The 70,503-nt window shown below is 49.1% G+C and overlaps 2 pseudogenes across 2 annotated transcripts; both read right to left on the bottom strand.

The window, feature by feature from the left end:
• Nucleotides 1-48,863: 48,863 nt before the first annotated feature.
• Nucleotides 48,864-57,118, bottom strand: LOC307102795 (protein PRRC2A-like; annotated as a pseudogene). Its single transcript has 7 exons — nucleotides 57,115-57,118; nucleotides 56,184-56,946; nucleotides 55,081-56,071; nucleotides 53,658-54,624; nucleotides 53,284-53,407; nucleotides 52,984-53,069; nucleotides 48,864-49,227 (listed from the first exon to the last, which is right to left on the bottom strand). The product of its transcript is annotated as a protein PRRC2A-like (transcript).
• A 50-nt stretch (nucleotides 57,119-57,168) lies between these two features.
• On the bottom strand, nucleotides 57,169-68,569 carry LOC307102794 (annotated as a pseudogene). The gene is made up of 6 exons: nucleotides 68,087-68,569; nucleotides 66,131-66,342; nucleotides 64,582-64,683; nucleotides 63,566-63,690; nucleotides 62,758-62,913; nucleotides 57,169-57,930 (listed from the first exon to the last, which is right to left on the bottom strand). The product of its transcript is annotated as an uncharacterized misc_RNA (transcript).
• Nucleotides 68,570-70,503: the final 1,934 nt, after the last annotated feature.

Below are 70,503 nucleotides of genomic sequence, written 5' to 3'. Positions count from 1 at the left end.
CCTTTATGGTCGATTAATATTTGACCAAGTAGGCAATAGCATACAATGGAGTAAAGATAGTCTCTTCAATGAATGGTGGTGAGAAAGTTGGACTCGTACATGCAGAAAGTGAAACTAGACCACCAACTTACACCATACATAAGAATAAACTGAAAATGGATAAAGGACTTAAATGTAAGTCACAAAACCATAAAATTCCTAGAAGAAAACATGTACAGTAAAATCTCAGGCATCTCTTGTAGCAATAATTTTGCTGATATATTTCTTAGGGCAGTGATGGCGAACCTATGACATGCGTGTCAGCACTGACACGCGTAGCCATTTCTGATGACACGCGGCCGCTGAGGCGGCCGCATGCCGAGGATGAAACATTTGCTGCTCCAAGACTCTAGTCGCAAATGTTTCATCCTCCCCTATTAGACACTCTGTGCCGGAGGTATGTAGGCCAAAACAACAGAAGTCCGGCACAGAGTGTCTAGTTCTGGGACTTCTAGTTCTGGTTAAGCCGGGATCTTTGCCCTCACTTCCGCCGGCAGAGCAGGGAGCAGCGGAACGCAGCGGGGGACGCATCTCTGGGGGCCCTGCCATTACCAGTAACCAAATAACAGTTAACCACAGCAACCATTATCTACTGTTCTGGGGTGTCATGGATTTCTAATCCATCATTACTGAGATAAGTGAGGGGGAGGCTGGGAGAGGCGAGGGTTTGTGGCGTGCTATGGGTGCCGTTTCCCGCCATTAGAAATAGTGGCAGCCATTTTAATTCACATAAGGAACACCATCTTGCTCCATAGTGCAGACTCCATTTCACCACTATTACTGTTGTGCATCCTTATTAACCCCTATTTCTGCTTATTAATCCTGCCCTTTCCTAAAAGACAGTTATACGCACCATTTTGTGGTTAGTTAGGCTAGTTAACCCCTAATTGCCTGCAGGCCTAACAAGCTATCTATAATTCTATCTTCTGTCACGGCCCCCCTGATGGAGAACCCAAAAAATAAAAAACTAAGGTTAAGTAAAGGAAGTGGTAGTAGCAGTGGCCGACCCTTTCAAGAGACATGGACTGAGATGTATGGCTTTATAGAAAAAAATGGCAGATCATTTTGCGTTCTATGTACTGAAACGGTATAAGCAGAACGTGGAATATAAATAGACATTTTGAAACTAATCATTCCTAGCTCTTGGAAAAAAGTGAGGATGAAAGGAAGGAATACATTTCCAGGCAGCTACACCTTTATAAGAGCCAATCTAATTCCATCCTTAAATTTATGAAAGGCTCTACAAATTTAACATCTGCAAGTTTGAGCATTGCTCATTCTATAGCTCAGCATGGAAAAGCGCTCAGTGAGGGAGAATTTATTAAAGAAACTCTCCTAAGATGTGCACCAGTTCTATTTCACGATATGCAGAATAAAGATGCAATTATTAAGAGACTATCTGAGTTACCACTCAGTAGAAATATCATAAAAGACCGAATAATGAGACTGAACACAAACGTACAACATCAATTAAAGTGAGACATAAGGAAATGTAAATATTTTTTGATCTCTCTTGATGAAACTACTGATGTCACATCACATGCTCAGTTGGCCATTATTGGTCGATATTCTGATGGTCTCACAATGAGAGAAGAGTTGATAAAGTTAGTATCAGTGTCAACAAATAAATCAGGAAGCGAAATATGTAAGGTTGTTATACAAACATTTCGTGACCTAAGCATTGATATCTCTAAAGTTGTGTCAGTGACAACAGATGGGGCACCAAATATGGTGGGGAAAAAAGTCGGATTTGTCAAATTGTTTACAGAAGCTATTGGACATCCGATTGTGCCTTTTCATTGTATTATCCATCAGGAGGTTTTATGTGCCAAGGCAGGATTCACCGACTTAAACGACTTAATGTCAGTTGTTACAAAAATAGTTAATTTAATAGCTGCTCGCCCCTTTCACAAGCAAGAATTTTCGGCACTTTTACTGGAGGTTGATTCCACCTACAGTGGACTGCTGATGTACAATAATGTAAGATGGCTGAGCCGAGGCAAAGTTCTTGAGCGCTTTGTGGAGTGCTTTGAAGAAATTAAGGTATTTCTTGACGATAAGGATCTGGGAAACTTTCCTCAGCTTAATGATGATAAGTGGGTCAACACCCTGATGTTTTTTACAGATCTCTCTGTTCATATTAATGAACTGAACTTAAAGTTACAAGGTTTTGGCAAAAGTATTGACGTTATGTTTGGATACATAAAAGCTTTTGAAAGTAAAGTTAAAATTTTCAAGCGAGATGTAGAAACTAAAACTTATAAGTATTTTCCTCGAGTAACAAAGTATTTTGAGAAGGCCAGTGCAGCTGTACAAAATGAAATGGAACTCTTGCATATGAAGTACCAGCATGTTTTAGACTCATTACTTGACCAGTTTAGTGATAGATTTAGTCAATTTAGAAGTCTAGAACAGACCATGAAAATAATTAAGTATCCTGATGTAGTAGTCTACAGTAGTTTGGAATTAAATGGTTTCCAATGGATGCAAATTGATGATTTGGAGATGCAACTTGCAGAATTTCAAGACAGTATCTGGGCTCAGGTGTTTGTCAACTTGAGGTCAAAGCTTGAGAATCTGGAAAGGTGCCGCTTGGAGAATCAAGAGGAGTGCCACTATGAACAGGAAATTTGGAGTGCCTGGAACTGACTACCAGACACTTTTAGCACCCTGAAAAATATAGCAATGGCTTTACTCACAATTTTTCCCTCTACATATTTTTGTGAGGCCTTATTCTCAGCATTAAATAATATCAAAACCAACAAAAGAAACAGATTGGCAGATGAAGTTAGTAGCGCTTGCTTGGGCCTGAAGTGTACAAAATACCAACCTTCAATTGAAGATTTAGCCAATGAAATTCAGCAACAAAAAAGTCACTAATAGGCAGGTTAGTTAAAGAATTCCCCCTCCCCCTCACTTATCTTAGTTCACGGCACCCCACACAAGCTAAATAATATCAAGACCAACAAAAGAAACCGACTGACGGATGAACAAAGAAGTCACTAACCAGGTAAGTTAAATATTTAGTTTTTGGTTTATTAAATACAATTATATATAACAATTATACATTTATGTTATTTAAACTATAAATATCACGAAATAATGTTTTTTCCTCAAAGTGACACACTACCCGAGTTATGCTCAGTTTTTTGGCGAAGTTTGACACACCAAGCTCAAAAGGTTGCCCATCACTGTCCTAGGGCAAGGGAAACACTGGGGAAAAAAATAAAGAAATGAGACTACATCAAATTAAAAGGCTTCTGCACAGCAAAAGAAACCATCAACAAAATGAAAAGGGAACCCATTGTATGGAAGAACACATTTGCCAGTGATACATCTGATAAGAGGATAATTTCCAAAACATATAAACAACTTATACAACTTAACACCAGGAAGACAAAAAATCCAATAAAAAAAATGGGCAAATGACCTGAATAGATACTTCTCTAAAGACGACATACAGATGGCCAAAGAACATGAAAAATATTTAATGTCACTAATCATCAGAGAGACGCAAATTAAAACCAGAATAGATAACACCTCACAGCAGCCAGAAGGGTTGTCATCAATAAATAATCAAACAACAAGTGCTGGTGAGGATGTGGAGAAATACGAACCCTCGTGCACTGCTGGTGGGAATGCAGACTGGTGCAGCCACTGTGGAAAACAGTATGGAGTTTCCCCAAGAAATTAAAAATGGAACTGCCTTTTGACCCAGTGATCCCATGTCTGGGAGTAAATCCTAAGAATTTCCAGACATGAATCAGAAAGACTATATGCACCCTATGTTCATTGCAGTGTTATTTATAATAGCCAAAATCTGGAACAGCCAAGTGCCCTTGAGCCGATGAGTGGATAAAAAGCTGTGGTACATTTACACCATAGAATACTATGCAGCTGTAAAAAAGAAGGAAATCTTACCTTTTATCGCAACAGCATGGATGGACCTGGAGATTATTATGCCAAGTGAAATGAACCAGTCAGAGAAAGACAAATATATATGATCTCACTTATATGTGTAATGTAATGAAAAAAATAAACTGATGAATAAAATATAAACTGAGGCATAGATACATGGAACAGACTGACAGCTGTCAGAGGGGAGGTGGGAGGAGGGGACTGGGTGAAAGAAGGTGAAGGGATGAGCCAAAGAACATTTATGCACAGACAACAGTGTGGTGATGGCCAGAGGGAGGGAGGGGTGGGAGTTGGGTGGAGGGGGTGGGCAAAGCGGGTGGGGATCTGTAATAGCGTCAACAATGAAAATGAAGTTAAAAACAATGGGGAAAATCTACATGTGTAACACAAGAGGACTATTCAATAAATTTGGGTACATATATTCAATGGTCTGCTATATTGCTATTAAATATAATACTGTAAAAGACTAATTAATGAAAATAAGAAAAATGTACAAAGCAATATGTATTATTTGCAAAGGATATATACCATGATATTAACAGCAAATGTCTCTATAGGAGGATTACAGTTTATTTGCAGCGTTATTTTTGTGATATTTTCTGAATTTTACATGATGGAAGTAATTGTATAAAGGGGGGAAGTATGAGGATAAAAACAAATTTTGCCCATTATTACTTGACTGATAAGCTTTTCACAGTTCTCTAATACAAAAATATCTGCTGTATTGTTTTATTTTAAACCACTTTAGAGCTCCTTTTTAATGGCTATTGAAGGCAACAGTAAGGCCTATAATTTAAGAATCAAAAAAGAGAGATGGGGTGAGGAGGAGAGAAAAAAAGGAAAGGGGAAGGGAGACAGAGAGGGGAAGGGAGAAAGAAGGGAGGGAGGGGAAAACAGATGCATTTGACAAGGGACTCTTTTAGCTAACAGTATGATTAATACCTGCAGGACATGAGCATTCCTGAGAACAGAAATTTGTAAATCCTGAAAAGGTGGGAGACCAGACAGCGCTGGGCTGCAGGTTGGGGGTGGGAGTGCTGGCCCAGCCCCAGGGGCAGGACTGTGGGGAGCTGGTGGCCCCAACCCCAGTGTGCAGCCCTGGCTGTGGCGGCCTCACTTCCATGGCTTCCGGTCAACCACGGCCACGCGGTGCGCAGCCAGGCAGCCCAGGGGAGCCCAGCAACCACTTGGCCCCAAGTTTGGCCACAGCATCCTCAGCTCCTCAGATTGCACAGGCCTCTGGTGTGGCCTAGCTTGCAGGTCAAAGTTCGCACTTTACTGGGAGGCCCCGCCCACGCGTCTCCATGGCTACAGCCCGAGGCGCTTCCCCATTTGCTCCAGAATCTGCAGGTGGTCCGCCCACGCGCAGCCTCCATTGGCTGCAATCACAGTCCCCAACCGACCCCAACCGACCCCAACTGACCCCAACTGACCCCAACGGTTTCCGAAGGTCCCCAAGGATCCCAACCGTCCCGAACATCCCCGATGGTCCCCAACAGTTGTCGGACCCCCTTCCCTCCTGGGCAGGCATCGCTGTGGACAGGACGGGGGAGGAGCGCCCCGTCTGAAGACAATGAAGCTGGAACCCAGATCAGGTCCTGGTGAGCCAGTGAGTCTCTCCATTAAGTGAGCCCCGTTGCCTTAGGATTTGCCTGTGTGTTTTTGTTGTTGTTTGTTTGTTTTGTTTATTTGTTTTTTTCTGTTTGAACCAGTTTTACTCTACCTTCTTCTAGATCATTGTCTTTTAAAAGAATAGAGAACAGAGAGGAAGTCTATGTTTAACTTTTTATAAATGAACATTAATAAATAATAGAAACAGAGTGGGTCAGTTTTCTAAAAGGATTTCCTTAAGCATAGGAAAAATACAGGGATAACAGGGATAACTGAAATACACTGAATTTGAATTAATTAATTCAAGCTGAATTCTGTTGTTAGTGGTGACATTCATTGTACATAGAAAAAAGCTTTTTGTTTGAACATGGGAAAATATGTAAATGTGGCCTTAAGGTCTATCCTTAGGGAGAATAACATAACTTATTCTGTCTTTTTTTTTTTTCCTCTTAGAAAATCCTCCCTTTAGCTTTTCCTTGTCCCTGGCCCAAGAAGAAGCCTGCCTCCTTGTGTGTCCTGTGTGTTGTAAGGGTTGTCTGTATGCAGGGCGCCATCTGCCGGCCGTAGGAAGAACCGCTGTGGGAAGACCGCCTTTTACAGTTCAGGGGACTCCTCAGAAAATGTTGTTTTCCGAGGGAAAACAGCTTTTAATAAACATGGCCAGGTTGGGATTCTAGTAGTGGTCTGACTTGTTTCTGTGACTCTGAGCTTGGTGTCACATATTGAATTAAAAAAAATATATCATCATGGAAAGTGCAGATCCCTGTCTTTATTTCCACCCAGATGAGTCAGTTAGAAATATGATTATTGCTCCAGTTTGTGCCCTTGATCTTTAACCCAGGCAATGCTTTGTTCTTTTCTATTCATTGGAAGGATTTAAAATATTTTTTTTGTTGTCTCTTGCTTAGTTTCATCTTAAGAAAATATATTTACATCTGATAATATTAGAGTGAAGAATGATTTCTCCATTTTTTCTTCCTACAGATCAGGCATCCTCAAACTACGGCCCGTGGGCCACATGCGGGTGTTTTTGCCGTTTTGTTTTTTTACTTCAAAATAAGATATGTGCAGTGTGCATAGGAATTTGTTCATAGTTTTTTTTAAACTATAGTCCGGCCCTCCAACGGTCTGAGGGACAGTTAACTGGCCCCTGTTTAAAAAGTTTGAGGATCCCTGCTACAGATATTCATATGATTTTTAAAAAATCAAAATTTTCTTTAATGACCATGTTACTTGAATTTATGCAAAGATTGTATAAGCTTTTTATTATTATTAAGTTTTACATATGTCTCCTTTTCCACCAACCCCTCCCCCCCCCAACCATTCCCACCCCGGGCAGGCCCCCACCACCTAGTGTCTGTGTCCATTGGTTATGCCAATATGTATGCATACAGCTAGCTCCTTTGGTTGCTCTCTAACACCCCCTCCCCTGCAATTTGTCTCTGGATCTATTTTTGTTCATCAAATTATGTTGATCATTATATCCCACAAATGAGTGAGATCATGTGATATTTATCTGTCTCCAACTGGCTTATTTCACTTATCATAATGCTCTCCAGTTCCATCCATGATGTTGCAAATGGTAAGAATTCCTTCTTTTTATAGCAGCATAGTATTCCATTGTGTAGATGTACTGCAGTTTTTTAATCCACTCATCTGCTGATGGGCACTTAGGCTGTTTCCAAATCTTAGCTATTGTAAATTGTGCTGCTATGAACATAGGGGTGCATATATCCTTTCTGATTGGTGTTTCTTGTTTCTTGGGATATATTGCTAGAAGTGGGATCACTGGGTCAAATGGGAGTTCCATTTTTAACTTTTTGAGGAAACTCCATACTGTTTCCACAGTGGCTGCACCAGTCTGCATTCCCAACAGCAGTGCACGAGGGTTTCTTTTTCTCCGCATCCTTGCCAGCACTTGTCATTTGTTGATGATAGCCATTTTGAAAGGTGTGAGATGGTACCGCATTGTCATTTTGATTTGCATCTCTCTGATGATTAGTGACTTTGAGCATGTTTTCATATGTCTCTCGGCCTTCCTTATGTCCTCTTTCCAAAAGTGTCTATTTAGGTCCTTTGCCACCCGATCAGGGCTAAAGTGTGTATTTTTTAAATGGAAAAAAGTTGATTGGCATGCTGTTCTATAATAATATACAGTATGCAAAATGGATTCTGACACAGATTATTTTTATATAAAATTTTTCTTAAATACAGTTATAATTTTCTCATTTTCATTGTATATGTCCTACTTTAAACGTGAGTAATTGAATTCCACAGATCACCCCTGACTGCCTCTGCCTGCCAGCCTGATTGCCCCCAATTGCCCCCCCGCTGTTGGCCTGGTCACCCCCAACTTCACCCCTGCTGACCTGGTCACCCCTCACTGCCCCTCCTGCCAGCCTGGTTGCCCCACACAGCCTGCTGTTTGGTCCTTTGGTCACCCCTCACTGCCCCCGCTGCTGACCTGGTCACCCCACGCAGCCTGCTGTTCGGTCTTTTGGTCACCCCTCACTGCCTCCCCTGCCGGCCTGGTTGCCCCCAACCATCCCCCTGCTGGCCTGGTTGCCCCTCACTGCCACCCCTGCCAGCCTGGTTGCTCCCAACTGCCCCCCTGCCGGCCTGGTATCCCCACGCAGCCTGTTCTGTCCTTTGGTCACCCCTCACTGCCCCCCCCCCACCAGCCTGATTGCCTGTCACTTCCCCCACCCCATTTAAGCAATCCTATCCTATATAATCTATCTATACTAAAAAAAGGGTAATATACTAATTAGACTGGGCCGACTGGCCATCTTCTGGACATCTGACTTCCTTCTGGACAAAGCCATGGTGGTGGGGGCCAAGGCAGAGGCAGTTAGGGGCGATCAGGCTGGCAGAGGAGGGCAATTGGGGGTGAGATGAGGCCAGCAGGGGAGGGAAGTTGGGGACGAGATCAGGCCGGCAGGGGAGGGCCGTTAGGGGCAATCAGGCAGGCAGGCAAAGGCAGTTAGGGGCGATCAGGCAGGCAGGCAGAGGGGTTAGGGGCAAGCAGGCAGAGGCAGTTAGGGGTGATCAGGCAGGCAGGCAGGTGAGCAGTTAGGAGCCAGCAGTCCCAGATTGTGAGAAGGATGTCTGACTGTGGTTTAGGCCTGATCCCTGGCCTAAACCAGCAGTCGGACATCCCCCAAGGGGTCCCTGATTGGAGAGGGTGCAGGCTAGGCTGAGGGAACCCCCCCACCCCTGTGCACAAATTTCATGCACCAGGCCACTAGTATCCATATAAATACTTGCTCAAGGTTCAATCTTGGCATCTCAGCTCACCCTACACAGTTTCTTTATTGATATTGTAAACCCACAAAGCATAAACTATAGGTGGTCCTAAAATATTTCCTGGCCTTGACTTTATTCTAGAATTTCAAAACATCTCCAGTTGACTTCTAGACCAAACTTAATTTTCCCCTAAATTTTATATCTTTCTGATTTTTCCCTGTTTCTATTGCAATGAGGGCAGAAATTTTATGTTTTGCTTATTATTACACTAGGAGCCCAGCGCGGGGAATCTTGTGGCCCTGCCCTGCCTTGACACCCGAACCTCTCCATGCAGAGCTCCAGTGCGCCTGGCCCAGCCCCCGACCCCTCTGGCCTTCTCTGGCTGCTTCAAGGCCCGCCCTCAGTCCCTCAAGTCACCTTGGACTGGTTCCGCCTTCTCCAGGCACCTCCTTGCTTCCACCCTGTCTCCAGAGCAATGTGGCGGCTCTGCCCAGTCTTGGCTCCGGAGGAGAGCATGGAAGCCTCCCGCCTCCTGCTCTGTGCTGCTTCACCTGGCAGGTGGGCAGCGGGGTGCTCTGAGTGCCAGAAGTGGGTGGCGAAGAACTAGTGAGGGGGGCACTACAGGTTCTTACCCCAGCCCTCCCTGGCATAGGATGGTCCTGTTTCCTCTGGGCATCTCCTCACTTCCACCTCGTCTCTGGAGCAATGCCCCAACACGCACGTGCAGGCAGCCTCCTGCGACCGGTCATGATGTTATGGAGTAACGGACAATTTGCATATTCCTCCGTTATTATAGAGGAATAATAATAGAGGACTAGAGGCCCGATGCACGAAGATTCGTGCAAGAATGGGCCTTCCTTCTCCTGGCTGCCAGCAGTGCCTTTGCTCTGGCCAGAGCTGCCTTTCTGCTCCGTCCTAGAACCGCCTTTCTGCTCCGGCCTGGAGCTGCCTTTCTGTCTTTGCCCTTCACACACTGCCCAGAGGCTCAGAGCAGCTGGGGTGGTGCAGAATGCCTGCATCATCGCCATGGCTGCCAGCTGCTTGGAGCATGCACATACAAATTAACCCACCATATTTGTTGAGTTAATTTGCATACTCACTCCTGATTGGCTGGTGGGTGTCACGAAGGTATGGTCAATTAGCATGTTACTCTTTTATTAGGTAGATAATAATAGAGGACTAGAGGCCCGATGCACGAAGATTCGTGCAAGAATGGGCCTTCCTTCTCCTGGCTGCCAGCAGTGCCTTTGCTCTGGCCAGAGCTGCCTTTCTGCTCCGTCCTAGAACCGCCTTTCTGCTCCGGCCTGGAGCTGCCTTTCTGTCTTTGCCCTTCACACACTGCCCAGAGGCCCAGAGCAGCTGGGGTGGTGCGGAATGCCTGCATCATCGCCATGGCTGCCAGCTGCTTGGAGCATGCACATACAAATTAACCCACCATATTTGTTGAGTTAATTTGCATACTCACTCCTGATTGGCTGGTGGGTGTCACGAAGGTATGGTCAATTAGCATGTTACTCTTTTATTAGGTAGATTCCTAATGCATACTATAGTATATTGCAGCAAGGAAATGCTCAACAAATCCTATATGATAAAAGGCTAATATGCAAATTATCCCTTCAACTGGGAGTTTGAACAGGAGGCAGGGGCAACCAGCCAACAGCCCACGGCCCCTGCCCCCAGCCAGCCCGGCCAGATCAGCCCCAATTGGGGCTGGCCGGCCAGACCACACCCATGCACGAATTCGTGCACTGGGTCTCTAGTATTAAATAAGTGGCTTTCCAGGAACAAGGGCCTTGACTCTTATAATCATTCCCTACTTCTCTTTTATTATCACCCCTAAGGCTTTGAATCATTTTCTTGTTTTCCTGTGGTCAGCCCTCATTCTTCTTACCTGGAATTTTGTAGCAGTTTGCTAAATGGTTGTACTGTATTTGATTTCTCCTCTTTCTGGTCTGTACTGCCTGTTAGAGACACCATTTCTTGTATAGTTCTGGTCATTCACTCAGCAAGTATTTCCTGAGCACCTACTGTGTGCCAGGGTCTTTAATGGATGCTAGTATAAAATGATATGCTATCTACACTAATAAAAGAGTAACATGCTAATTGACCATAACTTTGCAACACCCACCAGCCAATCAGGAGTAAGTATACAAATTAACCCAACAAAGACGGAGGGTTAATTTGCATATGCAGGCGCCGAGCGGCCAGGGGGGCGTTCCACACTACCCCAGCTGCTCCGGGTCTCTGGGCAGTGTGGGAAGGTGGAAAGGTGGAAAGGTGGCTCTGGGCTGGAGTAAAAAGGCGGCTCTGGCCAGAGTGAAGGTGGTGCCAGCATCTAGGGGAAGGAAAGTCCATTCTTGCATGAATCTTCATGCATTGGGCCTCTAGTCCTTGTCATAAGGAGCTTATAGTCAAGTAGGAGGAAGAGAGAGAGATAAAAAGTTCATTGAATATGATGTGATGAAGGCTAATTATGATATTTTAAAGTTTGCCTGACTGTGTGGGGAGGAGCCTAGCTCTGCCTGGAGAGGTCAGGGAAAGACTTGAATGACTTTAAGGTACAGAGAGTTTGCTTAGTAGACAAGGAGCAGTAAGCACCCCTTACTCTGAGGAATCAGCCTGTGCGTATTCCCAGAGGCATTTCAAACCTCTGCCCACAGGACTGTTGCTTAAAGTGTAAACTGAGTAACCTGCTCCTGTGTTGGCTCCTTTCACCTCCTTCCACCTTTTCCTTCAGTCATTCTTCTAGACCCGTGGTCGGCAAACTGCGGCTCGTGAACCACATGTGGCTCTTTGGCCCCTTGAGTGTGGCTCTTCCACAAAATACCACGGCCTGGGCGAGTTTATTTTGAAGAAGTGGCATTAGAAGAAGTTTAAGTTAAAAAAATTTGGCTCTCAAAAGAAATTTCAATCATTGTACTGTTGATATTTGGCTCTGTTGACTAATGAGTTTGCCGACCACTGTCATATACTACCCTTTACCTCTTTGCACACAATATGCCACAATTGCCTAATCCTCACAGCTTCCAACTACACGGTAACATTTAGTCTAGTCCAGTGGTGGGCAAACTCATTAGTCAACAGAGCAGCAAGCCGCGGTTTGCCGACCACTGCCCTAGCTGGTTTGGCTCAGTGGATAGAGCGTCAGCCTGCGGACTGAAGGGTCCCAGGTTCGATAACAGTAAAGGGCATATGCCTGGGTTGAGGCTTGATCCCCATTAGGGGACATGCAGGAGGCAGCCAATCAATGATGCTTTCTCATCATTGATATTTCTATCTCTCTTTCCCTCTCTCTTCCTCTCTGAAATCAATAAAGATATATAAAAATATATTTTTAAATTAATTTCAGAGAGGAAGAGAGAGATAGAAACATCAGTGATGAGGGAGAATCATTGTTCGGCTGCGTCCTGCACGCCCCCTACTGGGGGTAAAGCCCACAGCCTGGGCATTTGCCCTTGACCAGAATCGAACATGAGACACTTCAGTCCACAGGCTGACGCTCTATTCACTGAGCCAAACCAGCTAGGGCTATTTTTAATTTTTTAAAGAACCTCCATACTATTTTTTATAGAGGCTACATCGTTTTACATTCCCACAAGAATGAACAAGGGTTCCAATTTCTCCCCATCCATGCCAACTCTTAATATTATTATTTTATAATTACCACCCTAATGTGTGTGAAGTGATACCTCATTGTGGTTTTGATTTGTGTTTATCAATGGTAAAAAATAAAAAGCTTTTCCTCTAAGACCAGGATTCCCACTCTTGCCACTTCTATTCAACATAGTACTGTAAGTCCTTGCCTGAGCAACTAGGCAAGGAAAAGAAAAAAAGATATTTAAATAAGAAAGGAAGAAGTAAAATTATCTATTTGCAGATGACATGATGTTATTTGTAGACAGCCCCAAAAACCTTGACAAAAAACCCCACACCTCTTCAAACTAATAAATAAATTCTGTGAAGTTACAGTTTATAAAAGCAACATGCAAAAATGAGTTATATATTTATATACAAATAATGACCTACGTGAAAAGAAAATTTTAAAACAATGCCTTCACAATAGCATAAAAAAAGTAACTAAGGCATAAACATTATCAAGGAGGTGGAAGACTTGTATACTGAAAACTACAAACATTAATGAAAGAAATAAAAGAATACACACATAAATGGAAAGATATCTAGTGTTCATGGATTGAAAGATTTACTATAAAAATTTAATATTGTTAAAGTATTAAATGATATTCAGAATTTTTAATTTGTCTCCCTGTCCTTTACTTACTGATGTGCCCTGCTACTGTTTTCATAAAGTTTCATATGTCATGTTGTGTGGGTCTGTTTCTAGGATGTCTAATGTCCCCATTGATCTGTCTTTTGCTAAACCAGTACCACGCCATCTAAATTATTTTAGCTTTATAATGGTTTTAAATATCAGGTAGAACACTTTTGTTCACTGTGTTTAGCTACTTTTGGCCTTTGATATTTACATATAATTTTACAAAAATTGTCATATTTCTTTAAAAATCAAAACCTAGTATTGATTAGAATAGTATTAACTGCATAATCAGTGTGGGAAGATTTGCTATGTGTACATTGAGGACTCTAAATGTTTATTAATATGGTATCTCTTCATCTATGTAGGTTTTCTTTCTTATTTCTCTCAATAAAGTTTTATGATTTTCTCTGTTAAAGTACATCTTTGGTTAATTTGTTGGTAGTCTATGCTTTTCAATATAAAATGTATTTTAAACTTTAGTGTTGCTATTCAGATGAGTATAATATCATTTCCGTTTAAAACCCATTTTTAGAATTAATTATAGACACAAAGAAATAGTACATAGAGTTCTGTGAGCCCTTCACCCATCTTCAACCAATGGTGACATCTTATATAACTGTAGTACAATGTCAAATCAGAAAATTGATATTGCAATTATATTGTCAATTAGATTACAGGCCTTATTCAGTTTTCTCATTTTTGAATGACATTCTCTCTCTCTCTCTCTCTCTCTCTCTCTCTCTCTCTCTCTCTCCTCCCGCCCACTCTCTCTAGGGCTTGAGCCCAGGCCCCTTATGTGGCACTCAAAGGCGATGGCCACGAACGGTATGTTGCAGGGCTTGAGCAGCATCCGGACAGAGTCTAAGCAGAAAGCTGTGTTGATCCACGGAGACTGCAGTCACGCATCACCCAGGCCCTGTCCACAGAGAGCGCTGCTCTCCTGGCCCATCCTGCTCCCATCCATGACCAAATGTGGAGAATGGAGTGCGGACCCCTCTCTGATGCCTAATGCCTCAGACCCAAACCTGCCTCCTTGGTGCTTGGAAGCTGCTGGGCTGAAATGTGGACCCTGGGCCCTTGGCCCTGCGAGGAGTGCCACGCCACTCCAGCTCCAGCACCTCAGCTCCAGCACCCACTCGCCCATCCAGCCTCCACTCGCCCATCCAGCCTAGGGAAATCTGGGCGACCGTCCTGAAATGAAGACTGATCCAGAAGATGACTGAAGGGTGAGACGCAGACACAGGAGAAACCCGAGGGGAAGCCACCAGAAAGCAGCAGCAGGGACTTTCAAAGTGGGTATCTGTGCAGACACACACGGGCTGACACGGTGCTGGATGGAATTACCTGATGGGATTGACACCATTCACAGCAGCCAGGCTGATGCAGAGGCCACAGAGCTGGAGAACCACCCATGGGAGAAGAAGACCTGGCTCAGAGCTGGGACCGCTGCCCTGAGAGCACAGTGACCAGCACCAGCCCGGCCCCACGTGTGGGGGCTCAGGCGGCCCAGCAGCCCAGGTCAACATGGGCATCGCTGAACCCTGAATTCTGCTCTGGACGCCGGGTAGAGCCCAGCCCTTTGTTCTCATGCTGCCTTGAGCATTTACAGAGCTCTAGGAGACATCAGTTATCGGGGACCACTGATCACATCTAGCGCGTTATGTTGCCTCACAACATACAGACGGTGATCTCATTTGATCCCCACAAGAGGCTGCAAGGAGGGGAAACCCCCAGCTCAAAAAAGTAAACGGACTCTCAGGGATGGGGTGCTACCTGCCCAAGCTGCCGGGTCCCACCTAGAACTTGGTGCAAGTTTCCATGGTGTCCCCAGCCTGCAGCCCATGGGCCAGCCTGCTTTTCCCTGCTCCCCCTTATTGAGGCCAGGGCTCCCTCCCAGCCTGGACTCTCTTGGTCCCCTGCCCCTTCAGCTCTGTAACCGTGGAAAACGAGCCTTCTGGGCTCAGCCTGGAGTCAGGAAATGACCGCTGCCCTTGAACAGAATCCCTGAGAGAACAGGTGGTGGGGTCCTCAGGGGCATGCTATCATCAAGGGCCCTGGGCCGGCCTCGGAGGCCAGGGTGTGCCAGGCAGGACACCCCGACAATGTGCGGCCCTTTGAGGCTCGTCTCAGTACGCACAGGCAGGCCTAGAAAAGCTTGGCCTCTGTGCTAACAGAAGGCGCTCCCTTCCGAGGCCCCTGTGCACATCTGGGCCTGTGACCTGCTGGGGCAGGGGCTCATGTGGGAAAACCTGAGGGTCCGTGCTCTCCTGCTTCTCGGTCAGCAGTGCCAGTGAGGGCGCGGGGAGAGTGAGGCCACAGCACTGGACTCTACCTGGAAACAGCCCTTGCTTGTAGGGGAAGCAGCACTGCAGTGTCCCTTCCACGTGGCTGTAGGTTAAATTTGGAACCCCCAGTGGGTGCAGGGCCCTGGGTGTCCCCGGCCTTGTGCCCCAGCACTCACAGGTGACCCCACACAGAGAGCAATAGAGGTTTCCATCACATGATGGTGTTTTGACCTGTGGGCAGTGGTTCACTGTAAATATTCTTCTACCTCCCGGGCTCTTCCCCGGATGGATGGGAACACGTATGCCAGTTGCAGCATGGGGCCTGGCAGGTGCCGCTCGGGCCTTACCAAGGTGGTGCTCAGGGCTCTCCCAGGGACTGCTCAGGGCTCTCCCAGGGACTGCTCAGGGCTCTCCCAGGGACTGCTCAGGGCTCTCCCAGGCGCCGCACTGGGCTCAGCAAGGTGTTGTGTGGGGCTCAGGCAGGCTCTCCCCAGGACTCCCAAGGTGTTGTGTAGGGCTTTTCCCACAGCTGCTGGGGCTCTATCAGGCATGTGTGAAGCTTTCCCCGGCTCTGCCTGGGCTCCTCGAGTTGGTGCAGGGGGTCTGCAGGCGTCTCCCAGGCTTAATGTGAGGCTCTTCCTAGTGCTGCACTGGGCTCTCAGCTGCGGCATGGGGCGCTGGCAGGCGCTGTGCCAGGCTCCCAAGGTGTTGCTCAGGGCTCTTGCGGGCACCGCTGGAGACTCTGAGGCACGGCTTTGGGCGGCCCTAAATTCTCATGGGATTCTGGCAGGCAGGGCGAGGGCTGTCAGGGTAATGCGCTGGGCTCTTCCAGGCAGTGTTAAGGGGCTCGCCCAGGCGCTGCACCCAGCACGGGGGTGTGTGGGGGTCAGGCAGGTGTTGCATGGGGCTTTCCAAGATGATGCTCAAGGCTCTTCCAGGCACAGTTAGGGGCTCGCCCAGGCGCTGCACGCAGCACGGGGGTGTGTGGGGGTCAGGCAGGTGTTGCATGGGGCTTTCCAAGATGATGCTCAAGGCTCTTCCAGGCACAGTTAGTGAAAGGGCAGAGCAGGCCAGCACAAAATGTACTGTACCCTCCATCCTGTGTAACTATGTATATAACTCCTTTTTCTTAGAAAACCGCGAGAATGTAACAGTTGCATAAACCTGCCAATAGGAGTGTAGAGAAGTAGACTCAGTCCAAATTAAGCAATCTCTGTAACCCACGTCACTTCCCTAAGCCCACCCAAATGACCAACCCTTTATAAACTACCCCTCCCCCGGGATTCTCTCTCTTGCCCCACTGCTGCGTCAGGAGGAGGCTGGGAGCCAAACCCGGGTTTGAATAAAGACTCTTTGCTTTTGCATCGGAGAAAAGGCTCCCTGGTGGTTGATTATTGGGGACCCTGAACTCTGGGCATAACATTTGGGGGCTCGCCCGGGGTTCCCCAATACCCACGAGGGACCCGATCCGAAGAGTCTGACTGCTGACTGACCGCGGTAAGTGTCTGTATTGTCTGTTCTGTGCGAGCTCGCTTCTGAAGCCAAGTCTGAAGTGCCCAAAACGGTCTAAGTGGACGCACAGGTGGACCTGGGTCGGAGGGTCAGAGGACGCTCTGGTTCTCCATCTGGAGGGGTGTAAAAACCCCCGTCTGGAGGGGAGTGGCTTCCCCTCAAAACTCTGGGACGAAGCGGGTCGCTCCCGCTGGTTGGCGCAGGGCCATCGTCCATCTGTTCCCGGGTGTCTTTGTCTGTTTGTTTTCTGTGTCTTTCTGTGGACTTCTGTGGAATTACTGGACGGACGTTATGGAATAGACTCAGTCCACTCCAAGTGAGTGGAAAGGGGAGCTTAATTCCCCCCCACCCGGAGGCCATAGAGCTTCCTCAGGCAAATTAATAAAGTGACTGTTTAAACTCTGGTAAATATCTAATAGGAGTCAAAAACTCAGACTATTTGGTATATAAATATAAATGTGAAAATATTTGTTATCTCTTTCTGCTGTTTAATTTATTTAAAAATAGGGCGGACCTGCTATGGCGGAATACAAAGGTCTTTAGCAGCTGCTGAGACATCTTTTTCTCAAAGTCCTTTGTTCTCCGTCAGAGAGGGAATCAGCCCACTTAGATGACAAAAATTCCTCTGTTTGTATAAATGAAGGTTTCAGTTTGCTCTGATTTGTGAATTTACTGTATTAAATTGAATTTTAAAGTCCTAAGGTTGATTTAAAAATATCCATTTATAACATTTCAAAGAACAAAGGAACTTTTATTTACAGCTTCCTTATCTCTTTTGGTGCTGGGAGACTCCCAGCTAACAGCTCCACAGGGCGAAGAGATTTTCAAGGTCCTGTCCCTGCCTGTGACATCATAGTCCAACGTAAAACTAAGGCTAAAGTTACTATTAACTCTTTATAGACCCCGTTAACCGTTTGTTTAACTTACTGTTTTCAGTTATTGGGATCCTCATAGAGGACACAACCTGATCTTTCCCTTCCTCCCTCATTCTGATTCTAATAGCATCTGTAACTGGATTAAAAATATTTTCTTTCAGGAAGCCATCCAGGCTTTCAGCTCACAAAAAATCTCCTCCTGCAAGAGGAGAGAGGGACCCCCCAGAAGGGGCTGGAGGCTCTCCCTCTCAACAGGTGTTTGTTTTGTGTTTTGTCATATTGGTATCAGGATTGTTTGTTTTGTCTTTTTGTCTTATATTTTCTGTCATAATTGGGCCCTATATGTATATATTATTTGTTGAGTTTTGATTTGTCAAGATTTTGTCAGTTTGTTATCAGTTTGTTAAAATCCTCTCAGAGGACATTGAGTGGTTCTTCCCTTCCTGTTTAACCTTTGACTGTGTGATTGGATTACTGAGCTTTTATCAAGGTTTTGCCTCTCCTGAAATAACGCTCTATGTGTAACCTGTCCCTCCCCGAGCCGGACTGCAGGATGACTTTTCCTTCAACACACTGGTCCCGCCCACTGGCCTATGGCAGAAGCCAGAAAAGCGACGGTAGGAAAGGGAGGCCACCATCAGGGGACTTAGAGGCAGTATTCCTGTTATCTGCTTAGATCCCAAGAATATAAAAATACTTATTTACTGAAATGATATAAAGACAGATGTTTATTTGATATTTTGTTGTCTGCCTAGTTATAATTATTTGTTCATATATAGAAGTCTGTGAAAAAAAATAAAAAACATTTAATTTGTTTAAGGCTAAGTGCTCTGACGGGTAGCAACCCCCCCGAGTGGCCACTGGGATTTCTTTTTTCCCAAGGGTGTTTGCTCTCTGTCAGAGGGGGAATCGGCCCGCCTAACAAAATTTCTATCTATATTTATTAATTTAAAGATATAACGTTATAACAATTGTAGTCCAAGAAATTAAAAGCAAAAACCAAATTTTAAAGTTAACTATTTATAAAAAGAAAACTTGAACTGGCAAAGTCACCAAGTCTGCCCAGCAAGCTCAAAAACTAAATGAATCTTATTTCTGATACCTGCTGCCACCCAGTCTTAATCAGTGGTAGAGAAACGGTCTCAGAAGTGTTTGTCTCAATTGGCCATTTGACTTTAATGTGATTAATGATTACAGCACATTGTAAAATCTTTAGGAAGAAAAGGAAAATATTTTGTAAGCCAATTGGTCCTTGTGTGTTTATATCAACTCTTAAATTATAGTTTTAAAATCAATAATTTTAATAGAAACACACTCAAACAGAGGGGCTTTTCAGAAAGGTCAGGGAGTCTGATTGCAGTGTAAGGGTCACTGGTCCCCCCCCCCCCCCCATGCCACCTTCATTGACAGGAGACAAGCGCTTTTCCCAGTGGGAACAGAGAGTGGACTGCCAGATGAAAACGCCCCGGTGGGAGCCTTCCTTCACCACCTGGGACCCTCGCCGCGCTCCCTGCCTCTGCCCACCCGGTGTCCATCCCCTCCAGGGGTTGTTTTGAATAGCTGCTGGAGGCAGCGATGAAAAAGGGAAATTCCCTTGTAACCCCCTGCACCCCAATGAGACCCAAGAACCCCTGACGACTCCTTGGACACTTTTCACCGTGTTCTGTTAGGGGGCTTAAAGGCATGTTCTGTTAGGGAGCTTAAAGAAGGCACAGCTAGTAATTCCCCTTTTCAGGCTTATCAGAATCTGAGATCCTTATCTGTAGAAAAAATATAGCATTTTTGGATTTCAAGCGGCTGGAGGCCTGGGAACAGGGTGATGGGCCTGCTCCCTCCTCCCTCTGCCTTTCTCTAAATATTTTAAAATAATAAAAGATTTGAGGCATAGTTATACATTTTTGAAGGACATAGAAGAAGGTTTAAAGGCTAATTTAAAATTATGAGATTTATAAAAGTTTATATATATAGTAAGAAAGGGAACAGAGAAATATTAGAAGGAAAAAAAAGCCAGCAGCAAATAGGAAGGAATTAATATGCCTATTGTAGGAAGCGGGGGCACTGCAAGAGAGAATGTCCTGGCAGGTTACCTAGAAAAGCAGAAAGGGAGACTCAGACTCCAAGAGTCTTTAACTTAGAAAAAAAGAACTGACAGAACCGGGGCTCCTTTCCATTGAGCCCCCAGGAGCCCAGGGTAACCTTACAAGTGGGAGGCAAACCTATTAGTTTCCTGGTGGACACTGGGGCAGCCTATTCAGTCTTGACAGAGCCGATGGGACCCGTGACCTCTAAGAAGACATCAGTCCAGGGAGCCACCGGACAAATTGCCTATTTTCCTTAAACATCAAAAAGAACTATAGACCTCGGAAGGACACGGTAACGCATTCATTTCTGGTCATGCCAGAATGCCCGTACCCCCTGTGTAGATGTGACCTCCTACAGAAACTATTTGGACTGCCACCATATCCTTTGAAGGGGACGGAGCGGAAATTCTTAAAGGCAGTTGGATACTACAACCTGTGGATACCGGGGCTCATAGAGATTGCTAAACCTCTAGACTCAAGTACTGGGGGAATACAGCTGCTGAACTAGACCGAAGTAGAACAATGGGCCTTTGAGGAGCTAAAGAAGGCTCTCATCTCAGCACCTGCCCTAGCCTTACCAGACGTCACGAAGCCCTTCCACCTCCACGTGAGTGAAATAAGAGGCATTGCCAAAAAGGTTCTCATTCAGACTCTAGGTCCCTGGAAGAGACCTGTTGCTTATCTGTCTAAGAGGCTAGACCCCGTGGTAGCAGGGTGGCCAGCGTGCCTCCGGGCAGTGGCCACCACAGCATTGCTGGTGAAGGAGGCAGATAAATAGACTCTGGGCCAGAAACTAGCCCTAACAACACCCCATGGTGTAGAGGCCCTCCTTCGAGATGCTCCAAAGAGATAGATGTCAAACACCGGGATCACCCAGTGCCAAGCTCTTCTCCTAGACCAGCCCTGTGTCCGGTTCCATAAGACACTGGCCATCAACCCTGCCAGCCTGCTTCCAGATAATAATCCAGAAGAATCCATTCATAACTGCACAGAAGTAACAGACGCAGTAAGAACAGCTCGCCCAGACCTGACAGATGTTCCGCTATCATCACCAGACAAGGTACTGTTCACGATTGGGAGCAGTTATGTTCAGGATGGCATCCGATATGCAGAGCAGCGGTAGTCACCCTGGACCGCACCATTTGGGTGCAGTCCTTAAACAGGGGAACCATAGCACAAAAAGTCGAGCTTTTGGTCTTAATCCAGGCCCTCCGATGGGGACACAGTGCCATCCACCGAGAAAGAGTTACCAACTGCAGCGGAAAAAAACATTAAAAATAAAAAAGAAATTTTAGCCTTATTAGAGGTCATCTGGCTCCCAAGGGCAGTTGCCATAGTGCACTGCAAAGGACATCAGAAAGGAGAGACAATTGAAGCCAGAGGAAATAAAACCGCAAACCAAACTGCCAAGGAAGCCGCCCAAAAACCAATAGGGCCTTTACAAGTTTTAGTAACCCTGCCGTACCTGGACCTACGCAGATCCCCTCTTACACCAAACAAGAGGAGGAATTGGCAGAACAGAAGCAAGCCATCAAAGGACCAGATGGTTGGTGGATCCTACCAGATGACAGACTGTTGGTCCCAGAGGCTCTAGGTCGGACGTTAGTTACCCAGTTACACCAGGCTACCCACTTAGCATCACCAAGACTTCTGAACTTCTGCGAGGCAGGTACTACCAAGCTTAAATAAGATAATTAAAGGCATAATCACTAGAAATACTGTCTGTGCACAGATAAATGCTAAGCAAGGTAAGAGGGTCCCCCTGAGATTTCGGGACCCACAAAAAATTCCCCAGGAGAGCATTGGAAGATAAATTTCACAGAAATTAAGCCACCAGCATCAGAGTACAAGTACCTGCTAGTTCTCATAGACACCTTCTCAGGTTGAATTGAAGCATACCCCACTAGGACAGAAACTACCTCTATAATTGTTAAGAAATTATACCTAGATTCAGGCTGCCAATAGTCATAGGATCAGATAACAGCCCCGCCTTTGTAGCCAAAATATCTCAAAATATAGCTCAAGCCTTAGGACAGGCATGAGCAAGACTCAGAAAAAGAATTTAACTAAATTTATCCTAGAAACCGGTGAAAACTGGACCAACCTTCTGCCCTTCACCCTCTTATGGGCCAGGTGTACCCCCTACCAGAAGGGGTTCCCCCTTCGTTTGTAATCATGTATAATAGACCTTCCCCCATCCTTCCCAGGGTCAGGGAGAAACTGAAAGCTGGAATTTATAACCATTCCCTTACTCAAGTCCTTACAGGCTCTGCAGTATACCCAGAGAGCCACCCATAAGCTTATTCGAGATGCTCTGCCAGTGCCCACCGCGGACCCTGTACATCCCTTCCAGCCCAGGGACTCGGTGTGGGTAAAAAAATTCACTGCCCAAGAACTCACCCCAACCTGAAAGAGACACTACACTATTATCCTAAGCACGCCCACGGCCATTAAAATAGACGGCGTCCAGACCTGGCTACACCACTCCCAGCTCCTGCACCAGGAAACGGCCTGGATCCTGGCAACCACCCGTGAGATCCCTAGCCTGGGCTCCATGCAGGCCAGGAGGAGACTCGATACCTGCAGGAGAGGAACTGGAATTCACTGTGGACAGTACTTTTGCGGACTGTAGTACTAGAAACCTTAGCTAGAAATAAAAGACAAAATAAAAATGCAAACCGTCTCATAATTGAGCCGGGTGTCCCAAGACAAGGGGGGAATGAAAGGGCAGAGCAGGCCAGCACAAAATGTACTGTACCCTCCATCCTGTGTAACTATGTATATAACTCCTTTTTCTTAGAAAACCGCGAGAATGTAACAGTTGCATAAACCTGCCAATAGAAGTATAGAGAAGTAGACTCAGTCCAAATTAAGCAATCTCTGTAACCCACGTCACTTCCCTAAGCCCACCCAAATGACCAACCCTTTATAAACTACCCCTCCCCCGGGATTCTCTCTCTTGCCCCACTGCTGCGTCAGGAGGAGGCTAGGAGCCAAACCCGGGTTTGAATAAAGACTCTTTGCTTTTGCATCGGAGAAAAGGCTCCCTGGTGGTTGATTATTGGGGACCCTGAACTCTGGGCATAACAGTTAGGGGCTCGCCCAGGCGCTGCACCCAGCACGGGGGTGTGTGGGGGTCACGCAGGTCTTGCATGGGGCTTCCTTAGATGTTGCTCAGGGCTCTCCCAAGGGCTGCGCTGGGCCCTGTGAGCTGCAGCATGGGGCGCTGTGGGCGCTGCCTGTGCTCCCTAGGTGTGAGGGCCTCTGGGGCACCCCTCAGGGCTCTCCCACGTGGCGCTGGGCTTGACTGGCACTGCATCTGCTTACCGTGGTGTTGGGACTGGCCCGCCCAGGGTGTGCGGGGCTCTCCCAGGCTTTGTGCGGGGCTCTCCCAAGGGCTGCCCCGGGCCCCCTAACACATTGTGATGGGCTGTGGTAGGCGCTGCATTGGCTTCCCAGGACTTTGCACGGGGTCTGGCAGCGCAGGCGCAGGGCTCTTCCGGGCACAGCTCCGGTTCCTAAGCGTGTGGGCGGGGCTCTCTAAGGCGCTGCCTTGGGTCCCCGAGGCGTTTCTTTGCCATCTCCCCTCTGGGCTGACACTGGTGGGCAGGGTGGGGTGCCTCGCTGTGGGAAACTGGACGGGCAAATGAGTTCAGAGGCAGCCTGCGTCCTGACATCCTGTGTCCACCACTTAGGACGGGGGATGGGCAGCACAGTGGGCGCTGAGGCACCCAGGGGCAGCGGATGGCCAGGGCAGGTGTGTGCCGGGGTGTCGATGAGCCTGAACTCCTTGCTGCAACATGAAGCAGATTGCAACCTCACAGTGACCACTGGACAAAGAGCACAGAGCCAGAACCTGGCTGTACTATGAGTCCAAAGGGAATGAAGATAATGGGTTATAACCCAGCACATAAGCAAAACCCACAGCAGGGGCTCAACCGTGTCCCCCAAATATGTGGCAGTCCAACGCTCAGCACCTGTGAGAGTCATCTTACTTGGAAATCGGGTCTTTGTGGCTGACGTTCAGATGAGGTCCCTGGGCCGGGTCCTTACCCACATGGCGGCGTCCTTTTGAGAAGAAGGAAGAGCAGAGGACCGGCCTCTGCACACAGGAGACACCTGAGGCCGCCAGCGTGGGGGGAGAGGCTGGGCCAGGTGCCCCCGGAGCCTTCAGAGGAGCTGGGCCCTGCCCACACCTTGGTCTCAGCCTTCTGGCTCCAGAACTGAGAATAAATTTGTTTATTTAAGCCGCCCAGTCTGTGGTACTGGTTATAGCAGCGACCAGGGCAAACCCATACAGGGCCATTGTGCTGCCAAGCAGGAGGGGGCGCGGGGGGTGCCAGCATGCACAGGCCTGGCCTGTGAAAGAGCTGATGTTGCAAGAGCATCAAACAGACACAAATCCTCAGGCTGCTCTCATGCTCGCCACTGAGGTAGAAAGGCAGCTGTCTTCCTGGGCCCAACCTAGGGCACAGCCACCCCTGGAGCATCTCAGACCTGAAACCCCCTGGTGAGCCACGTGAGGGCTGACCTGGAAAGCTCTGCCATGGGACAGGGTCCCCACAAGCTCCTGACAGAGGCTTGCAGTGAGGGACCTTGAGTTTGTGCATCCTGAAGGCTTTAGCACTTTTTAAAAGTCCTCATTTGCTCCTTTTAATTGGACAACCGGGTCAACCCCTGCGCATCCTTGTGAAAGCGGCAGTGGTCCAGTTCTCCCTTCCTGTCCCCGTGGCTCTCTGCCCCCTCCCTGGGGCCCCCTGGCCTCCCACTGGAAGCCAGGTGCACTCTCCCTGCACCAACCCCACCTGAGGAGCAGGCGCTTCTGTGTAAGCATCTGCGCTTTTAGCCAGGACAGGAAGAAAGCGAGCCTCACAGGACAGAGAAGAGACGGTGTGTATGTGTGTGTCAGGGGCCTGGTGGGGGGTGCAGGGAGGAGATGGGATTCTGGCACCTGGAGAATGGGAGGTGCATGAGTGAGGAGTTGGGATCAGGAGACAACCCCTGGGGTTCACTCAGTTTAGAGGACAGAGCTCAGAGGGAGAGTGTCCCTGGCAGTACCTGGGCCCGCTCTGGTGGAGGACTCCTCCTGACGCCCCTCCCCGCTCTAGACCACAGGCAGGTGATGCCAGTAAAAGGATACTCCGTACACAACGTACTTCCACATGCCAGGCAGCATGGGAATAAAAATGCCAACATGGCTAAGGCCAAGGTCACAAACATGGCCCAGGACACTGCCTGGTATCAGTGGAGGGGCTTCGACCAGCCGTTCACTCTGGACAGGCGAGGCGGCAATGTCTGCTGTGCCCTGCTTGCGGGTTCTGGGAGGACCCTTCTCTGGCTCCTGCCACAGCCGTCCATCTGCAAGAGGAAAAGCGGAGCCTGGCAGGGCCACGGGCCTCCTTCCCACAGCCAGGCCTGGCCAGGGACACCCCAGGGGTGGGAACCCCCACCCTGCCTCTCCCGGGACCACTGGTGGTAGCAGAGGTGGCAGGGCTGGGGCTGGGCTGGAGCAGGCAGAGGACCCTGGACAGGGGACTCCAAGGCACTCCTGCGGAGCCTTCCAGGCAGCCACGACACAGCTGAGGCAAACCGCTCTGAGAGGGAATGTGGCCCACAGGGCTCAGGAAACCAAGGGGCACCCACCCCCCAGCACCCAGGTGTGGGCCCTGCCTGGCCCTCGTGCCCAGGGAACAGCCTACAGTGACGCAGACAGCGTCAGGAGCATGGCCCAGGCCATCAGATAGGAGGGGCTTTATAAACAAGTCCGGGTCTTGGTCATAAACGTGCATGGACTCTTCAGGAGACCCATCAGTGTGAGATGAAAACCCGGGTCAACACCAGGCCCTCCTCCCCGGGGGCAATGAGGTAAGGCGGGAATAGATAACTGCTGGTGTGAAGAGGTGATCTTTTATATTATAGAAATCCTCCCTCAGAATTCTTCCTGCAATTTCTCCTTCAAATAGAACCAGAGGCCACAATTCCTGAGAGTCCTGTGTTATTTCTTGTCCAGGGACAGGGAAGGCCTATGACCTCTGGGCATCGAGGTATCACCCAGGTAGAGTGGCTGGAAGAGAACCAGGGCCCCTTGTGCCCAGTCAGGTTGGCAGGGGCTGGCGGGAAAGGAAAGGACAACTGAGTCGGAGATTGGGGAGTGTTTGAGGGTGTGGAGAGGTGGCGAATGATATTTCACAGATGCTACAAGTGGACTTTTACAAAATTTTGCCACATTAAACCTCATGCTGAGAACTTCATTGTCTTTTCCAAATAAAATGCACAGAGAATATAGTTGATATTTGAATATAGTCTCAAACTCAGTCTTATTAGTTGGGAATTACCTTGGGAGTTTTCCTAAAATTATATTTTGGCTGCTGTCCACTGCATTTTGTCATCTTCTCTGGTTCTCTGGGAGAACATATCACTTATAAAACAAGAGCAAGATACCTGAGGGTAGAGGTTGGGGAGAACACAGAAAGATATTAGTATAAAAACACAATTCCAAAATGAAAATATCATGCTGATATAGAACCAGATAACATAAAAAAATAGTCAAAAATTGAAGTCCCTTAATATGGAAAGTGAAATCAAAGAATTATTGTAGATCTTGGAAGCGAGAAGTGAAGAAGTGATAATTATAAGAAAAAATTTAAGTGACATGGAGAACAGAACTGGTGACATACATTATGTGTTAGGGTTTCCAGAAGAGGCAATGGAGAGGATGTAAGAGAAGAAACAAAGTGATGGAAATGTGTATTTAAAGGATATTAAGACTTTTGGCCCAATGTATGCTCCAAGAACCAGACAGGAATAGTAAGAAAAAGAAATAAGATTAACCCCAACAGAAGGATACCTAAAAATTTTAACCGTAACTGACTTCAGTTTTTGTGGAATTTAAAATAGAGCAGATCTTCAGGTACTGAGTCTTACGAACCTAATAGAGAAGCAGCCCAACTGTCACTAAAGTGAGAGAGAAAACTGGAGATTCTGAAATGTGCGACTCAAAGCACACCACGTGCTCTCACTTGTGGGTGGGTGCTCTGGTGGACAGCGAACACCAATTGTCCCTTCTCTGGCTCCCCTCCTGCCCTCCTCTGCTGCTTTGGCCTGGCTCCCTGAGCAGCTGGGATCTGAGGGGAGCCCCTGAACTGGGCTCCTGCATGCTGAATCCTGCCTTAGGTCTGGTGTGAGAAGCCACATCCCGCGTGGCTTAGGCTTCGGGATCTGGAGAAGGGCCATGGGCAAATGATGAGACAAGAAATAATAATTTGGAAATTGGAGGCCAGGTGGAGAGTCCAACTCTAGGGGAAGGACTTTGCTGTTGCCCAGGCCCTGTCAACCTTTTATTCAGTTTTGGATACACATATTGCCCTTAGTCAGGCAGGCAATTCTGGTAACAGACTATCTTGAAGGTTAGTACATATTAGTAAAGATTTACTTTGAGACTATTTGGTCAGGAAATTGCTTGAGCCACCATTGTTTCACTAAACAATCGGTTCATAGCTTTGGTCCTTGCCAGAGCTCAAGGTTCACCAGCATTCCGAGCTCCTTGTTTACACTTTTCTGATAGTGAAGACAATGGGTAGCTTCTAATATCTCCCCTTTTTGTTTCCTTAATTAATCTTGAAAAGTGAATGCCGCCTGAAGGGTTCGAGTCCTTTTAAGACTTTTCATTCTGCATCTGTAGACTAGAAATAAACATATAAGAACAAGAATGAGACAAGCAATAGTGGTTATGCTAAGAGGCAAATGTAAGGAGATCCAGTGGAAGGGTTTAAATTCATGTCCTTTTTAAATTGCTGTGAGGCATCTAAGGAATTAGTTTGTAAGTTTGCCTTGGATAATTGTACAATATGCTGTTGTAATTCTAAAATATCAAGGGTTGTGTTACCTTTACCCCAAGCACTAAGAAGGTGATTTTTTATTGATTCCCAAGGGTGTAAGGTACTATTATAGGAAACGGAGGTAACACAAATCCAGGAAAAGTTATAATGACACTGAAAAGATATTCTTTGCTCTAAACTGTGGATTTTATCACCCAGCCACAGGACTGTAGACTTTAGTGCCGATAATTCTATCTCAAACTGGTTGTTAATTCCTTTTTGTATAGACAAGGTCTTAGTTACATTTTCCTTAACTTGTTGTACAAATTGAGAAGTTTGAACAGTTTGTACCATGGATGAAGCAGCATTGCCCACAGAAGTAAGTAACGTTATGAAGGCAAAGATTTCTGCAATTAACATTCCAAGAAATCTCTTTTGTTGTTTTAAGATTTTTACCAGATCATGTAACAGTTGGTAGGTTTGATGAGATTCCCAAGGCTCGGTTAGATTAGTAGGAACCCAAGTGAAAGCAGGTTGTTTTAAAATCATGAGGGAATCTTTTTGAAATGTAGAATTAATACAATGGGATAATATGCAGCCTATGCATGACAGTTCATACAGATTGCTTGTAGCATTAAGGTGCATCTGGATGGGGCCTGAGAGGAGTACAAATGGATCAAATACACAGGCAGTGGCAAATACTGTCTTATTGGGAGTTCCTCATAAGGTATGAATGGAATTATCTGAGCTATAATTAAAACTATACCATTTAATAGGTGCAAGTGCAGCAGCTAATTTCCATTGCGTATTTTGTAGGGGCCAATTGTCATGTTATAATTGAGATACAACAAATCCTCCTCCATGCCATGAGATAGAGTGATTAGCTTCAACATATAGATAGGATGCGGTCCCCTTCCATTTTAGGGTGCTATTGTTACTATACGCAGACCCATAGGGGCTCCGATCCACAAAGGCAAAACTGTTATTAAGTTTGCTGCTGGTGGGGTAGTCACTATAAAAGTCTTGTCAATTAATTTCTTCCTTGGTGAGGTGCCATTCATAAGACTTTTTACATAATGGCTTAGTGGGTGGGTGGGGGGGGGGCCGGTGGGTATCTTAGTAAAGTTACATTTTTGCACCGATCCCCGGAGCAAGTAGTGATAATAGATGTATTTGAGCTTCTGCTTCCCCCTCCTTTGGTGTCCATACTAGCCAGAAGCCTCTCTTTAATTCTACACACAAAGGAGCAGTGGTTTGATTCTGTGTCATACAAAAGGGAAGCTGGGTGATGACACCCATGTAATTATACTTTGCCCATATACTTCCTTGTCCCACCCATGGTCCTCCTGGATGACCAAGGTGTTTGGTGTTATTGGTGACTACATTAGGCAGGGGATCAGCCCACATAATGTAGTGAACCCCTTTCACGTCCCACATGGTTCAGGGTTCAGGTTCAGGGTTCGGGCTCTGGAGGAGGCCACACACAAATGAAAGAGATTAGAAAATATTAATTTGGAAATATTGGGGGCCAGGCGGAAGCCCAACTCAAGGGGAAGGACTCTACCCTGCTCTGGCTTTGCTATCCCTTTTATTAAGACTATGGGATACACCCATAGCCTTTAGGCAGGCAATTCCAATAGTAGCCAATCAGCAAGAATTTACATAAAACTAAAAGGTGGATGTTGCTTTAGCTACCATTGTCTCAACTAAACAGTGGGTGGTTGGCTCTGACCTTTCAGAGCTTCAAGGTTGACCATCCTTCCGGGTTCCTTGTCCACACCTCTCTGCTAGTGAAGGCAATGGGCGGCTTCCAACACATAAGGGGTCTTACCCATGGTGGGTCAGGAACATAAGTCCAACATGCTTCCTCATTTGCCCCTGGTAGTATTACCGCACAGCTGATGACTGCTAGCAGGGAAAGAAAGACATTCTCAGGCATTCTTGGGGTTCTGGTCTCCTCACAAATTTGCTCAGCTTTCTCGACTGTCTTCTTCACCATCCCCCAGGGTTGTTTGATGTCCACCTCATCTGCCTCGTCCTTTTCCTACTCTATCTTCAGTGGGATGCTTGGGGCTGCTGCTATCTGTGGCTGGGTTAGTCAATTGTCTGCAGCTGCAAGGCATGGCTTCAAGGTCCTCATTAACCTGGTGCAAGGTCCTCATTAACCTGGCCAGTTCCTCCCTCGGATCTATGTTCAAGTTTAATATTTCTTGTTGGAATCTATACGGGCTTGGAGAAGTTTTCTGGAAATACACAAGTGTACCCTTGACCAAATGTTAATAGGGATCGGGGTCCTTCCATAAACCAGACTTGGGATCTTTCCATTTAACCAGACCATTTTCCTTTGGCTTATTCTGACACCAGTGTATTTCCACGGGTGTCTTGCCATCGGCATTACAAGTGAAAAAATTTAAAGTAATTAAGGCTTGGTGTAGTCTACTTACAGGTGATTTCTCCATAATCCCCCCTTTTTTGTTTTGAATAATATTAAGAAGCTTTTGGAAATCTTGCAGTGTGCTGAATTTTCAACTTTTTACAAAATTGCTGGAAATGACATTGAAGTCATTTTAATTGAGTAACAAATCTGTCATTTCTTCTATAGAGATTTTTAGATAAGGTCTTAACCAATTAATGCCCTTTAATAACTTCTAAAAAGTTATTTAAGGCAATTCTTTTTGTATTTCTACTTTTTAAAGCCTAATATATTGACTTTTAATTACAGTTTCTAAATATCTGAAGGGCATTTCCCTTTATTTCCTCCCAGAGTGATCTTTGAGCTACATTTAGGGAGCTACTTTTAAAAACATTTTTCTTTTAAACCGAGCAGCAAACTTGGTTGCTGGCCAATTCTGCCATGCATACATTCCAAGTAAAAGTAACTCTCTTTTTACTTATGGTGTCTTATTAATGGTGAGATTTAATGCTTGAACAATAATTTTTAGTTTACTTTGTAAATAGTAGCTGAAGAGATTTTAAAATTTCTCCTTTTTATTTATCTTAAAATTTACTTTTAAACAGCATTCTTCTTTGCATACGTAACTTTATAAGGGTGGTGGTCTAGCATTTGTTTAAACTTCCCTGAAATTTTATTACCCTTTTACAATTTTTGCAAATAGTTAACTTTAGAATTTATTTCTCTCTTTCAACACTTTTTTCTTTCATTATACTGTATACATAACATTCACAAATTTTATACTTTTAAATTAGCCTTCAAACCTTCTTTTTATGTCCTTCAAAAAGGTATTTTTACTTTAATAGTTTTTCTTTGTTATTAATTTGTATATTCCTTCAGCTATTTGTATAGAGAATATTCCTCCTTTCCCTTTAAAATGTATATCCTGCCTTCTATTTTAAAATTATATATTTAAACCTTAATTTTCCAATGATAATTAAAAGTAAACAGCCAGAATTTTTTTAGATTGACATTTATCAACATACCTTTTGTGATATTCTAAAAGACATCGATTAAATTTGAGCCAGTTTTTATATTAAACATTTGGTTCAGACTATAGAATTAATCCTCTTTTTTAATTAGACTATATTAAATGTTATATCTTAGGTTGAAATTTTACCACACAGACTACAATATATTTTGAACTACTAATTTCTCTAGAGAAAATATAAGAATTATTTTTCTCAAAAATGAATTTCTAAACTTAATCCATTCTATATAATTTCTTCTAACTTAATTTGAACTTTAAACTTTTAGAAGCCTCAAATTTTAGGTGGCAAGTTAAATACTTAGCATTTCTCAAATTAGTAATATTTTTACATTTTAAGGATAATATTTCAAATAAAATACAAGGCATATTTAATTAATAGATTCAAGTCTATCCTCTAGATTTTTTATATGAGGCAAACTCATATTAATATTTCAGTATTTTTGTCATTTTCAAATACCTAGATATTTATCCTAACCTAGCCATTTGAATTTTAAAACCACCACATTCTTTCTAAGAGATAATCATCTAAGGTTGCTTTTGCCGCCGGCTTCTCTGCTTTTACAGGGAGAAGAGCGACTGGCCCTTTATAATTAATATATTATTACTGAAAAGCTTCACCACAAATTTTTTATTTTAGTTATTTATTTATGTTTTAACAACTTCGAGATTTTAAAACCAATTACTCTCTAAGGCATTTTCTTTTGGCAAATTTTGTAACAGAGTTAACTTATTGACTTTAGTGGCTTTAATGTTAAAGTATTTTATTTTTATTTTATGGAAGTAGGAGTGCCTCCAAGATTTGGGAGGCAACCTTGGAATGCAGTACATTATTATTCAAAAATTACCATTATTATGGAAACATTAATCCTATTGCCTAACTACAGTCTGTATATTTTCTTGTGTCATTTTTGCCATCTTTTAAAGAAAAAAACAGTCGAGTTGATTCTATAGCATCTGTGAAGAGATTGGGGCTCCCAAGAGCCACCCAAAATCGGGTGGGGTGCCTTTCTCTTAAGCTAGCCTTTCTCTTTACGGGTACAGAAATTCCAGATGTATCCCCAGATTCTGAGAAATGTCTTATTTGTCTAAATTTCAAAGGATGGACTGGGAAATAAAGACATGGTGAAAATGCGACTTTTAATAATACTCTTGGAAGTGGGTGTCCATTTTACAGGATTGCCAAAAGACCTAGTAATTTTTTTAATTACTTCCCTTTGTCTAGGGCCATGGTCGGCAAACTACGGCTCGTGAGCCACATGCGGCTCTTTGGCCCCTTGAGTGTGGCTCTTCCACAAAACACCATGGCCTGGGCGAGTCTATTTTGAAGAAGTGGCATTAGAAGAAGTTTAAATTAAAAAAAATTTGGCTCTCAAAAGAAATTTCAATCATTGTACTGTTGATATTTCACTCTGTTGACTAATGAGTTTGCCGACCACTGGTCTAGGGAATTTTCTTAAAACCTGTATTATTGGCCATGTGTACCTCTCATATTCTCTCTCTCCCCATCCCCACATTTTGTTTGCTCTGGGGAAATCCAGTGATGGCCTGGCCATCTACTGTTTCTTTTCTATTAAATTAAATTAAATTAAATTAAATTAAATTAAATTAAATTAAAGGCATGCTTAATAGGCTAACAATAAACAACAAAGTTAGATAAAACAATAATTAATAGATAAGCACCCAATAATTTCCTTTTTAATATCTAGGATATAAAAGAGGTTGAATCTGTGTTGATTGAATCGGGAGGTGGAATGCTCGCACCTTTCCATGAGCACCACCTTGTGTCCTTTTTGGTTGCCTATATTCTTTTTCTTTCTTTCCTTTTTTTAAAAAAGTTCTGTTTTTCCAGGAAGTCTAATTTACTTATAAGCTTTTTGCACATAATTTAGCTGATTCTGCACATCACTGCTTGTTATTTGATTTGGGAAATGTGGGTCAGCCACCTGTATAATAGGAAAAGCAAGCCTCTCCTCCACCATCATGTCCTTTAATCCTTCTCAGATAGCTCTTTGCATAGGTGATTCTATTAATGGTGAATTAAATGTTTCAGGATTAGGACATGAAGGTGGAGGGGGCCATGAAGGCCATTCCTCCAATTTTTCTTTTTGCTCCTCTTTAGGAGTGGAGAGTGCAAGGGGAGGAGGTTTATCCTATTTTGTCTCTCTAAAAGGCTCTAGCAAATGCAATACAGTGTTCCACAAGGAGAAACAATTTGGAGGCAAATTTTTCCCCTGCTGCTGAGCTTTTTTCAAGTTCTGACCCATTCTTTCACAACATTCAACATCTAATGTATCTTCTTCAGGAAACCAAGGATTATGTTCTATAATAACATGCAAAAACTGTAAGAGAATATCTTCTGACACTTTAATTCCTTTATTCTTGAGCATGCAAGTCAAAAGTCTACAATAAAGTTTTTCCCTTTTTAACCGAATTCTGCCCCATTAGCCTGGCTAAAAAAGACATTCCCACCCTACTTAGAGATCGCAACTTCTGCAGCTGGCCATGGGCTTTGCACGCAGTGAATTTCCCTACCTATCTGGTGAATTCTTTTTTCCCACCTTGCTGGTGAAGCTTCGTTTTTCTGCTCTAGGTGAATCTTCTTCTCCAGATGTCCCTTGTTAAGGTGCCAGATGTGAGAAGCAACGTCCCATGTGGTTTAGGATTTGGGGCCTGGAGAAGGGCCAAGGGCAAATGATAAGAGTAGACAAGTAATAATAATTTGGAAATTAGGGGCCAGGCAGAGAGTCCAACTCTAGGGGAAGGACTTCGCTGGTGCCCAGGCCCTGATAACCTTTTATTCAATTTTGGATACACATATTGCCCTTAGACAGGCAATTCTGGTAACAGACAAACTATCTTAAAGGTCAGTAAATATTAGTAAAGATTTACTTTGAGACTATTTGGTCAGGAAATTGCTTGAGTCACCATTGTCTCAACTAAACAATCAGTGCATAGCTTTGGCCCTTGCCAGAGCTTAAGATTCACCAGCATTCTGAGCTCCAGTTTACACTTTTCTGATAGTGAAGACAATGGGTAGCTTCCGAGAGTCTGAGTCAGGTGAGGTGCTGACAGCCAGAAGCACCTGGAGGGTGTGTGTGTGTGTGTGTGTGTGTGTGTGTGTGTGTGTGTGTTGGTGGGGAGCGGGGAGCTCTTCAGCCAGGAGGGGAGGACAGAGACTGAAATTATATTTAAGGGGAAATAGGCCTGTGGTTGGGAGAGTGAGAACAGAACCTGTTGGGGAAGGAGGGGTGGGTGTGTAGGTGGAGTCAACCTTCCAGATGGGCCCAGGACAGAGCATGGATGGGGTGGGTGGGGGACCCTTTAGCCAGGATGGGGAAGGCAGAGCCTGAAGTGGGGGTTCCGTGGCCAGCTGCAAAGGAACCTCAGCAGTGAGGCTGGAAGTGCCTGCAGGCCACCCGCCCCCATGGAGGCTGAGCTTCTCTACAGCCTGAGGAGACCTCCTCCACGGGAGGGGTCCTGAAGGGTGAGAGACCGTGTACCCCAATCCCAGCACTCAGGCTGGCCCAGACCCTTCTGCTGAACCACCTTTGGCTGAAGGCTGACACAGCTCCTCCCCACTGCAGAGCAGGCCACGTGGGAAGAAGCAGCAGGTGTCCCCAAGGAAAGGAAAGGAAAGGAAAGAGGAGAACTAGGACAAGGCTTTCAGGATGGCAGTTTTCACACAGGCACCTTGGAGGCCCACTTCATCCAGAGGAAGGGGGGCCTGGAGCTGGAGTGGAGCTTGAGGGGTGTGTGCACCGCCAGTCCCAGGGAAGGCGGCCCAGCTGTGCACGGGCCTGCTGCCCGGCATGGACCTGCTTCCCTGCCTCAGCGCTCTCCACAGATGCTTGCTGCACCCCCCACCACTGTCCTCAAACTCCCAGGCCGTGGCCCCACTCCCTGCTCCCCTCTGGCAAACCTACTGTGGGGTTCAAGCACCCTGCCACTCTGATTTTCCTCCTGACTCAAGCATCTCCTTAGAGAAGCCTGTTTTCCTGGCTGCCCCACCTGGAAAGGCACCTGTGTGTGCCAGTTCATCCTCTCTCAGCTGCCCTCGTTGTCCATCTTCATGTGGTGGAAGTGATAAGAGTGGACTAGCCCAGGTATCGGTCCAGAAGGCCATCTGCAGCTACAGACACTGTCCCATGGAATTTCCAAGGCTCTGAGCACAGAGCCATGGTCTTGGGGTTTGTGCCTAGACTGCCTTGTAAGGCATGAGGGATCAGACCAGCCTCCATGAACCCTGCCTGCTCCCTTAGCAGGAAATAGCTGGGGGCTAGGTCAGAGGACCAAAGGCCAGCACTGGGCAGGGGGCAGGGCCAGGGGCAGTTGGGAAACTAAACTTGTTAGAAAGTGTTAGTCTTGCTTTTACACCTGTCTTTAACATCCTTTCAAGTAACTTTAAACACAGGAATTTGACTGTACATCCCTAATGTGATATACTCTAAACAACCAATTTTAGGAATAACATGGGTGGTGCTACTATTCTGAGACTCTTACATACTTGGTATGGGATAATTCAAATAAGTTTGTAATATTGTTTTATTATCCTGTGTTATCTTAGTGGTGGGTAAAATATACAAATGTAAAAGAGGTTTAATTAAAAACCCTGTAATCATACATTTAACTGAAAAACCTGAAAAATATGTTCAAAAAAAGAAAATCTCAGAGTTCCACTTCCCTGAAATAATTACTTTCAACATTTTCATGAACATCCTTCCAAAGTTTCTATATACATACATACATACATATATACATATGCACACACATTACATAAGTGAAGATGAAAATACTATTTGGAAATATTTCTTCACCCAACAATGTTGTCGTATTAGAGACATTTTAATCAAGTATTAAACATCATCTCTTTAATGGTCATATAGCTCTTTAGTGGATGGCTGTACCACAACTGATCTAACCAATCTCCTTCTGCTGTGCATGTAGATGGTCTTTTTATTTTTTATTTCAACCTTTAAAATAAAACCATGAACATCTCTGTGCTAGTAACTTGACCTACTTTCTTTGAGCTTTAAGCTTATCCTATAATCTGCTCTGAGATCCCAGAGTGTAAATCTGTAAATTACATTTACCAGACTCCTTCAAGAGATGACTTCCTGTAGGCTCTTTTAATTAAAGGCACTGGCACTTCTTTAGGATTCTGTGCAATAGCTGCACTGCTCCCACCCCACCCCCATCCCCACCCCCCAACAGCCAGGCCACCCCTGCTAAGGTTGGTGGATGTTGACAGGGCTCTTCCACCGATTGGGCAGTCCTAACCACCTGCACTCTTCCCAGGTGTTCCTTCCAACATCTGCATTAATGTATTTATGTTGAGAGTACCTAGTATGGTTTCTGTTTCTCTGACTGGACCCTGAACCATATAATGATCATGCAGACATCTTTTCTAATTATCTCTGAATTCCTAACAGTGTTCTATCCAGGGGGCTCCATCAAAGAAGAAAATATGAATGTAAATATATTAGAGGTAGGTAGAGCCAGCCTATCAGGGAAGGTAGTTAAAAAGATGGAATGGCAGAAAATTAAAGTGAATCCTGTGTTGTTGCACTAGAATTGGTGGTATCAGCGTGAACTCAGGATTGTCAGTACATACATTGACAAATATAGAAATAAATACAATCTATCTATCTATCTATCTATCTATCATCTATCTATCTATCTATCTATCTATCTATCTATCTATCTCCCAGGGCTCCTTGGGAAATGGTTGATTTCAGCTGGGGAAATGACAAGATGAACCTGAAACTTCTTGTTGTGCCAGAAAACAAGGAAGTGCTCAAACAATGATGTGAAATGTGTTAAAAGGACACAGGAGCCAGCTTGTTGGATTTCCATTGGCTAAATCAGGGGCAAATGGAGCATCAAAATAAATAATAGAGTAAATAATTAAATCCATTGCATAAAGTAGGAAACCATGAATTCATGAAGATGTAAATCAATGATCATATTAAGTGTTTGAAGAGGAATGGCATAATTTATATAGTCTCAAAAATACATCTCCACAACATACTCATTCATTACAAAGGGAAGAGTAATTTCACAGAGGAGGAGTCTGACAGACACCTGTATAATCATGTAACCAAAGTTAGCATTATGAGGATGGTCAAATACAGATCCTGTGCCATCCAATGGTGCAGAGCCAGTTGTCTCCTGCTCACCCCTCTTTTCATCCCTCCTGTAGTTTTCCAAGGGCCTCACGTGCCAAGTGTAGACATGAGCCTGTGTGATCAAGGTCCACCTTTACCCATGAAAGCGGCCCACAGAGGCCCGGAAAGCAGGCTGTACACAGTTTGGGTAGGGAATTCCAGAGTTCTGGTTCTGGTGGGCATTTCCCTTTGGTCTTGGGAGTGAAGCAATTGGAGGAGGACCAGCCTGGGGCCTGCAGGGAAGGCTGGATGGCCAGCCAAGGAAATTAATCTTTCTGAGACTCGGGTTCCTTTTTATTAAAACAAATGTATACGGGCTTAGTTTTTAAAAATTGGGATGTTTTCTCGCTCTACAAGCCTGTGGTTCTGTGAACCTGGAAATTCTAGTAGCTAAGCTTTCCCGAACTTGAAAACCACGTGAAACAAAATGTGGTAGCAAGTCTGCTCTGTGAACATAGGTAGACAAGCTGTTCATCTCAGGCGACCTACTGAGGCCTTGAATTCCCACATTGAGGAAAGCAGCGAGTACCCGGGGCCCAGTGGGCTGAGGCCTGCAGGTGCCTGAAGCAGCTATCCCTCGAGGGTGACGCTGCCGGGTTTTGAGGGGACAACCTTCTTTGCTCCATTAGCCCCCAAGGCCTGCTGGTGCAGAACGTCCTCCTCATTGGGGGCCCCGGGGCAAGTACCCAGGAGCCGCTGAGACCCTTTCTTCCAAGCCCAGAGCTTTGCTGCCCTGTTGTCAGGCCCACCTTCCCCTTCCCTCTTCCCTAAGCCACCGCAGCAGCACCACCGAAGCGCTCCGGGAGCGTTCACGCACAGTGACAGGTTCTCTTTGGGCCCCAGCTCTTCCAAAGTCTAGAGCTCCCCAGAGCACAAGGAGCAGCTGAGCAAACCTGGCAGCCAGCCGTGCTCTGGAGCAGCCCCAGCTCTTATTTTCTGAGCGACTCTCTCCATTTCTCCTCTTCTTTGTGAATCTCCCTTATTAGACCAGAGAGGGAGGCCTTTCCACAGACCAGCATGTTCTCAGGAGATCTGGGCAAAGCTCCAACGTGAAACCCCTCAGACCCAAGCCAACTGCGGGCATGCCTCCTCCTCCTCTATTTCCCGCTTATGGTTTCCCACTGGTATTTTCAAGCATGGCTCCGCAGTTCCTCCACGTGCCCTTTGCCGCTGTCTTCAGGTTTTTGAAGACATCATTTTCTTGGACCTACTTATTTGTTTTCCTGGATTTTTTTGCTGGGTGTTCATAGTATTGAGTTTGGCAAGTATTTGTTGAGTGTTTTCTGTGTGACAGGAGCTGGGGAAAATGAAGAAAAAAGAAAAAGACACAGACTTTGCTATTTGGGAGCTCAGGTAGAGCGGAGACAGACAGCTAAACTGAACTTTCCTCGCGAAGGGTGAGGTACTGCCTATACCTGAGCCTTTCCAGTCCATGAAGCCGCTCTAAAAGCCTCACAGCCCCCCACACCAGGAAGGAGAGCTCGCCCCACTCCCTGCTCTGTCCGTGTCCCTGTGATGTGGCAGCTGCTCATTTAAGTTCCCAAAGCAGCCCGGATGCCATAGTGTGATGCTGAGTGTTCACAGCACACTCCTGGGCTTTCCTAAACTCTGACCCCAGGTAAATGGTTTTATGGTTGTGACCATTGGTAGATTAAAAAAAAAAAAAAAGTCAAAACCAGATTAAGCTCTGAGGCTACCAGTGTTGTAAAGTCTATAATTATTTGGAAAGTGGCCAGCTGGGAGCCGGGAAGGGTTAAAGTTGTGTCTGCCTCTGGAGAACCAGAGGACTCTGCATCCTCAGGAAACTGTCAGCCGCTTGTGTTCGCTGTCCTCCACATCCCAGCATCCTTCTCTTCCTCTTCTGTCTCCTGCCCTTGGCCCTGCCTGGATTCTGGAGTGTGGCCATGGACAATGTGCTTAGAGAGGCACTGCTCCATACCTGTTAGAACTAGAAGCCCCTCTGAGGGGCATGATATTGGCAAGAAGTCCATTTGTTCTTCTTGCCCCCAAGTCATTTGAAATGGTCTGGCTGAAAACTATTATTCCTGAATCTTGGTCTGTTTTTACAGGAACAATGAGGTGTCCTGTGACCACGGCCTCCTATCGTCACTGCAGAAGAGCACACGTGAGCTCTGGAAATGGCCGGGCACTGTGCGAATGAGGCCTTGCCGTCTTAACCAGCTCCAAAGACATGTGGGATCTCACATCCAACCCAAGATCCACTCTCACCTGCCCTTGCCTCGTCTTCTCCTGTCTGAATTGCACCCATGAGGTAGGCACTCAAATGAGCTGAGCAAACAGATGTGAAACCGAGATTCAAATAATACCCAGGTAACAATGGCTAATGCTCACATGCATTGCCACTGGGTGTTTCCTTCAAACCCTACAGAGCAGACTTGGCATGAACATCAAGATGAATCCATTCACTTCCCCCCAGTTTGAGAATCCTGCCATGACGGGCACTCCTGGGGCAATGACCCTCACAGAAGCTCACGCAACGACAGGAAGCTGCTCGGCCCAAATTATGCCTAAAACCATGCCAGATGGTGCACACCAGGGGTCAGTGAACATAGACAATGTGTGATAAATACGCTTGTATTTGATTTTCTCCTTAAAAATAAAACAGATGCACATATACAAACAGAAAAGCAGATCCACTTGACGTGAGAGTGATGTCCAGATCAAAGCTCCCAGGAGGATGCAGTGGGCTTCTACCTCTGTGGTGTGGCTGAGGAGGGTCACTTTCACCATCAGGTGTCCCATTCAGCTTTCCTCTGAGAAAGCCCCTTTGTGGATCTGTGTGTGCCCACGTGTTCGTTCCTGCTGCCGAGGCCTCACTGAGGCTGGCTGGTCGGCTCGGGCGGCCACGTGGCAGAGGCTCCTGCACTTCCCGCTGCCCAGCGCTCCTTTCCTGCTGCAGAGAACGGCAGTGTGGGAGGAGGTCAGACCTGCGGACAGAGACCAGACAGACTTTGGTCCTCTCGCCTTTCTGAAGAGATGGTACAACAGCGTTTAGATTTTAAAAGTTAACTAGCCATCAATTAATCCTTGGAGGAAGCTCAGCCAAGGGCACTGTGATTCTGTCCGATGCCCAAGGTTAGGGCTGTGCTGTTTCCGTGTCTGTGAACAGTGTGGGCCAGGTGACCCCTCAGGTCTGTCTGGCTCTAAGGTGCAGACGTCATGAGGCTCACACCCTCTGGGTGGTACATGCTCACATCTCAGAGGAAGTTCCACCTCTGAGTGGTTTCCAAAGGCTGCCATGGTGTCTTAGGTTTGCTTTTTAGTCCTAGAAAGTGACCAGGCTCTTCCTCTCTTAAAAGCCAAGAAGGCAGGTTGGACATGAATTGCTATATGTCATAGATCATCAGCTCCCCTCACCTGGCCCAGAGATGGCTTGGTAGTAGCCCTTTAAGAGAGAATCGGCCAAGTGGGGGTTGGGAAGCCACTGATATTTTTAGGTAAAACTTTTGATACCCAATAATGTATTCTGAATTATAAAAATGATTCATACTGCAAATGGCTTTCAAAGAATAATATTCTATAAGTGCAAACAGCAAGTTCAAGACCTATATCTAAGAAAGCGTGGCTGAAAAATCTCAGCCAAACTAACTTTCCCTGGACAGGTAACTTCACTCAGACATTCCTGGGCCTCTGGGGAGACAGGGGCCAAGTCAACCTTGCCAAGTAGCCATTAGGTCTCTACTAGGCAAAGGAAGGGGACATTCATCCTAAGCATGGCCTTGGAAGGGAGTATGTCCAATATTAGCAGTATTTGGTTTCCTTGTAACTAATAAGATGGTGGGAGGAATGAGAAATTTATGGGAAATAAGGTTTTGCACATCTTTGCTGGTTGGAAAAGTGCTTTGATTTTATTTGATTTATTCTCCAGGTCAGTCTAGAGAGAATGACTGAGATAGTTTGTCCCCTTATCACCCCAGGCTTAAACCAAGGCACCTGGTGCCTCCTCCTGTTCTCTTTCTCTCTCCTCTCTCTCTCTCTCTGGAACTGGAATGGGTGGGAGTGCTCCCTACATGGGCCTGGGGGTGTGATGCCAGGCAGGAACCTGGATGCACCTATTCCATGAGTTATCACTGGCCAGAATACATGTCTTTTTCCTCCTTCATCTTTTCTTTTCTTAAAAAATATATTTTATTGATTTTTTTTACAGAGAGAAAGGGAGAGGGATAGAGAGTTAGAAACATCGATGAGAGAGAAACATCAATCAGCTGCCTCCTGCACACCCCCTACTGGGGATGTGCCCGCAACCAAGGTACATGCCCTTGACCGGAATCGAACCTGGGACCTTTCAGTCCGCAGGCCGACGCTATATCCACTGAGCCAAACTGATCAGGGCTCCTTCATCTTTTCTTAAATAATTTTATAAAGAAGAATGAGCCCTCTTTCTAAAACAGACAATACTCACTTTAACCAAATGTGTCCACCACTGAAATGAAGTGCCACTTAATTCCTTTCCTTTGAAACTCAAACACATGACCAGACATAGATGTCAAGTATCCCAACAATCAATACAATTTATTACACTCTCCTATTTTCCCTGCTTCTAATTTCCAAAAATCTTTTTTTTTTTTTTCTGTAAGAAAACACATGTGGGAAAATTCTTTTTAAAAATGCTCTCTCACACCACCCAAAGTATTTCCTGATTATAAAAGGAACCCACACCACTATCAATTGCAAGTCCTTTAGCACACAACTGGGGGAGAGAGGTAGGGAGACACGCAGTGTGTGTGGTTGGGCGGGGCTCTCTGCAGGAGGCACATCTGAGCCTTGGAGGCCCTCAGGCCCAGTGGACCAAGCAGTGGGCTGGGAAAGAGTGGCGGGTACCTTGGCTTGTCCGCTGGCTCCAGCAGCTCGGGGGTGCAAAGGGAGGTCGTGAGTTTCAGTGTGCTGCTTAGCAAAGTTCACAAATACCTGAAGGCAAGAAAAGAGCAAGAATAGGTATATGAGCAAGAAAAGGGAAGAATGGTCCCCTCCACGCACCACCCACCTCCCCACCCCCCACTGGGCTTTCTCTTTTCCAGTCCATACGCAGCCCTGCTGGAGCAGCTTGTGTGCTGCAGGAGGGGAGGCTGGCCCACCTGAGGGGCCCGGCCACCAGGGCCCTGCACAGCGCTTGTTTCTTAGAATTCCGAGCTGAGCCATAGGAGTGCCCCTGGGAGGAGTCAAAGGCTGTGGGGTAACAAGGCAAGGCAGATCCCAAGTGCAGCATCCTTCTAAGCCTCTAAAGAAGAAACTAAAAGCGAAAAACAAAACAGGATCTGATCTCATCTCTCCTCTGTCCTTTATTCAATGCACAGTGTGGCCGTGACTCCTACTCATGCCTTCCTCTGCTTATGGCTGAGAAGGTGCTGTTGAGCCGGCTCCTCAAAGGCTATTGCCGATGTCAGTGCTTTATTGCACAGTCTCTAAGGATGTCTACTTAAAATAAACACACAGTGACAACAAAATACCCCAGAAAAAACTCAAATGTTCAAATGGATGAATAGATAAATATGATATAGACATACAATGGAATGTTACTCAGCCTTTAAAAGAGGGATATTCTGATATATGCTACAACATGAATGAACTTTGAGGACATTATGTCAAGTGAAATAAGCTAAACAAAAGGGACAAAATACAGAATAATTCCCCTTATATGAGGGATGTGGTGCAGTCACCATTAAGTAGCACTACAGACAGTCCTCAGGTTACGTTGGACTCGACGTACGTTGTTTCATGGTTACATCGCCATCTCCCATTTATTTATATAAAAATAAAGTTCCATCATTTCGACGTATGTCCATATATGCTTTATGTTTTTTATTATTTATTTGCCACAAATAAAGGTCAGGAATTGTTATCTTTCTTTTAAATTTTTTTTACTGTGTCACTTTGTTACTGCTGTGTATGTGCTCCATGTGAGTGACGTAGGTGCTCATGTAGGTGGGTTCCCACTTATGGCGAAAATCACGTTACCTCACACCATAGGAACGGATCTCCGATGTAACCCAAGGACCTATTGTATGGTTATTGGTGGCTGGGGGTTGGGGGCTATTGTCAAATGGGTACAGAGTTTTAATTTGGGAAGATAAATAATCTCTGGAGAGCCCTAGCTGGTTTGGCTCAGTGGATAGAGTGTCAGCCTGCAGACTGAAGGGTCCCAGGTTAGATTCCAGTGAAGGGCATATGCCTGGGTTGTGGGCTCGATCCCCAGTAGGGGGTGTGCAGGAGGCAGCTGATCGATGATTCTCTCTCCTCATTGATGTTTCTATCTCTCCCTCTTCTTTTCTCTCTGAAATCAATAAAAATATATTTAAAAAATAATCTCTGGAGAAAGATGGTAGTGATGGTTTCACAACAATATGAATGTAGTTAATGCCACTGAACTATGCACTTAGAACAGGTAATTATCCTATATAATAAAAGCCTAATATGCAAATTGTCCCCTTAACCAGAGTTCTGCTGGGAGTTTGACTGCTCAACCAGTTGCTATGACACATACTGACCACCAGGGGGCAGATGCTCCAACAGATAGGTTAGCTTGCTGTGGACGCTGGTGGGCTGGACTGGAACGCAAGGTGTGAGGTGAGAGCTGTCAGGAAGCTCCCAGGGTTTGGCCTGAGCCCTGGGCAGAGGTGGGCAGGAGGCTGCTATGCATGATCCAAGAGAGCCGTGGACTGCCCAGCCCTCCACAGCCTGTAGCGTTCTCAGCGGGCGGTTTATAATCTTCAGAGCTGCTATTTTTTATTTGTTAAGTTTCACTAACTACTCCAGGAGAGTGAGTAGCACCATTACAGAGGGACTGGGGATGGGCCAGGCGTGCCTGCCTGAGGCCAAGGGGCAGCCTTGGGCTCCCAGGGTCACAGCAGAGAAGGGGGAGGGGATGAGTTGGAGAAACTGAGTCCAAAACTTGAAAGGAAGTGGAAGGCAGAGAAGGGCGGAGGGTGACAGCTGCACAGGGACCTAGAAAAGCTGCTGGGTGGGTGCAGCCCAGAGCCCGGTACCTCACCCATGGGACAGACTCCACGTCCCTCCCTCCTCCTCCCCATGACCCATCACCCGAGGCCCTGCCTGGGCTCGCCCCACACAGCCCTGCCCCACACAGCCTTTGGGGAGCTCCATCCCTGGAGGAGAAAGGGGGAGGCTGCAGACAGGAGGAGGCAGAGCAGGGCCCATCGTTAAATGGAGGGAAGAGAGGGAGAGACCCCCAGGACTGGGAACAGAGATGGGCGGGGAAGGAGGTCCATGTGGAAGTGTCACCATTGGTTGAAGCAGAAATCCTGACCCCGTTTTATAGATCCCAGCAGAGTGTGTGTATGTGGGAGGGGGAATGGTGAGGGGGACGGGGCGAAGACAAAAGAGGGTGTGAGGGGACTCGATAGATGGAGAGCAGTGACATTTGATTCATGGCTTTTTTATTTTTATTTTTGTTAATATATTTTCATTGATTTCAGAGAGGAAGAGAGAGATGGAAACATCAATGATGAGAATTGATCTGCTGCCTCCCGCATGCCCCCTACTGGGGATTGAGCCTGCAACCCAGGAATGTGCCCTTGACCGGAATCGAACTCAGGACCCTTCATTCTGCTGGCCGTGGCTCTATCCACTGAACCAAACCCTCTAGGGTGACCCATGGCCTATTTAAAACTGCTGCAGTAGGCTGAGCAGGGGTCTTACCACGATGGTGTTACCTGATAATGAGGATGTCTCTCCTTATGTTGGGGTAATCAGAACTGCAGTGAAGTGAAGACACACCCATGGAGCCTGCAAAGGGTTTCCATGCACACGATGCAATTTACTTTGTGTGGCAGCTGAAGAGGGTGAGCAGAGCCTTGGAAAGACATGAGGTCTCTAAGACCAGGGGCTGGAGGGAAAGTGCGTGCTGAGCATTCCGCACCCTCAGTTACAATCCTATCTAATAAAACAGTAATATGCAAATTGACCGCACCTTCGCTACACCTATAAGCCACGCCCACCAGCCACGCCCACCAGCCACGCCCACCAGCCACGCCCACCAGCCAACCAGGAGCAAATATACACGTTAAACCAGCAAAGATGGCCGGGGAAAGGGCAGCACCCATGCCAGTGAGATCCAAGCCATGATGGTGGACTGGGGCAGGCGGTTAGCTCCGGCTGCCCAGGTCCGCCATCACCTATCGCGGACCCGGGCAGGCGGCTGCAGGGGTTAAGGCCCGCAGCCGCCTGCCTGGGTCCGCCATCACCAATCGCGGACGCGGACCCGGGTTAAGGCCCTGCAGGGGTTAGGGCCCTGCAGCCGCCTGCCCGGGTCCGCCATCACCGATGGGGGACGCGGACCCGGGCAGGCGGCTGCAGGGCCTTAACCCCTGCAGCCGCCTGCCCGGGTCCGCCATCACCAATCGCGGACGTGGACCCGGGTTAAGGCCCTGCAGGGGTTAAGGCCCTGCAGCCGCCTGCCCGGGTCGCCATCACCGATGGGGGACGCGGACCCGGGCAGGCGGCTGCAGGGCCTTAACCCCTGCAGCCGCCTGCCCGGGTCCGCCATCACCGATCGGGGACGCGGACCCGGGTTAAGGCCCTGCAGGGGGTTAACCCCTGCAGCCGCCTGCCCGGGTCCGCCATCACCGATCGCGGACGCGGACCCGGGTTAAGGCCCTGCAGGGGGTTAACCCCTGCAGCCGCCTGCCCGGGTCCGCCATCACCGATCGGGGACGCGGACCCGGGTTAAGGCCCTGCAGGGGTTAAGGCCCTGCAGCCGCCTGCCCGGGTACGCCATCACCGATCGCGGACCTGGGCAGGCGCCATCACCGATCACGGACCTGGGCAGGCGGCGTGGGTTAAGGCCCGCTGCTGGCTGCCCAGGTCCACGATCATAGATCACGGAGCTGGGCAGGCGGCGTGGGTTAACGCCCGCAGCCGGCTGCCCAGGTCCACGATCTCAGATCACGGACCAAGACAGCTGCCTGCCCAGGTCCATCACTGATCTCAGAGCTGGGCAGGCGGCGTGGGTTAAGGCCTGCAGCCGCCTGCCCAGGTCCACGATCAGGGATCACGGACCAGGGCAGGCGGCGTGGGTTAAGGCCCGCAGCCGGCTGCCCAGGTCCACGATCTCAGATCACGGACCAGGACAGCTGCCTGCCCAGGTCCATCACTGATCTCAGAGCTGGGCAGGCTGCGTGGGTTAAGGCCCGCTGCCGGCTGCCCAGGTCCACGATCACCGATCATGGACCAGGGCAGGCGGTGTGGGTTAAGGCCTGCAGCCGCCTGCCCAGGTCCGCCATCACCGATCATGGACCAGGGCTGGCGGTGTGGGTTAAGGCCTGCAGCCACCTGCCCAGGTCCACGATCAGGGATCACGGACCAGGGCAGGCAGCGTGGGTTAACGCCCGCAGCCGGCTGCCCAGGTCCGCCATCACCGATCACGGACCAGGACAGCTGCCTGCCCAGGTCCATCACTGATCTCAGAGCTGGGCGGGCAGTGTGGGTTAACGCCCGCAGCCGGCTGCCCAGGTCCACCATCACCGATCATGGACCAGGGCAGGCGGCGTGGGTTAAGGCCCGCAGCCGGCTGCCCAGGTCCACGATCACCGATCATGGACCAGGGCAGGCGGTGTGGGTTAAGGCCTGCAGCCGGCTGCCCAGGTCCGCCATCACCAATTATGGACCAGGGCAGGCAGTGTGGGTTAAAGCCTGCAGCCGCCTGCCCAGGTCCACGATCAGGGATCACGGACCAGGGAAGGCGGCGTGGGTTAAAGCCCACAGCCGGCTGCCCAGGTCCGTGATCATCGATCTCAGAGCAGGGCAGGCGGCGTGGGTTAATGCCTGCAGCAGGCTGCCCAGGTCCACGATCATGGATCACGGACCATGGCAGGCGGCATGGGTTAGCACCCGCAGACGCCTGCCCAGGTCCCGGATCACGGATCCAGGTGGCGTGGGTTAGCACCCACAGCCGCCTGACCAAGTCCCCGATAGGGACTTGGAGTCTAGCATAAGGAAAAGAATAGTCAGCAAAAGCAGGAGACAAGGTTTCATAAGTTCTCCCCCAGGTCACCACTGTTCTCTTATACATTTTAATTATCCCAGACTTTGCCTGATGGGATTTGATTTGAATTATGCCTGATAGAGATTACATGACATGAATTGTAGGCTCATTCTTTCTTTTTGTGGTTGCCTGACTGAGAAAGGCCTTGGAATGAGAGAAGGCACTTTTATTTTCCTTTTTCATTCTTTAGAGGCTGAGGAATTACAGTTATATGAAGAACTTAGTGAGAGAATGAAAGTCTCATGCTGTATTATTCTGTAAGTTTTATCATGTGGACTATCAAAAACTTGGTGGGATCCTTTTCAAGAGGTGTTACAAAAATTATGTTGAAATTAACATTCAAGAGTAAAAGGAGAGAAGTGAGTGGTGGGTAAAGGAAAGAACTTTGTCCTAGAAACCAAATAGAAGCCACATAAACCTTCAGATTCTTACTCATTGTGCTTTGGAGGTATCCTATCTAATAAAAGAGTAATATACAGATTGATCATCACTGCAACACACAATATAGCTGTCCCCATGTGGTCAAAGATCCTGCCCCCATGTGGACACAGATGGCCACCACAAGATGGCCAGCAGGAGAGAGCAGTTGGGAGGCACCCAGCCTGCAAGGGAGGGCAGTTGAGAAGGACTAGGCCTGCAAGGGAGGGCAGTTGGAAGTGATCAACCCTGCAGGAGAGGGCAGTTAGGGGTGACCAGGCCGGCAGAGGAGGGAAGTTGGGGGCAAACAGGCTGGCAGCAGAGTGGTTAGGGGCAATCAGGAAGGCAGGCAGGCAAGCAGTTGGGAGCCAGCAGTCCTGGATTGTGAGAGGGATGTTCGACTGCCCGTTTAGGCCCGATCCCATCGGGCCTAAACGGGCAGTCGGACATCCCTTGAGGGGTCCCATATTGGAGAGGGTACAGGCTGGGCTGAGGGACAACCCCCCTCCGTGCACGAATTTCGTGCACCGGGCCTCTAGTCTATATATATAAAAGCCTAATATGCTAAGTGTCCAACTGAGGGGTCAACTGACCGGTCGCTATGATGGGCACTGACCACCAGGGAGCAGAAGCTCCAACTGGTATGTTAGCTTGCTGCTGGAGTCCAGCCAATTGGGACTGGGCAAGATGGGGCTGGGCATGCCCTGGAGCCCTCCTGCGGTCCCTCCCTGCCACCGGCCTCAATCGGCCCCGACCTGGACTGGGCAAGATGGCCCTGATTGGCCCTGATCCATGGCCAGGCAGAGGGACCCTACCCATGCACGAATTTCATGCACCGGGCTTCTGGTGTTATATATATTTTATCACAGTAAAAAGTGTGATTACATTTAGAAACCCTGATACATGGCATAAAAATGTATCAAAAATCACCAAATTGTACAGCTTAAATGGGTGCATTTTTTTGTACATAAGTTAAGCCACAATAAAGTTGATTTGAAAAGAAAAAAAAAGCCACCATCACAAACGAGGAAGGTTGAAATAAAGTCATAGTGTAGGGGGAAGGATGAAGCAAACTCAGTGAAATTTGCTGATGACTAAAATAGTGTTAGACAACAATTTCTGACAGACTGAGTTTTACCCTAATGGACAGATGCTCAGAGGTTAAACCTCAGGCATGTCCTGCCTCGCTGTGGTGGGGTTTCCAGCCCTGGTTGGGCTGTCCGGTGGGGACTTTGCATAGCCCTGCTCTGCACCCGGCTCCCTTCGGGGACTTGCCTGGTCCAGTGTGGTCTGTGTGACCGAGTACTCCTCGATGAGCAGGCTGTCCTTGTGGGAGATGAGCAGCCGGAAGATCCTGGCCAGGGAGGAGGAGGGGACCTGGAACTGGAGCAGGTTGTGGTGCCTCTCCCTCTGCACGCTGCCTGGGAAGTTCCCCTGGAAGAACTGCTCCACGGGGTTCGGGTCGGGAAGCAAGTCGTCCTTTGGAGATTTGATCTTCATTGTGACAATGTAACCATCTCCGAACCTATGGACGCCCACCACAGCGTGGTACAGGCCCGTTAGTAGTTGGGTCTAAGGCAGTCTCAAAATCAGGAATAGACTCATCAAAAGTATTGGGGATTAAAGGTCACACTATAAACCTTTTGTGCATGTTTAGAACTAGGAGGAAAAGACCCATGATAGTTCCTGGGGGAAAAGTGTGATATTAGTTTTAGAGGTCTAAATGTCTGTGAGTGATGCAGTGGATCACCAGACCTATGTCACAGCTTCCTGGGCCCAACTGTAGTGAACTTTCCTCTCGGGACTGCTTTCACTGTGTCCCATAGATTTTGGGTTGTTGTGTGTTCATTTTCTTTTGTTTCCAGGATGTTTTTTATTTCTTCTTTGATCTCATTGTTAACCCATTCATTGTTTAATAGCATGCTGTTTAGCCTTCATATATTTGAATGTTTTTGAGTGTTTTTACTGTAGTTGATTTCTAATTTCATGCCATTGTGACCTGAGAAGATGCTTGATATTATTTCAATCTTCTTGAACTTGTAGAGACTGTGTGGCAGGCTATATCACTTAGGGCGGGTTTTTTTCTTTACCTGCCCTCTGGCTGTGGGGAGTGGCTAGCTTCTCTCAGGAAAAATGGCCTTTGGTTTGGGGGTCTAGGACCAAATGCTCCTGGCTGCTGTTCTTTCAGGTCGCCCCACAATGCTTCCCATGCCAGCCTCTCTTTAGGCACCTAGAGTCCACGTCTCCCTCCCTGCACCAACCCTCAGGTGAATAGTTGCAAATGAAAACCCTGAGTTTCGAGGAAAGAAAGAAAACAAACAAACAAAAAACTGTGGCTTCCTCTCCAACTGGCTCTGGTCTATGGGCTCCAGGCTGTACTGTGGCCAGCAGCCATGCATCCTTTCACCGGTGGGTTTTATGGGGGCTGCAGGTTTTGGCACAGGTGCTTGGGGCTGTGGAGCCCAGCCTGGGTTCTGGGCTTCTGTCTTCTGAGGGGACAGACTCTCTCATAGCCAGGATTTCCCTCCTCCCTCCCAGCCCGCTGGCCTACTGCCCCTGGTAGCTGGGTCAGCTTCTCTCTCGATCTTGCCTTTCCTATCAGCCTCCAGGTGTTTTCTGTCCTTTTTTGATATAAGTCTCCTCTTTAGCTGGACCTCAGCTGGTAATTCCAGGTGAAATTTCTCCAATTTAGTGGTATTTCCAGTCTGGCCCTTGCATGAGGTACACGACTGATTGCCTATTCAGCCACCATTTCCCCCTCTCCGATTTAGCCTATTCTTAAATCCCTAGGATTTTCAGAATAGTAAATGAACAATGGCTTCAACTTCAAGTCACTGGCTGCATTAGCCCCTAACAAGAGAGTCAGCCTGTCCTTTGTTGCTTTGAAGCCAGGCATTGACTTCTCTCCAGCTAGTATTGGCATTTTCTTCCAATATAGAGCCCCTTTGCCTGCATTGAAAATCTGCTGTTTAATGTAGTCACCTTCATTCATTATCATAGCTAGATCTTCTGGATAACTCACTACAGCTTCAGGCTCAGCACTTGCTGCTTCCCCTCGCCCGGTTATGGTATGGAGGTGGTTTCTGTTCTTAAACCTCATGAACCAGCCTCTGCTGGCTTCTGCTTTTCTTCTGAAGCTTCCTCACCTCTTTCAGCCTTCACAGAACTGAGGTTAGGGCTTTGCTCTGGATTCAGCTCTGGCTTAAGAGAATGCTGTGGCTACTCTGATGCTGTATCCAGACCACTAAAGTGTTCTTCGTATCAGCAATAAGGCTGTTTTGCTTTCTTACCATTTGTGTGTTCCCTGGGGGAGCACTTTTCATTTCCCTCCAGAACTTTCCCTTTGCACTCACAACTTGGCTGCCTGTGTGGTGCCAGAGGCCTAGCTTTCAGGCTATCTTAGCTTTTGACATGTCTTCCTCATTCAGCTTAATCGTTTCTAGCTTTCTATTTATGTGAGAGGCCTGTGACTCTTCAACTTAAACACTTAGAAGCCACTGTCAGGTCATCAATAGGCCTACTTTCAACATTGCTGTGTCTTGGGGAATAGGGAGGCTTGAGGAGAGGGAGAAAGGGGAATGGACAGTTGGTGGCACAGTAAGAACACACAACACTGATTGATTGTGTCATCTTATACCAGTGGTGCCCTGAACAACTAAATAGTAACATCAAAGATCATTGATAACAGATCACCATAACAAATAGTACAATAATCATAAACACATTTGAAATATTATCTGAATTACCAAAATGTGACACAGAGACAAAAAGCAAGCAAACCCTGTTGGAAAAACAGTTGCTGATAGACTTGTGGGATGTAGGTTTGCAAGAAACCTTCAAATTTTTTTAAAGCACATTATCTATGAAGCACGATAAGGTGATGTGCAATAAAACGAGGTGTGCCTCTATTTAATGTCAGTCCAGTTAAGATTCCCGGTTTCTGGAAACTGCACAAAATGATTTTATTTTTAATTTTAAAATTTATTTTATTATTAATATTTTTTTAACAAATGGCCCCGGGATGGGGACCAGGGGAGCAGGGAGGAGGGGAAGCGAGGCTCCAGCCCACAACCCCTTCCACCCATCCCTTTCCCCTTAGATATTTATAATTTACATAAAAGGCCTGGGGGGGAGGGGCAAGGGGAACTCCTTCAGTGGGTGGAGGCCACCTAGGCTCCTTGTCCCCTGGGGGCCCAGGCTCTTCTGTCCGTAGGGAAGACCCTTGTCAGGAAGGTGGTCCTGTCTGCTCCCAAGGTTTCGGCATCCAGTGTAGGGCTTCAGGTGGGGAGGCCTGCTGGTGAAGGTCGATGTGCTGGGTACGGAAGACATCGCTATAGTGGAGGGTGGGGCTTTGAGATGGGAACTGAGGCCAGAGAAAGACCTTCCGGCTGGGGGAGAACATGATGATGTGGCTCCCCTAAGGTTGCTGTTCAGTTTTTGATATCCTGTTCAGTTTTCGAATGACTTTAGTTCTACTGGGTGAAGCTCTGTTTGCCCCAAGCTAGGGGGGAAGGGCCTGGCAGGTGAAGGCAGCACCCGAGAAGCAGGTGGGGGCCGCACAGCCAAACTGGGGGGCTGCAGAGCAGGGCCCACAGGTAACAGAGAAAGGGGAGGTGGTGGCAGGGAGCCAAAGTTCACCACAGGCAGCGGGGAGTCCACCATGGGTAGAAGCATCTGCTGGGCAGCCCTTGAGGGGAGGAAGCCGCTCTGGCCACCAGGTTGCAGAGCAGCAGAATAAAAATCTGCGTGGGATGGCAGATCCTGGAGCACCTGAAGCAAGGGTCAGGCAGAGGGCTGGGGCCGAAGGCTGGAGAATAGAAGAAGGAAGGTGGAGGGTAGAGAACTCCAGCCGGCAAGTTCCCCAGTTCCGCTGCTTGCAGTGCTGAGAAATCCAGAAACTGGCCCTTGACAGCTACCCCTGAGAGCAGAGGGGGGGGGGGGGGGGCGCCGGGCCCAGGGGGAGGTGCAGGGGCTGTGACCTGTAAGGGTGCACTGGTGTCCCAGAGCGGAAGCCTCCTTTGTTGGGATGTAACTGAGTCTATGGCTCCCCCTGAGACCTGAGAGCTGAGAGGCCCAGGGCTGCCATACAAGATCTCAGGGTACAAGCGCTGGCCTGAGGAGCTGGGCTCTGGGCCACGGTGCCCAGGACCCCGGTTCTTGGGTTGTGTTGTGGCTCAGTGGAGGCAGAAGCACTAAGGAGCAGCTTCCAGTCTCGGGATATGGGAATGGCCGCAGTGACTGATGCCTTTAGCTCTTTCTCTGCTTTTAAACTGTCTCCTACCCTAGGCGCAAGTCTGAGTCCTTGTCACTGGTGCCAAACTGGCCCGGGGGACTGGGCTGATGCGATGGCCGCAGGGAGCCGTCGTTCTGTGCCAATGGGACCAGCGGGCAGAGGCCGCTTCCGGGCAGCTCCTTTCTGTCTGCATGGGAGCGGGGAGCACCTCTCTTCAGAGCCAGGTGGACCCTCACCAGGAACAGCATTCAGGCGTGAGGGGCCTCCAGGCTGCTTCGGGGGGATCCCTCTGGCCCCCTTGAGTCCTCCATCAGGGGAACTTCACTGGCAGCAGGGACCTGATGATACCTCAGAATTCCCACTCAGGTCCACCCCTCTGTCAGACTGACTCCTGTCCGTGGCAGTCACGTCCTCAAAAGGACTCAGGGGCTCCATCCAGGGCTCCATGGGGCCAGGCTGGTAACTCTTTCGACTAGTGGCAGTGTGTAAACGATTCCAGATGTGAGGGGTCAGGGCCTCCGTCCCTGTCCCTGCATCTCCAGACTCTCCCTGAGGGCCTGAGCCCTCGGGTTTGGGGCCAACAAATCCAGAGCTATGAGAAGGTGGCAAAGATCCCCCCTGCAGCAGCTCTTGTTTTCTGGGAGGCTGCTCCTGCCATTTGGGGGAGGAGGGGAGGATTAACCCCGGCAAGCTTCCTGGGGAGTCCTGTCCACCCCCCTCACCATCGGCCCTGGCTCCTCAAAGTGGAGTTCCGAAATGAAGCCAATGCCATGTTGTTGGCCCTCTGAGGGTCATAGTGGGTTGGGGGCTGAGGGGAGGGGCTTTGAGGGGCTTGGGGAGGCTCAGGCTTGGGCCTTGGGTGCCCCCCTGGGGCAGCTGCACTCCCCTGGGCCAGAGCCTCTCGGGTGCCAGCAGAGTGGCTGTGGGTCACTCAGTCCAGGCGGAAGACAGCAGAACTGCTAGGGGTCCTGAGGAGGTAGAGGAAGCCCCGCGGGCCGCTCTTCCGGAAGGCAGCTTCGGTTCTTGGGAGAGGGCCAGCTCCTCTTGCCCCCTCGCCCTGGGCCGGTCCTCCCTCCAGGACCTTCTCCAGCTCCCCTGCCCCGCCTTGCTGCTGGGGCCTGGCTGCTGACTTGAGAAGCTCTGCTTGCTCAGATCCTTGGCTCTCTGACTCAGGTCTCCACGGCACGGTTGAAATGCCTGGCCTGGCTCTGCTGTCCCTGCCCCAAGAAGTTCCCAGAATTTTAGGGGTCAGCAGTGCTGGTGGGGGAGCCTCCTTGTCCCCTCGGCGATCACTGGCAAAGTCAGTGCTCTCGGATGCAGTCTCTCACTCCTCAGTGGCCTGGTCTGAGTTCTGGTTTGACCGATCAGGAGACTTGGCAGCTGCCCGGCACCACTGCTGTTTGAGGGCCTCCTTGGGTCTAGGGTGGAGGCTGGAAGGGCTGGGGCAGTGCGCTTGCCCTCGGCCCCTCTGGCCGCACTCTCCCACTCCTGGTTCAACCTCCAAAACCGAGGTTTATGTCCTGCTGCTGAGCTCGCCTGTGTGGCCTCCTTCGGGCCCTCCCCATCTCCCACAGCCAGGCCCAGGTAGCTGCCTGCACCGCTGCCTCCTCGGGCCCTGGGGGTCCGGGGCCCTGGGATCAGCTTCTCTTTCAAAGGCTCCTTACTTGGCAGAGGACCAGCTGGAGGCTTCTGGGGGGCCAGAGACTTGGCTGGCGGTTCCAGTCTGGTCGAATGGGTGGAGGGGGCCGCCCTCCCCCTCGGCTGAGACAGCACCCCTCTGTAAGTGAAGACTCGCCCATCTCAAGCAGCAGAAAAACTGGCTGGGGCTGGTGAAGGGGGAACAAGAGGGACCTGAGTGAGGACACCTTCCTTGGGTGGTGGGGGGTGGTTCCTTGTCCGAGGGGGCCTGATTACTCTCATGGGCCTCGCTGCCTGTTTCTGAGCCCCATTGCTGGTGTTGCTTGGGGATCTCACCACACTCTGGCAGTGCGGCCTCGGGGCGCAGGGGGTGACTGGGTCCTCCTGCCCCACCTGCATGCCCATCATCTCCAAGAAACTCTCTGGAACTGGGACTCTCAGCTTCAGCCTCCCGGTCCTCGTGTCCATAAGTCCCCCGGAAACCTCTCCCTCTGGCTAAATACTCACCTCACCCCGACTCTGGCCAGAGGCAGAAACCACTCTCTCACTGGAGGTTCCCACTGGTAGGTGAGTCTCCTTAGGGCCCATCTTCCCCTTTGCTGTCTTGCGTGGGTCTGGCTTTGGGACTTTGAGGGTTTCATCCCCCTGTTCCAGGGGCTTGGGAGGCAGCTCTTGGTCTTTTGTAGGTGGCGGGGAGGACTCTCTGTGAGCCAGAGGGGAGAGGGGACTTGGCCTCCAACTCCTTGTTGGGCTTGCGTTTGGCTCTGGACCTGTTAGCTGTGGAGTTTCCTCTTTGGGGGGTCTCTTTCTTGGGTGGGAAAGCTTGTATCTTGGCTGCCTCATCATTGCCTGGGCGCCGGGGAGGGGTGGGCCCTGGGACAGTGGGCTCCTCCAGGTGAAGTGAAGGATGGTTCCCAGGGGCTCCATTCTCAGGAAAGCCGGGATAACTGGCCAGATTAGGGTGGAGGGAGGCACCTCATCTCCTTGTCCTGTGAGTGGTGAGGTAAAAGTGGGGAGGGTGAGCGGGTGTGGTGGCGAAGACATCTCCTACCCAGGCCAACTTTGCGTCCACTGGTGGGGCGCCCCGATCCCGTCAGAGGGGCCTGCATGGCGCTCAAATGGCTCTGAGCTTGAGCCTCCACTGTCTGAGCGCTCCCAGGGAGCTAGGCCAGAGGGGTGCACACCAGGAGGGTAGAAGTCCAGAGGGGGTTGGCCCTGGAGGAGCCGGGGTTCACATAAGGAGGAATCATTATCCAGCAGGGATCAAAGTTCATCGGGGGCATGGGTGTGGGCCGACCCGAGCACCTGGGTACAGGGGGGCTTGGGAGGTGGCACCTGTGGAGCCGGCACAGCCCCGATGGCACAGGCTGTGGTGCTGATGGGGGTACTGGGCGATGGCACAGGCTGTGGTGGTGATGGGGGTACTGGGCGATGGCACAGGCTGTGGTGGTGATGGGGGTACTGGGCGATGGCACAGGCTGTGGTGGTGATGGGGGTACTGGGCGATGGCACAGGCTGTGGTGGTGATGGGGGTACTGGGCGATGGCACAGGCTGTGGTGGTGATGGGGGTACTGGGCGATGGCACAGGCTGTGGTGGTGATGGGGGTACTGGGCGATGGCACAGGCTGTGGTGGTGATGGGGGTACTGGGCCGGGTGGGTCCCTGTTGCTGCTGCTGTTGCTGCTGCCACTGGAAACGAGGAGGTAACGACTTCTGATATTTGGGGTAGCCCAAGCCCTGCCTGGGGCTGCTGGGTTCCACCTTTGGGGCTGGGGTGTGGCAGGAAAAGGAACCTCTTCTGGTGGTTCAGGGCTCTCTTCTGAGGGCAGGTGGGGTTCCCCTGGGCTGGCTTTGAAGCTGCCTCTGCTGGTGCTTCTGGTGCTGCCGCCACCACTCACCAGGACGGGAGATGGGGCTGCCGGGGCAGGAGGAGCCTGTGCTGGCTCTTCCCGTTCTTTTCCTGGGGTTGGGGTGCTGGTGAAGGCACTCAAAGTATGGGGAGTGCTTTGGGGACAGCAGTTGGTGGTGCTGGGGCAGGAGGGGCAGCGGGGGGGGGGGGGGGGTGTGGGAGGAGGGGCGGCAGGCTGTGCTGTGAGCCACTTGCCAGGTGCTGCAAACTTCTCATCAAGCCGCTTGAGCTTCTCCGCACAGGCTGCCCAACGCTCTTCCTGCACGCGACGCTCCTCTCCTCCGCAGCGGCTCCACGCGCTGCCGCCACGCCGCATCCTTGTCTTCAGGTGCTGGGGGCTTGCAGGGTGGGCCCCCACCGTCCGGGCAGTGGCGGTGAGGGGTGGGGTGGGCTTTGGTGCAGGAGGCCCCGACTGTCTCTGGAGGCCGAGAGGTCTCTGCCAGCCTCGTGCCCTGTTCGCCATCTGCTTCAGGGGCCGTCCCTCACCAGCAGCTGCCTCAGCTCCCCCTCCTCACTGAACTGGAGCTGTTCAGTGTAGTCAGCCTCCTGGTTGACGGCTGCCCAACCCTCACCATCCTCCTGGTCCAGCGGTCAGACCCCTGGAGATGATCTTTAAGAATGGATGGCCAACCCATAGGCTCTGCAAGGCGCTTGGGGCCCTGGGGCCCTCAGAGGTAAGGACCCCTCAGGGTGAGGTATGGGTAAAGCCCCTGGGTCCAGAGGGCGGAGGGGGTGGCAGATATGGGGGATACAAGAAGGGCGTCATTCCCGGGTAGGGAGGGAACGGGGGTGGGCTGGAAGGCTGCAGTCTCCTCGGGATCATGACCCTGGTCAAGTATGGAGTCCAGGCCCTCCAGCTCATCAGGGCCACGCCCACGCCTGTCCCTCCAAGTTGTAGAATTTGGGGGGCGGAGGCGTGGTCCGAGCCAGAGGACTGTTCCGACTGTTCCGCAGACTCCCTCTCCGTGGCAGCCTGGTGCGGGTCGCCAGCCGCCTGCAGCATCGGGAATTCCTCTGAGAGAATCGTGACAGGAAGCTGATGTCCTCCACCATCTCCATGTGCCCAGGACTGTACCCCGCATGCTGCTGGGGTCCACCCGGCTGGTCGGAGGCAGGCGTCTGTGGAGCCGGCAGTGGCTGCCATCCCCGCGGCTGAGCGGCTGAGGCATCGGAGCCCTTGGGGTCCGACGATCCTGTTGGCTCGCCCAGCCTATGTCTCTCTGCACTGGTGAGGCCTGGGGGTCACTGCCTTCATTCCCGGCTTTCGGGCTTGGAAGGCGGGCTGCGGGTGGCGTTTGCCAAGACGGCAGGCCATGGCGCGGGGAAACAGCGCGTTTCTGGATCTCCAAGGACTTGCCCTTGTACGCATCCAATCGGTGGGGCGAGGAATACTTCTTTCCACCTTTCCCCTTGCATTTCGCTGGAAGCTTATTGCGCACGATGGGTCCTCCAGGCACCTCCCCCAAAACGTGAGGGGGCCTGGCCGGGTGCTGGGGTCCAGGGCGGGTCTAGGAGCTCCCGACCGTGTTGGGGGCGAATGGCGTCTCCCATCTCCCGTCTCACTGCAGGGCTCGGACTAAGGGCCCATCCAGGCGACTGCACAAAACGATTTTAAAGTTGATGTGGAAAAATAAACATGTGAAGGAATTGTCAAAGTAATAAAAAAACACACACCCCAAAACCAAAATCTCAAGAGGGGATTCGCCTACCAGATATTACAAGGTAGCTGAACAAAGTGCTGCCATGGAAACAGCGTGTGCTGCTGTGGGAAAATGGAGCCGTGCAGCATCTGGAGGCAGATCTGAGCCCGGTGTCCCCGGGAACTGGGGGGTCAGGAAAGGGGCCATTCACTTTGACAAAGAAAGGCCACAAGGTGACCCAGAGTTATGTTGTGACAAAGTAACCTTAGGTCCTATGTCAGTGAATGAAACATAAATTCAAGACGGCTTGGAAATCAAAATATAAAGAAAACAAATGAAAATTATAAAATTAGCCTAGAATATGGAGGATGTTTGTTTAACCTTACAGTAAGGAAGAATCTTTAAAGCAAGACAGTGTAAAAAGAGAAAACAGCTAATTTTCAGGAAAAATCACTCCAGTAAGATTACAACTTACCTCCGTGCAGATGAACCCGGGTTGTGCTCTATTTTCTGTGGAGATAAATGAAAATACATAAAATAAAATAAAAATGTTGCTGACACTGAGCTTATCTTACACTAAATTCAAGTCAATTTTTATCGATTTTGAGTGCTGGCACCTCAGAGACTCCTGGGTCCAAGGACGGGGACAGCACGTGTGCGCTGCCTCCCACCTCTGGTGACTGGAGTGCCTGTGTTTCTCACTTTCCTTTTGTAAAAAACCGGGAATGGGACTGCTGCTTCATGTGGGAAATACTTATTTCCGTTTTTAAGAGGATGGCAAACTGCTCTCCAGAGTGGTGTAACTTTCCTTTCCCACTAGCAATGTGGAGACCTCCAATTTCCCTTCAGCGTCACCAATAATACTTGGTACTGCTGGCCTTTTGATTTTAGCCTCAGAGTCTGTAGTGGTACCTTCTGCTATTCATCTGTGCCCCCTAGTGCCAAATGAGGCCAACCATCTTTTTTTTAAATCCTCACCTAAGGATACATTCTTATTGATTTTAGAGAGAGGAAGAGAGAGAGAGAGACAGACAGACAGAGAGAGAGAGAGAGAGAGAGAGAGAGAGAAATGTTAGAAAAATTGATCCGTTACCTCCCTTACATGCCCAACTGGAGATGAAACCCACAACCTTTTGATGCATGGGCTGATGCTCCAACCAAATGAGACACCCGGTCAGGGCAATGTCGGGCATGTTCACATGAGTCCACCTTGGTAAACAGTTGTTTTGCTCCTTAAAAAACTTGGTCATTATTCTCATAATTGAGTTTTGAAAGTTTCTTATGTATTCTGGATACAAGTATATCATTGGTAAATATTTTATTTGTACCTGTTGCTGCTATTGTCATTTTCTGAATGGTAACTTTTGAGATAAAGTGTTTTAGTGTCTGATGAGCAGCAGCTCAGGACATGGACCTACCAGAGTCAGCCCTGCTGGCACAAGCCCAAGCAGAGTGAGTATAGAAATGATATAACACAAACATGCACACCACACACACTCACACTCACATGCACCATATCACACACATACCACACACACTCACACTCACACGTACCTCATCACACACATACCACACACTCACACTCACGTGCACCATATCACACACACTCACACGTACCTCATCACACACATACCACACACTCCCACTCACATGCACCTCATCACACACATACCACACACTCACACTCACATGCACCTCATCACACACATATCACACACACTTACACTCACATGGACAATGCCCCCACAGAAGCAAAGAACAGTGACTAAGTGGTGCTAGCCACAAGGTGAGCGTGGGCCTCAACCCAGCCCTGAATAAACAGGAATGATGAAACAAGGGCACATCCATACCTCTGGCCATATTTGTATACGAAAAGACGGAATTTTGTTTCTTGATGAGGCACCTGAGCTTTGTCTGTGGCTTCGATTCCAATAATTGTAAGTGCTCATCCCATTTGACCCTAAAAAGGAGAAAAGAGGAAAAGGTCAGTTAGGAACCATCACCCACTGTAGGCACCTACCCAGCTCCCCTGAGCTGCACCCTGGGGCGTCAGGTCCTCATCCAGTTTGCTGGGAGGTGCTGGACAGACGGCTACTGCACAGCCCGCCTGGCCTTGGGGCAGCAGCCAGCAGCTCCTCACACTCTCCTGAGCCTGCTGTCCCCACCCCTGGTCCCTGGAGGGGCCGCCCTGCCTGCCTCTCAGCCCAGAGAGTAAATATGGACCTATGAGTGGTGCCCGCCCAGCACACTAGTAATTGAGCTGAGACACTGGCTCCAGCATGGGACAGGAGCAGGCCCCCTTGGGCTGCTCGCCCAGGTGCGGGGAGCTCCAAGGAGCAGAGCCTCATGCCCTGGCCTGAGCAGTCTCGACAAGTGCTGTTGCTCTCGTTGTGTTTGGACCTGACTTATCTGTCCTGATTCACTCCACCTGGCTCCTCCTGCATTCTTCCAGCTTCCCGCCCAACCTGGGAAACAGCTGGAGGACATAAACTTGCACTTGGGTATATTCTAGTTCAGAGGTCGGCAAACCGCGGCTGGTGAGCCACATGCACCTCTTTGGCCCCTTGAGTGTGGCTCTTCCACAAAATACCATGGCCTGGGCGAGTCTATTTTGAAGAAGGTCCATATTTACTCTATGGGCTGTGAGGCATTAGAAGAAGTTTAAGTTTAAAAAATGTGGCTCTCAAAAGAAATTTCAATCGTTGTACTGTTGATATTTGGCTCTGTTGACTATTGAGTTTTCCGACCACTGTTCTAGTGGGTTTGCACAAATACCATCAAAATCAGCTTGTGCGCATGTCCTCTGTGTCTCCCAGAGCTCACACTTACTCTGAGTACATTTATGTAACACATTGAACTCTGACATAACGATAAAGTAGGGGAGGCACAGCACACGACTTTAAACCTCAAGGTGAGGAACTTTGAGGCCTGAGTGCAAAGTTCATGCTTTAAAAGGACGTCCACCAGTTTTCCCTCCAACATCAGCTCGGGGCAATTTCTAGAATCCTGCTCTTCCTTAATTTCACCCAGGATGCTCTCTGTTCCATGTCCCATGACTGTGGCTTTTCTTCTCTGTCTGCAGTGGGCACTCTCCAGGTCCTGCGTCTTCCCAGCAGATCTCACCCTCACAGTGTCTCTCCCATCACGTTCTGAGGACTCATCAGGATGCCCCTGTCCCAAGCTTCAAATGGCAGCGTCCAGATGCAAGCGGCTTCCCATGTGGTCCCTGCAGTGCCCCCTGCAGCATGTTGGTGCCTTGTGGACTCTGTCCTCTGGAGTGCGGAGTGCTTCTAGTGACTTGCAGAAAAGGCAATGGGACCACCTCCACGCCTGGGTTAGAGAGGCTGGCTTCCGCCTTGCTGCCCCCTCTTATCCTCTCATTTGCTCAGCAGCCGAGTTATGATTTGCTGTGTCATGCTGGAAGATGCATGTGACAAAGAAGGGAAGGTGCCACCTGCCCAAGACTCCTGAGGACTGACCCTCCAACAGCCTGGTGATGAGCCCGGAGTGGGCCTCCCCGCTGAGATGAGACCACAGGCCCAGCCAGGACCTTGACTGAAGCTTCATGAAAGACCCAGGGCCAGAGGACCAGCTGAGCTGTGCTGGACTCCTGACCCACACGCACTGTGAGGACTGCACGTGTGCTTTTCAGTGCTGCATTTTAGGCTAATTTTCCTACACTGAATATCCCAACTTCACCTGGAATTTACTCTTTGGTGTCCAAATGCCCCAAAGTAGACATATTCAATCTTGAACTCACTATGCTTCTCCCCTCTCAGGGGTGTCTTCCTGTCTGCCGCTCTTCGCCTCCCCAGTTGCCTGAGTTAGAAACCTGTAGGTCCCAGTCCTCAAATCTCCACTTAGTCATTATGCCCTGTGGATTTTGAGTTCTCTAGTCCTCCCATTTGTGCCTGTAAACGCATCATGCATGTCCTGAATGTCTTCCTGGCTCCCAGCCTGGCTTGCCTGTCCAGCTGGCCGCCTCCATGCTACTGTGCACCCTGCTGGAGAGGCGCTCTTTCCCCAGGTGTCCCTGACCTGCTCCATCACCCCCACCAGAAGCTTTGGGAAGAGCCTGGGCCGGCCAGGGCTTTGGGCACAGTTCCTATGCACTTCCATGGCGCAGCTGGGCCTATCCCTGCACTAGGCCAGCTTCTCTCTGAGGCTACAGGGAGGAACCATCCTGACTTCCCAAGAAAGGCTTCACAGGGAAGGGAAGCCCCGCCCTCCCCTATTCAAGGACATTGATGCAGCTGCCAGGTGCCCTGTGCTGCCACCTTGTGGACAGGAGGAAACCACCAGTCCTGCAGCTTGTCTGGCTAGTAGACACCCTGTCACTGAGTGGAATGTTTTCCTTGTTAGGATTTTGATGAGCGCTTTTCTCAGTCCCCCTGTTCTATTTCCATGGTTCTAAGACCTGGTCCTGACTTAGACCCTATGTATCTCTCTGAACATGTTAATCTACTACTTTTTAATCTTTCGTGTTTTCTGCAGTTCTTGGAACAGAATTGGCCCTGCTGTCTCTCAGAGTGAGGGTTTGCCCTTTGGGCACGGAGCTTGTTTCTGGCCAGGTCACATGTGAACAGGAGGGGAAAAGACTAGCCAACCTGGACAGGGACTCTGGGGGCACGTACTTAGGTAAAGATGGAAGATGAACAGTTGCCCGATCATCAGGAGGCAGATGAGGTCCAACACCAGCACCAACACCGCTATTATCACAAACATTGGGGTCTTTGCCTCTACGTGGAAATATGGCAGGAACAGAAGCCATGTGTTCTCACTCTTGATGTCTGTGGAGAGAAGACACAGGCATTCAGCGTCCACTGACATGGCAGCACCTCTCCTCAGGTGAGCACCACGGGCAGAGCTTGGCAGGGGGAGGGAATACCAGCCTAAAGCAGGTAACCACCTTCCTGTCCAGATGAGTATCTCCCAGCCCAGGAGAAGTCTTCCTCCTCAACCAAGTGAGCACCTGCCTACCCAGGTGAGCCCTTGCTCCTTACTCAGGTGTGTGTCCTGCCTTTACCTAAGTGCCCTTGTAGCCCCCGCTGTCTGCAGTGGCTGTTATGATTCCTCCGTATGGATCTAGAAGGTGAGGCTGAGGGAGAGTAACTATGTCTAGGTCACAGAGCCTGACCCCTGTGTCTGACGCCCACACCCGCCCTGTCCTGCAGGCCTACAGCCTGGCCAGTCCCTGGCCATTCTGCACCAGCCATTCTCACACAGCCCTGGAAGGCTGCAGCCACCACGGGGTGGGGGCATTTCTATGGCATAGTCCCCAGAGATTCTCACAGCCACACAGCTTGCAAACATGAAGTTCGACAAAAGTCTTGAAGGCTAGTGTGGGCGGAGTAGCAACAATGGGACTCATTCCAGACTGGAGGGTGGGCTAAGACAGAGGAGAAACCTGAGGGGAAGCTACCAGAAAGCAGCAGCACGTACCTTTGTACTGGGGATCCGTGCGGAGCACAAGTGGGTCGACCTGATACTGGATAACAATATATAACAAGACGGAAACAACACACAGCAGCCAGGCCGATGCGGATGCTAAGGAGCTGAAGAACCACCTGTGGGAAAAGCAGACACGGCTCAGAGCTGGGTCACCTGCCCTGTTCACAGTGACCAGCACCAGCCCATCCCCACATGTGGGGGGCTCAGGTGCCCAGGCAGCCTAGGACACGTGCCTGACCTTGGCATGAGCAACCCTGACCTTGAATACTGCTCTGATTGCCTGGTAGAGCTCAGCCCTTTTTCTCCCAGCTCTTTGTCCTTTGAGCATCTTTCCAGCGCTCTAGGTGATACCACTGATTCACTACCACTGATCACACCTACAGTTTTATGTTGCCTCACAACATACAGATGGTGATCTCATTTAATCTCCATCAGAGGTTGCAAAAAGGGGGACCACCCTCAGCTTACAAAGGTAAATTGACTCACAGAGATGGGGTGCTACCTGCCCAAGCAGCCTGGCCCACCTAGAACTTCGGTGCAAGTTTCCATGGTGTCCCCATCCTCCAGCCCATGGGCCAGCCAGCTTTTCCCCGCTCCTCCTTATGCAGGCCAGGGCTCCCCCCCAGCCAGGACCCCTTGCATCCATCCTCTGTGATTGGGGCCTGACAGCTCAATGGACAGAAAGCAAAGGGACCCAGACCAGCAGGTCAGAAACTCTCCAGCCTGGTCCGAGTCCTGAGGAAGGGGCTGCTCCTCTCCAACCCTATAAGGGTCTCCAGCGATATACGTTGTGAGGACAGACTTCGCACAGCATGTCCAGGGTCAGCTCCATCCAAATATGTTTCAGAACCAGACAGGGAGACAGGAGCGACCCTGAGCTCCATTGTACGGAATAATGGCACACAGCCCCCTCTGCCCATGACCCCCCACTCTAACCACCAGGCCCCCAGCCTGCAAACCCTACTTCAGGGCCCCCTTTACCCTCCCCTACCTCTCAGCTCCCTCACCCGTAATTCCTGCTCCCAATACAGTTGTTGAGCCATTTGCAGTGATGGTCAAAGCCCGCGATGCATTTGTTGCAGGCCCGGCAATGTTTGGCTTTCTCGCTCCTGAAAGGAAACGTTTGGGAGAAGGAGCTTGTCAGCAGCCTGTGCAGGTGAAGAGAGGGGTCAGAGTCCCCTCAGCCAATAGGGGAAACAGGCAGCAGCAGCCCCAGTCAGAGCCAACTGTGTCCAAGTGGTGGGGCGGCTGCCCTCAGCCACGCCTGCCACATGGTGCCAGGGTTTGAGGCCTGGGGCCCGGCTAGGATCTGCCCTGCGCCCTGCGTCCCACCACCAGGCTGGCCACTTAAGTTCCCAGGGCCACGGGAGACCCAGGTACCTGACCCGCCCCGAGAACCACTGGGGCAGGGGCTCATCTGAGAAACCCCAAGAAAGACAGTGCTGTCTGGCTCCTAGATCAGCAAGGGGCCGGGGAGGCGGTGTGTGTCTGAGGTCACAGCACCAGCTGCTGCAGGTAAACAGCCCCTGCTTCTATGGGGAAGCAGCATGGCACTGCCCTGTGAGGGGCTATCGCGTTAAACGTGGCAGTCCACCCAGTGGGTGCAGGGCCATGGTGCCGCCTGGCTTTGTGCCCCAGCACTCACACGGTGACCCCACATAGGCAGCAATACAGATCTTCTATAACATGGTGTTGTTTGGATCTGTCGAACGCGGGCATTGGTTCACCGTAAATCTTCTTCCTCACGCTATCCTCTCCTGGGTCGATGGAGACACACACTAGGTACACTATAACATGGAACAATAACATTCCGCCGCTCACCTGTGGGAAGTGTGTCAAGGAAGAACTCAGGCCTGGCCCTGCCCAGCACAGCACAAGATGTCCAGGCCCTGGCGCCTGACCAGGAGCTGTGGGCACAGCTAGTGGCAGGGACCGAGGCAGCCTGTCTTGCCCCTCATTCTCCCTCCAGGAAGGACAAAGCCGACCTGCTGGAAGGAGGCTTTCACATTGGGCCATGGTCCCGCAAGGGGCTAACAGTTGCATTTCTAAGGGCGTGTGTCCCACGAGCTTCACCAAGGGAAAGGCCTGTGTGCCAGGTGGGCACCAAGCGGCGCTCTGAAGGCCGTGGGCGAGGGGCAGCCAGCCTTATTGGGAATGGACAGGAGGTTGACCAGGTGGCTGTGTGGCATCTTCTCCGGGAGCAGGAGAGGCTGGGACTGAGCTGTGTGGCCCAAGGCCTTCGCTCCTATGACTATGCTCCGCTCACACACCAGGCCACTGCCAGGGAGTGTGAGGGCCGCACTCCCCCCACTCGGACCCTCAGCCTGAAAGTGGAGGTGCCGGGGGCACCGGTCCTGGGCCTGCCCAGTCAGCTCTGCAGGAATGCCAGCGGCCAACTTCCCAAGCCTTTCTCAAACTGCTATGGACAGGCAGCCTCCCGGAACCTGTCCCTTGGGAACAAAGAGGTGAGTCCTCCAGGGGAAAGGGACTTTGATTTGTAACCCCTCCCCACTCTAGACCACAGGCAGGTGATGCCAGTAAAAGGATACTCCGTACACAACGTACTTCCACATGCCAGGCAGCATGGGAATAAAAATGCCAAACATGGCTAAGGCCAAGGTCACAAACATGGCCCAGGACACTGCCTGGTATTGGTGGAGGGGCTTCGACCAGCCGTTCACTCTGGACAGGCGAGGCGGCAATGTCTGCTGTGCCCTGCTTGTGGGTTCTGGGAGGACCCTTCTCTGGCTCCTGCCACAGCCGTCCATCTGCAAGAGGAAAAGCGGAGCCTGGAACGCCATGGGCCTCCTTCCCACAGCCACCCCTCCCCCCACCCTGCCTCTCCCGGGACCACTGGTGGTAGCAGAGGTGGCAGGGCTGGGGCTGGGCTGGAGCAGGCAGAGGACCCTGGACAGGGGACTCCAAGGCACTCCTGCGGAGCCATCCAGGCAGCCACGACACAGCTGTGGCAAACCGCTCTGAGAGGGAATGTGGCCCACAGGGCTCAGGAAACCAAGGGGCACCCACCCACCCCCCCAGCACCCAGGTGTGGGCCCTGCCCGGCCCTCGTGCCCAGGGAACAGCCTACAGTGATGCAGACAGCTTAGGTCAGGGTCAGGAGCATGGCCCAGGCCATCAGATAGGAGGGGCTTTATAAACAAGTCCGGGTCTTGGTCATAAACATGCATGGACTCTTCAGGAGACCCATCAGTGTGAGATGAAAACCCGGGTCAACACCAGGCCCTCCTCCCCGGGGGCAATGAGGTAAGGCGGGAATAGATAACTGCTGGTGTGATGAGGTGATCTTTTATTTATAGAAATTCTCCCTCAGAATTCTTCCTGCAATTTCCCCTTAAAAACAGAACCAGAGGCCACAATTCCTGAGAGTCCTATGTTATTTCTTGTGCAGGGACAGGGAAGGCCTGTGACCTCTGGGCATCCGGTATCGCCCAGGTAGAGAGGGTGGGAGGGAACTGTGCCCCTTGTGCCCAGTCAGGTGGGCAGGAGCTCCAGGAAAGGAAAGAAGTGGGAGTCAGAGGGACCGAGGAGCATTTGAGATGTGGGGCAGAGGTGTGTGGTATTTCACAGCTGCTACTGTGGACTTTCAGAAAACTCTGCCACATTATGCCTCGTGCATAGAACTTCATTGACCCTTCTGAGTAAAGCATATAGAAAATATAGTTGATATTAAGAAATATTCTCAGCCTCCTCTTATTAGTTGGGAATTCCCTTGGGAATTTTCCCCAGAGCACATTTTGGCTGCTGTCCACTGCTTTTGGTCATCCACTGTGGTTCTCTGGTGTGACAGCAGGTGGACAAGGGGCCGTAGTTGCCCTGAGCTTACTTGGGTTTCATGACAATCTCAGGGACACATGAAGAGAATATCACTTATATAAACAGGGCAAGATACCTGGGGATGGCTCTTGGGCAAAACACAGAAGGTAATATCAGTATAAAAACAAGATTTGAAAATAAAACGATCATGCTCCTAAAAAGAAATAACAGAAAAAAAGCATAGCTAACAATCAAAGTCCAGAGAGGAATATAGAAAGAAAGAAAGAAAGAAAGAAAGAAAGAAAGAAAGAAAGAAAGAAAGAAAGAAAGAAAGAAAGAAAGGTTATCTATAACAGATGGATACCTCAAACTTGTAACTGGATGCAGATTTTGTACAACATAATACAGAGCAAGTCTACAAGTTCTGAGAATCTCTGGAACTTAAAATAGATGCAGCCAAAGTATCACAAAAGTGTGAGAGCAAACTGGAAACTCCTAAAATGTGTGAGAGTGAAAGTACACAGAAAAGGTTCTCACCATGAAATCAGAAAATTACCCACAGTGGTGAGCAAATGAATCTGCAATTACGTCTGAATCAAATCTACAAGGAAATCAAGTTGGAACAAAGCTGATGGCACAGCTATCAGTCTTTGCAGCTGTCACAGGCACCCTTGGTCAGAGGGCAGACGAGAGCAAGATGGCATCTGCCAAAACTATGCGCGCCAGGCAAACACTTACCCCCGGCTTCTTAGGAGACATAAATGAAAGCAGTGACTGAAGCCCAGAGCGCTCCCAGGTGTTGCGTGGGGCTCCCTCAGTCCGTCTACCAGGCTCCCCAAGGTTTTGGGTGGAGCTCTGGCTGGCACTGATGGTGGATTCCCACGATGTGGTGGAGGATCCCTGCAGACTCAGCTTGGAGATGTCCCAGGCAATGCTTGGGGCTCTCTCAGTCCCTCTACCAAGCTCTCGAAGGTACTGGGTGGAGCTCTGGCTGGCACTGATGGTGGTTTCCCACGATGTGGTGTCGGACCCCGGCAGGCTCTGCTTGGGGGGCTTCCAGGCAATGCCTGGGGCTGTCTCAAGTGCGCCACCAGACTCCCCATGGTGTTGGGTGAGGCTCTGGCAGGTGCTGCTCTGAGCTCCTGAGGGTACTATCTGGGGCTTCTGCAGGCACAGCTGGGTGTTCTTACAGGTGCTGTGCAGGACTGTTCCAATTGCCATGCCTGGCCTCCCGGCCTGTTGGGTTGGGCTTTTCTGGGCACCACGTGGTTCACTCACAGGCTGCATGGAGCTCTCCCAGGTGCTTCGCTGGGCTTCCACAGCTCTGCACAGCGCTATGGGATGTAAATGGATTCTGTAGGTATAAAGGGTATGGATTGCCATTCCCTACCCTATGGTGCTGCACACCCTCATGTCACTGATTCTCTCTCAGCAGGGCCTGCTCTCATCCTATATAATAAAGAGGTAATATGCAAATTGACATCACACCCACATGCAAGATGGCCACCCCCATGTGGTCACAAAATGGCCACAAGATATCCGGTAGGGGAGGGCAGTTGTGGTCGATCATGCCAGCAGGGGAGGGCAGTTAGGGGCAACCAGGCAGCAGGGGAGGGCAGTTGGGGGGACCAGGCCTGCAGGGGTGGGCAGTAGGGGGCAACCGGGACTTCAGGGGAGGGCAGTTAGGGGTGACTGGGCCTGGGCCTGCAGGAGAGGGCAGTTGGGGGTGACCAGGCCTTCAGGGGAGGGCAGTTGGGGGATACCAGGCCTGCAGGGGAGGGAGGGCAGTTGGGGGAGACCAGGCCTGCAGGGGAGGGCAGTTGGGGGTGACCAGGCTGGCAGGGGAGCAGTTAGGGGCCATCAGGCAGGTAGGCAGACGAGCAGGTGGGAGCCAGCAGTCTTGGATTGTGAGAGGGATGTCTGACTGTCGGTTTAAGCCTGATCCCTGTGGGAACTGTCCTGAACGGGCAGTTGGACTTTCCCCAAAGGTTCCCAGATTGGAGAGGGTGCAGGCTGGGCTGAGGGACACCTCCCCCCAGTGCACAAATTTCATGCACCAGGCTTCTAGTATCCATTAATAAAAGTCAAGTGTAATTTTCACCCAGTTTGAAATATGTGTGCTGCAACCTGCACAGTGAGGTTCAGGATCTGAAGGAGGGGCTGATACACAAATGAAAATGCTATACAAGAAATAAAAATTTGGCAGGCATTGGGGGGCCAGGTGAAAACCTCTTTCTTGTAGAGGCACCTGCGTTCTGGCCTGGTCCACTTTTTATTTACTTGAATACACATTTTCCCTTTAGCAATGCATACAGGCAGATCAAATATAAAGTTTGGTAAACAATGTAAAGATTATCAGGTCTGGAAATCTCAAGCCATTGCAATCACAGCGGGATTCAGCCCTGCTGAGTATCAAAGCCCATTGGCCTTCCAATGTTTCTTTTTATTTTAAATATATATTTTTATTGATTCCAGAGAGGAAGGGAGAGGGAGATAGAAAAATCAATGATGAGAGAGAATCATTGATTGGCTGCCTCCTGCATACCCCAGGAAATGATCCCTATTGGGGATCGCCTGTAACCCAGGCATGTGCCCTGACTGGGAATCGAACCTGGGACCCTTCAGTCTGCAGTCTGATGCTGTATCCACTGAGTCAAACCAGATAGGGCCCTTCCAATGTTTCTTAACTGCTGTTTGCTTTAGCCTCCAGCATATGTGCAAAAGGGAAAATGTGTATTTAATTCAAATTCTTATCTCTTGGGAGATCAGATAGTTAAAAAAACCTGGGATCAAATACCTGACTTTTTTTTAAGTTTAATAAATCTTTATTGTTCAGATTATTACAATTGTTCCTCTTTTTCCTCCCATAGCTCCCCTCCACCCAGCTCCCACCCCACCTTCTGCCCTTACCTCCCACCCACTGTCCTCATCCATAGGTATAACGCTTTTTGTTCAGTCTCTTCCCGCACCCCCCACTCCCCTTTTCCCCCGAGAATTGTCAGTCCACTCCCTTTCTATGCCCCTGCTTCTATTATATTCACCAGTTAATACTGTTCATCAGATTTTTTATTCACTTGGTTTTTAGATTCACTTGTTGATAGATACGTATTTGTTGTTCATAATTTTTATCTATATCTTCTTCTTCTTCTTCCTCT

This window comes from Cnephaeus nilssonii (genome assembly GCF_951640355.1).
Source record: "Cnephaeus nilssonii genome assembly, chromosome: 7".
NCBI classification, from domain to species: domain Eukaryota; kingdom Metazoa; phylum Chordata; class Mammalia; order Chiroptera; family Vespertilionidae; genus Cnephaeus; species Cnephaeus nilssonii.
Note: the sequence above shows the minus strand (reverse complement) of the source record. Positions and strands in the feature narration are given on the sequence as shown.